This window comes from Bemisia tabaci, chromosome 2, assembly GCF_918797505.1.
Source record: "Bemisia tabaci chromosome 2, PGI_BMITA_v3".
NCBI lineage: Eukaryota > Metazoa > Arthropoda > Insecta > Hemiptera > Aleyrodidae > Bemisia > Bemisia tabaci.
In genome coordinates, this window is record NC_092794.1 from 4,833,273 (window position 1) to 4,904,852 (window position 71,580).

General features: G+C 42.0%; 4 protein-coding genes and 1 non-coding gene across 5 annotated transcripts in view; 2 read left to right on the top strand and 3 right to left on the bottom strand.

The window, feature by feature from the left end:
* Positions 1-18,598: 18,598 nt before the first annotated feature.
* tsu (40S ribosomal protein S12 homolog tsunagi) lies at positions 18,599-23,103 on the bottom strand. Its single transcript, XM_019043597.2, has 4 exons — positions 22,902-23,103; positions 21,654-21,794; positions 20,505-20,641; positions 18,599-19,221 (listed from the first exon to the last, which is right to left on the bottom strand). The coding sequence occupies exons 1-4, from the start codon at positions 22,954-22,956 to the stop codon at positions 19,093-19,095; spliced, it is 462 nt and encodes a 153-aa protein (XP_018899142.1). The 5' UTR covers positions 22,957-23,103; the 3' UTR covers positions 18,599-19,092.
* A 94-nt stretch (positions 23,104-23,197) lies between these two features.
* On the top strand, positions 23,198-33,738 carry LOC109031822 (U3 small nucleolar RNA-associated protein 15 homolog). Its single transcript, XM_019043596.2, has 9 exons — positions 23,198-23,444; positions 25,295-25,387; positions 25,750-25,934; positions 26,773-26,896; positions 28,208-28,388; positions 28,768-28,988; positions 30,250-30,551; positions 32,830-32,963; positions 33,428-33,738. The coding sequence occupies exons 1-9, from the start codon at positions 23,355-23,357 to the stop codon at positions 33,661-33,663; spliced, it is 1,566 nt and encodes a 521-aa protein (XP_018899141.1). The 5' UTR covers positions 23,198-23,354; the 3' UTR covers positions 33,664-33,738.
* An 8,361-nt stretch (positions 33,739-42,099) lies between these two features.
* VGAT (vesicular GABA transporter) lies at positions 42,100-48,824 on the bottom strand. The gene is made up of 2 exons (XM_019043659.2): positions 47,847-48,824; positions 42,100-44,731 (listed from the first exon to the last, which is right to left on the bottom strand). Exons 1-2 carry the CDS (start codon positions 48,267-48,269, stop codon positions 43,547-43,549), a joined length of 1,608 nt encoding a protein of 535 aa, XP_018899204.1. The 5' UTR covers positions 48,270-48,824; the 3' UTR covers positions 42,100-43,546.
* On the bottom strand, positions 46,884-46,997 carry TRNAL-CAA (transfer RNA leucine (anticodon CAA)). The gene is made up of 2 exons: positions 46,960-46,997; positions 46,884-46,928 (listed from the first exon to the last, which is right to left on the bottom strand). It is a non-coding gene; the product is annotated as a tRNA-Leu (tRNA).
* A 14,135-nt stretch (positions 48,825-62,959) lies between the features above and the next one.
* LOC109031864 (uncharacterized) overlaps positions 62,960-71,580 on the top strand; it is a 28,947-nt gene continuing 20,326 nt past the window's right edge. The window contains exons 1-3 of the mRNA XM_072296978.1: positions 62,960-63,040; positions 68,417-68,612; positions 71,209-71,435. Coding sequence (XP_072153079.1) covers positions 68,466-68,612; positions 71,209-71,435 — 374 coding nt within the window. The 5' untranslated portion in view covers positions 62,960-63,040; positions 68,417-68,465. The remainder of the gene's footprint in view (positions 63,041-68,416; positions 68,613-71,208; positions 71,436-71,580) is intronic.

The following is a 71,580-nucleotide window of genomic DNA, read 5'->3' on the forward strand; positions in this document are numbered from 1 at the left end:
CCGACTCTCAAAATTTTCTTTCGGTCAAAATTTATTCGGGATTCAGTGAAGCCAGTTTTTATATCTGCTGATAGATTGACTACTTGGTAAACTCGCTATTTATAATTTTTTCAATAAATGACCAATAGATTTTTTAATATTACGGGATGAAGCTGTGATAATTTTCATTCAGGTGGTAGAATTCTCCCCTTTTTTTGACGTAATTTGGAGGGCTTGGAGGACAAGGCGCATTCTTACTGAAGTGCAATTTTTGCTATTTTGAGAAATAAATGATTGAAGTTTCAAAATTATTTGGATCCTTAAGGCGGAAAGAAAGATTCAACTGCCTTTCTTATGCTTAAAAATTGGAATACTGGAGCGCATTTTTCGCAGAATATGCGTTAATACTAGATTTACTTGAAATCATTGACACCTCAATTCTTTTCAAAACCTGTACTTGTGGGCTTTGCACTCCAAGCCCCTTAGGTAAATCCAATAACCAGCCCTTAGGCTGTCTCTTTTTGATGCTCGATTTGACAATACGGAAACGTAGAAAAAATTTGTGCTCGAGATAATCTTGGCGCGATTATGAAATTCTATAAAATACCTTTCACGGGATGCCGGGGCAGTGGGGCACGACTGGACCAGGGGGGAGGGGGAGGGGGGAGTTGGGGGAGGGGGGGAGTTGGGGAGGGGGAGTTGGGGGAGGGAGCAACCGGGAGGGAGATAGTGACTACCCGAGGTTTACGTTGGGATTTTCGTTACGATTAGAGAGCGGCGCTAAGCGAGACGCTATTCGAATGTTTGCGCAAGCGAGAGAGAGGCAAGACGGAGGGAGGGTCGGTGAATGATGAAAGTCGGGGGAATAATTTGGTGGAGTGCCAGTTGGGTGTAAGATTTATTCGGATAAGGGAGGCTAAAGTTTCCTTCGGCTTGCAAGTCTCATTGCTCGTGTAAAACATGGTGTTTCTATTATCTTTCCGATAATTTGCCTTTTTGTCCTCTTTGAACGAGGCTTCCGTCGTCGTCGGCTCGGCCGCGTTCCCTTCGGCGAAAACCGCGGATCCGCGTATTGTTTCCGTTGGAGATAGGCGGTTCTTGCTCAGCGCGGCGCGGCTCCCTTCGCACCGCTCTCGACAGTCATTAGTCGGCGGGTTTAGCATTTCCGGTTCCAGAGCGTCACCCTTAAACAGACCCAACCAGTGGCGTGGCGTGAATAATCGATTATCGATATCTCGCCATTTGAAGCTATGGTAAAGAATCGATTACTAAGGTGTTCGCTGCGAACACCCTGATAATCGATCTTTTTCATAGGTTTAAATGGCATAACAATCGATATATCGCAATTCACGCCACGCCACTGGACCCAACACTCCCGTGCTAAGGAAGAACGCCGTATGAACATTCCAGAGTTGCCACGAATGCGCAGAGTTGCAATGAATTGTCGTTTACTAACATAAATAATAAAATTAGATTGACTAATATAGTATTTTTTTACTTTTATGATTTCTAGACTTTTCGAGATTTATGATCCTCATAGATTTTTCTTTAATTTAAACCTTAATCGATTTACTATTTACTTGATTTCATTATTAAGAATTTCTGAGTTCTGGTGTTTAAACTCTTTTATTGTCTGTCTATATATATCTTTATTGCAATTTCTAACTACTGAATTCCCCAGATAAAATGTTTATTTTCCAGGGAAGTTATTAATATTTTTTTTTTTTTTTTTTTTTTTTTTGAAATTTTCAGAATCTTCAGGTGAAATTGCGAACAAGATTATCTCGAAAATTGGGAAGGGAATATTCATAAGTTTATAGGGAAATTTGCGCTTTATCACAGGAAATTTGGCAACGCCTGGAGGTTCATTCGGCGTTCTTCCTTAGCACGGCAGAATGGGAAGCTCCCATGCTGCCGTCCTGAGGAAAAACGTCGTATGAGCCTCTCAACGTCGCCACATTTCCGTTGGTAAAAGCGAGATTTACTGAGAACATTTTTGATATTTTTTGCATTCAATGCATATTCCGTAAAAAAAAAAAAAAAAAAAAAAAAAAAAAAAAAAAAAAAAAACTTGCTCCTAAATTCCCATTTTTCAGCATGAAAAAAGGTCAGTTTGAACTTCCTTTTCGCCATTAAGATCCATGTGATTCCAAAACTTGAAACATACGTTTCTCGAAATAACAAAATCTGCACTTGTGTGCCTTGTCCTCTAAGTCCCTCGGTTGCTTCTCGCAAACGGGAAGTAGCCGGAGGTAGGCTCCCTCGTAGTTGCGCAGCCCAACCTCCGGCGGATGTGTCTTGAACCGAGATGCAAAATGGAATTTCACTTTGCAGTAAAGTACAATTTTATTTTCGTGAAATTCCAACTATAACCCGGTAATTCAGAACTGCGCAAAAAGTCTAAGAAAATATTTAAGGACTGTGCGAAAAAGGCATAGAGATTGCGCAACTAGAAACCTTAACATCTGCTACAAGAATGCACGAATTTTAAAATGAAGTTAATTTAAGGTAGAAGTTTGGCAAAGCAGGAAACAATTGGAAAAGAAACGCATTATTATGTTACGCTATTTCAGGTTAGTTTGTTGACAAATCATCGATGTCTTACCCTCTGATGATAAATGAAGTGATATGATTGAATATTGGTCGAGGGTATAAAGAACTTACCTATCTTTTCTCGGAAACAAATATTTACGCGGGAGAAACGGGGCAACGTTGAAATGCTTATGCGGCGTCAAAATACAACATGGACCTTTTAAGTTATATGTATTATTCGATGCCGCGATTTTTGTAACGGGAGTTCGGATAATCGCGCCAAGCAGTGCAGCCGGCGTTAAACTATATTCGCGCCTGCAAGACTGTAGGAATACGTCACGCATTGCGCCCAACAGTGCGGTCGGCGTACAGCCGATATCAGCGCCTACAAGACTGCATGAATACTTCTCGCCTGAAACGCATATCAGCGCTGCTGTTGGACAGCGAGTCATCATTTTTAACTTGCTGCTCAGGTTTTTACCTTATTTAAGAGGGAAATATGTATCCTCATGTTGTAACGATTCATAAACTCAGATGAGATTTAATTTTGTTTTGGTTACATTGAAAGAAAATAGAACGTACGAAATTTTCGATACTTTTCATTGAGATCAATTGGGTACATTCTCGGGAACTTTTCAGAAAAACTGTGTGTAGCTTTTTAAAAAAATATATTAAAAAAAAAAAAACATGAAAGTGGTGCATAATGTTGCAATCAGAGATAAATATTCATAATTCTTGAGCTCGCGGCGGGGTCCCAGATTGGATTCCCGCATCCTGTGGAATTTATGTCTATAGCCAAGACTCCGTAAGGAGCCGTATGCTGTTACCACGCTACCCCCGAGTGTGGAATTTATGTCTATCGACGACATTCTTGAGCTCGCGGCGGGGTCTTAGTTGGATTCCCGCTGCCTGTGCAATTTATGTCTATAGCCGAGATTCCGTAAGGAGCCGTATGCTATTACCACGCTACCCCCGAGTGTGGAATTTATGTCTATCGACGACATTCTTGAGCTCGCGGCGGGGTCTTAGTTTGGATTCCCGCTGCCTGTGGAATTTATGTCTATAGCCGAGATTCCGTAAGGAGCCGTATGCTGTTACCACGCTATCCCCGAGTATAGAATTTATGTCTATCGACGACGTTCTTAAGCTCGCGGCGGGGTCCCAGTTCGGATTCCCGCTACCTGTGGAATTATGTCTATAGCCGAGATTCCGTAAGGAGCCGTATGCTGTTACCACAATACCCCACAGTGTGGGATTTATGTCTATCGACGACATTCTTGAGCTCGTGGCGGGGTCCCAGTTGGATTCCCGCATCCTGTTGAATTTATGTCTATAGCCGTGATATCGTAAGGAGCCGTATGCTGTTACCACACTACCCCCAAGTGTGGAATTTATGTCTATCGACGACAGTCTTGAGCTCGCGGCGGGGTCTTAGTTTGCATTCCCGCTGCCTGTGGAATTTATGTCTATAGCCGAGGTTCCGTAAGGAGCCGTATGCTGTTACCACGCTATCCCCGAGTGTGGAATTTATGTCTATCGACGACAGTCTTGAGCTCGCGGCGGGGTCTTAGTTTGCATTCCCGCTGCCTGTGGAATTTATGTCTATAGCCGAGATTCCATAAGGAGCCGTATGCTGTTACCACGCTATCCCCGAGTGTGGAATTTATGTCTATCGAAGACATTCTTGAGCTCGCGGCGGGGTCCCAGATTACGTTCCCGCTGCCTGTAGAATTTATGTCTAAAGCGAGATTCCGTAAGGAGCCGTATGCTGTTACCACGCTACCCCCGAGTGTGGAATTTATGTCTATTGACGACATTCTTGAGCTCGCGGCGGGGTCCCAGATTGGATTCCCGCTGCCTGTGGAATTTTTGTCAATAGCCGAGATTCCGTAAGGAGCCGTATGCTGTTACCAATCTACCCCCGAGTGTGGAATTTATGTCTATCGACGACATTCTTGACCTCGCGGCTGGGTCTTAGTTCGGATTCCCGCTGCCTGTGGAATTTATGTCTACAGCCGAGATTCCATAAGGAGCCGCATGCTGTTACCACGCTACCCCCGAGTGTGGAATTTATGTCGATCGAAAACATTCTTGACCTCGCGGCGGGGTCTCAGTTTAGATTCCCACTGCCTGTGGAATTTATGTCTATAGCCGAGATTCCGTAAGGAGCCGTATTCTGTTACCAAGCTACCACCTAGTGTGGAATTTATGTCTATCGACGACATTCATGAGCTCGCGGCGGGTCTTAGTTTGCATTCCCGCTGCCTGTGGAATTTATGTCTATAGCCAAGATTCCGTAAAGAGCCGTATGCTGTTACCACGCTATCCCCGAGTATGGAATTTATGTCTATCGACGACATTCTTGACCTCGCGGCTGGGTCCCAGTTCGGATTCCCGCTGCCTTTGGAATTTATGTCAATAGCCGAGATTCCGTAAGAAGCCGTATTCTGTAACCAAGCTACCACCGAGTGTGGAATTTATGTCTATCGACGACATTCTTGAGCTCGCGGCAGGTCTTTGTTTGGATTCCCGCTGCCTGTGGAATTTATGTCTATAGCCGAGATTCCGTAAGGAGCCGTATTCTGTTACCACGCTATCCCCGAGTGTGGAATTTATGTCTATCGACGACATTCTTGAGCTCGCGGCGGGGTTTTAGTTTAGATTCCCGCTGCCTGTGGAATTTATGTCTATAGCCGAGATTCCGTAAGGAGCCGTATGCTCTTACCACACTAACCCCGAGTGTGGAATTTATGTCTATCGACGACATTCTTGAGCTCGCGGCGGAGTCTTAGTTTGGATTACCGCTGCCTGTGGAATTTATGTCTATAGCCGAGATTCCGTAAGGAGCCGTATGCTGTTACCACGCTACCCCCGACTGTGGAATTTATGTCTATCGAAAACATTCTTGAGCTCGCGAAGGGGTCTTAGTTTGGATTCCCACTGCCTGTGGAATTTATGTCTATAGCCGAGATTCCGTAAGAAGCCGTATGCTGTTACCAGGGTACCCCCGAGTGTGAAATTTATGTCTATCGACGACATTCTTGAGCTCGCGGCGGGGTCCCAGTTTGGATTCCGCTGCCTGTGGAATTTATGTCTATAGCCGAGATTCCGTAAGGAGCCGTATGCTGTTACCACGCTACCCCCGAGTGTGGAATTTATGTCTATCGACGACATTCTTGAGCTCGCGGCGGGGTCCAGCTTGGATTCCCGCTGCCTGTGGAATTTATGTCTATAGCCGAGATTCCGTAAGGAGCCGTATGCTGTTACCACGCTACCCCCGAGTGTGGAATTTATGTCTATCGACGACATTCTTGAGCTCGCGGCGGGGTCCCAGTTTGGATTCCCGCTGCCTGTGGAATTTATGTCTATAGCCGAGATTCCGTAAGGAGCCGTATGCAGTTACCAAGCTACCCTCGAGTGTGGAATTTATGTCTATCGACGACATTCTTGAGCTCGCGGCGGGGTCCCAGCTCGGATTCCCGCTGCCTTTGGAATTTATGTGTATAGCCGAGATTCCGTAAGGAGCCGTATTCTGTTACCGAGCTACCACCGAGTGTGGAATTTATGTCCATCGACGACATTCTTGAGCTCGCGGCGGGGTCCTTAGTTTGGATTCCCGCTGCCTGTGGAATTTATGTCTATAGCCGAGATTCCGTAAGGAGCCGTATGCTGTTACCACGCTACCCCGAGTGTGGAATTTATGTCTATCGACGACGTTCTTAAGCTCGCGGCGGGGTCCCAGTTCGGATTCCCGCTAACTGTGGAATTTTTGTCTATGGCCGAGATTCCGTAAGGAGCCGTATTCTGTTACCACGCTACCCCGAGTGTGGAATTATGTCTATCGGCGACATTCTTGACCTCGCGGCGGGGTCTTAGTTTGGATTCCCGCTGCCTGTGGAATTTATGTCTATAGCCGGGATTCCGTAAGGAGCCGTATGCTGTTACCAAGCTACCTCCGAATGTGGAATTTATGTCTATCGACGACATTCTTGAGCTCGCGGTGGGGTCCCAGTTCGGATTCCCGCTGCCTGTGGAATTTATGTCTATAGCCGAGATTCCGTAAGGAGCCGTATGCTGTTACCACGCTACCCCCGAGTGTGGAATTTATGTCTATCAACGACATTCTTGAGCTCGCGGCGGGGTCCCAGGTTGGATTCCCGCTGCCTGTGGAATTTATGTCTATAGCCGAGATTCCGTAAGGAGCCGTATGCTGTTACCACGCTACCCCCGAGTGTGGAATTTATGTCTATCGACGACATTCTTGAGCTCGCGGCGGGGTCTCAGTTTGGATTCCCGCTGCCTGTGGAATTTATGTCTATAGCCGAGATTCCGTAAGGAGCCGTATGCTGTTACCACGCTACCCCGAGTGTGGAATTTATGTCTATCGACGACATTCTTGAGCTCGCGGCGGGGTCCAGTTTGGATTCCCGCTGCCTGTGGAATTTATGTCTATAGCCGAGATTCCGTAAGGAGCCGTATGCTGTTACCACGCTACCCCGAGTGTGGAATTTATGTCTATCGACGACATTCTTGAGCTCGCGGCGGGGTCCAGTTTGGATTCCCGCTGCCTGTGGAATTTATGTCTATAGCCGAGATTCCGTAAGGAGCCGTATGCTGTTACCACGCTACCCCCGAGTGTGGAATTTATGTCTATCGACGACATTCTTGAGCTCGCGGCGGGGTCCTAGTTTGGATTCCCGCTGCCTGTGGAATTTATGTCTATAGCCGAGATTCCGTAAGGAGCCGTATGCTGTTACCACGCTACCCCCGAGTGTGGAATTTATGTCTATCGACGACATTCTTGAGCTCGCGGCGGGGTCCCAGTTGGATTCCCGCTGCCTGTGGAATTTATGTCTATAGCCGAGATTCCGTAAGGAGCCGTATGCTGTTACCACGCTACCCCCGAGTGTGGAATTTATGTCTATCGACGACATTCTTGAGCTCGCGGCGGGGTCTTAGTTTGGATTCCCGCTGCCTGTGGAATTTATGTCTATAGCCGAGATTCCGTAAGGAGCCGTATGCTGTTACCACGCTACCCCCGAGTGTGGAATTTATGTCTATCGACGACATTCTTGAGCTCGCGGCGGGGTCTCAGTTTGGATTCCCGCTGCCTGTGGAATTTATGTCTATAGCCGAGATTCCGTAAGGAGCCGTATGCTGTTACCACGCTACCCCCGAGTGTGGAATTTATGTCTATCGACGACATTCTTGAGCTCGCGGCGGGGTCTCAGTTTGGATTCCCGCTGCCTGTGGAATTTATGTCTATAGCCGAGATTCCGTAAGGAGCCGTATGCTGTTACCACGCTACCCCCGAGTGTGGAATTTATGTCTATCGACGACATTCTTGAGCTCGCGGCGGGGTCTTAGTTTGGATTCCCGCTGCCTGTGGAATTTATGTCTATAGCCGAGATTCCGTAAGGAGCCGTATGCTGTTACCACGCTACCCCGAGTGTGGAATTTATGTCTATCGACGACATTCTTGAGCTCGCGGCGGGGTCCCAGATTGGATTCCCGCTGCCTGTGGAATTTATGTCTATAGCCGAGATTCCGTAAGGAGCCGTATGCTGTTACCACGCTACCCCCGAGTGTGGAATTTATGTCTATCGACGACATTCTTGAGCTCGCGGCGGGGTCCCAGCTTGGATTCCCGCTGCCTGTGGAATTTATGTCTATAGCCGAGATTCCGTAAGGAGCCGTATGCTGTTACCACGCTACCCCCGAGTGTGGAATTTATGTCTATCGACGACATTCTTGAGCTCGCGGCGGGGTCCTAGTTTGGATTCCCGCTGCCTGTGGAATTTATGTCTATAGCCGAGATTCCGTAAGGAGCCGTATGCTGTTACCACGCTACCCCCGAGTGTGGAATTTATGTCTATCGACGACATTCTTGAGCTCGCGGCGGGGTCCCATTTCGGATTCCCGCTGCCTGTGGAATTTATGTCTATAGCCGAGATTCCGTAAGGAGCCGTATGCTGTTACCACGCTACCCCCGAGTGTGGAATTTATGTCTATCGACGACATTCTTGAGCTCGCGGCGGGGTCTCAGTTTGGATTCCCGCTGCCTGTGGAATTTATGTCTATAGCCGAGATTCCGTAAGGAGCCGTATGCTGTTACCACGCTACCCCCGAGTGTGGAATTTATGTCTATCGACGACATTCTTGAGCTCGCGGCGGGGTCCCAGCTTGGATTCCCGCTGCCTGTGGAATTTATGTCTATAGCCGAGATTCCGTAAGGAGCCGTATGCTGTTACCACGCTACCCCCGAGTGTGGAATTTATGTCTATCGACGACATTCTTGAGCTCGCGGCGGGGTCTTAGTTTGGATTCCCGCTGCCTGTGGAATTTATGTCTATAGCCGAGATTCCGTAAGGAGCCGTATGCTGTTACCACGCTATCCCCGAGTGTGGAATTTATGTCTATCGACGACATTCTTGACCTCGCGGCGGGGTCCCAGATTGGATTCCCGCATCCTGTGGAATTTATGTCTATAGCCGAGATTCCGTAAGGAGCCGTATGCTGTTACCACGCTACCCCCGAGTGTGGAATTTATGTCTATCGACGACATTCTTGAGCTCGCGGCGGGTCCAGTTTGGATTCCCGCTGCCTGTGGAATTTATGTCTATAGCCGAGATTCCGTAAGGAGCCGTATTCTGTTACCACGCTATCCCCGAGTGTGGAATTTATGTCTATCGACGACATTCTTGAGCTCGCGGCGGGGTGCCGGTTCGGATTCTCGCTGCCTGTGGAATTTATGTCTATAGCCGAGATTCCGTAAGGAGCCGTATGCTGTTACCACGCTACCCCCGAGTGTGGAATTTATGTCTATCGACGACATTCTTGACCTCGCGGCGGGGTCCCAGTTCGGATTCCCGCTGCCTGTGGAATTTATGTCTATAGCCGAGATTCCGTAAGGAGCCGTATGCTGTTACCACGCTACCCCCGAGTGTGGAATTTATGTCTATCGACGACATTCTTGAGCTCGCGGCGGGGTCCCAGTTCGGATTCCCGCTGCCTGTGGAATTTATGTCTATAGCCGAGATTCCGTAAGGAGCCGTATGCTGTTACCACGCTACCCCCGAGTGTGGAATTTATGTCTATCGACGACATTCTTGAGCTCGCGGCGGGGTCCTAGTTTGGATTCCCGCTGCCTGTGGAATTTATGTCTATAGCCGAGATTCCGTAAGGAGCCGTATGCTGTTACCACGCTACCCCCGAGTGTGGAATTTATGTCTATCGACGACATTCTTGAGCTCGCGGCGGGGTCTTAGTTTGGATTCCCGCTGCCTGTGGAATTTATGTCTATAGCCGAGATTCCGTAAGGAGCCGTATGCTGTTACCACGCTACCCCCGAGTGTGGAATTTATGTCTATCGACGACATTCTTGAGCTCGCGGCGGGGTCCCAGTTGGATTCCCGCTGCCTGTGGAATTTATGTCTATAGCCGAGATTCCGTAAGGAGCCGTATGCTGTTACCACGCTACCCCCGAGTGTGGAATTTATGTCTATCGACGACATTCTTGAGCTCGCGGCGGGGTCCTAGTTTGGATTCCCGCTGCCTGTGGAATTTATGTCTATAGCCGAGATTCCGTAAGGAGCCGTATGCTGTTACCACGCTACCCCGAGTGTGGAATTTATGTCTATCGACGACATTCTTGAGCTCGCGGCGGGGTCTCAGTTTGGATTCCCGCTGCCTGTGGAATTTATGTCTATAGCCGAGATTCCGTAAGGAGCCGTATGCTGTTACCACGCTACCCCCGAGTGTGGAATTTATGTCTATCGACGACATTCTTGAGCTCGCGGCGGGGTCTCAGTTTGGATTCCCGCTGCCTGTGGAATTTATGTCTATAGCCGAGATTCCGTAAGGAGCCGTATGCTGTTACCACGCTACCCCCGAGTGTGGAATTTATGTCTATCGACGACATTCTTGAGCTCGCGGCGGGGTCCTAGTTTGGATTCCCGCTGCCTGTGGAATTTATGTCTATAGCCGAGATTCCGTAAGGAGCCGTATGCTGTTACCACGCTACCCCGAGTGTGGAATTTATGTCTATCGACGACATTCTTGAGCTCGCGGCGGGGTCCCAGATTGGATTCCCGCTGCCTGTGGAATTTATGTCTATAGCCGAGATTCCGTAAGGAGCCGTATGCTGTTACCACGCTACCCCCGAGTGTGGAATTTATGTCTATCGACGACATTCTTGAGCTCGCGGCGGGGTCCTAGTTTGGATTCCCGCTGCCTGTGGAATTTATGTCTATAGCCGAGATTCCGTAAGGAGCCGTATGCTGTTACCACGCTACCCCCGAGTGTGGAATTTATGTCTATCGACGACATTCTTGAGCTCGCGGCGGGGTCCTAGTTTGGATTCCCGCTGCCTGTGGAATTTATGTCTATAGCCGAGATTCCGTAAGGAGCCGTATGCTGTTACCACGCTACCCCCGAGTGTGGAATTTATGTCTATCGACGACATTCTTGAGCTCGCGGCGGGGTCCTAGTTTGGATTCCCGCTGCCTGTGGAATTTATGTCTATAGCCGAGATTCCGTAAGGAGCCGTATGCTGTTACCACGCTACCCCCGAGTGTGGAATTTATGTCTATCGACGACATTCTTGAGCTCGCGGCGGGGTCCCAGTTGGATTCCCGCTGCCTGTGGAATTTATGTCTATAGCCGAGATTCCGTAAGGAGCCGTATGCTGTTACCACGCTACCCCCGAGTGTGGAATTTATGTCTATCGACGACATTCTTGAGCTCGCGGCGGGGTCCAGATTGGATTCCCGCTGCCTGTGGAATTTATGTCTATAGCCGAGATTCCGTAAGGAGCCGTATGCTGTTACCACGCTACCCCCGAGTGTGGAATTTATGTCTATCGACGACATTCTTGAGCTCGCGGCGGGGTCCCAGATTGGATTCCCGCTGCCTGTGGAATTTATGTCTATAGCCGAGATTCCGTAAGGAGCCGTATGCTGTTACCACGCTACCCCCGAGTGTGGAATTTATGTCTATCGACGACATTCTTGAGCTCGCGGCGGGGTCCCAGTTTGGATTCCCGCTGCCTGTGGAATTTATGTCTATAGCCGAGATTCCGTAAGGAGCCGTATGCTGTTACCACGCTACCCCCGAGTGTGGAATTTATGTCTATCGACGACATTCTTGAGCTCGCGGCGGGGTCCCAGTTGGATTCCCGCTGCCTGTGGAATTTATGTCTATAGCCGAGATTCCGTAAGGAGCCGTATGCTGTTACCACGCTACCCCCGAGTGTGGAATTTATGTCTATCGACGACATTCTTGAGCTCGCGGCGGGGTCCCAGTTTGGATTCCCGCTGCCTGTGGAATTTATGTCTATAGCCGAGATTCCGTAAGGAGCCGTATGCTGTTACCACGCTACCCCCGAGTGTGGAATTTATGTCTATCGACGACATTCTTGAGCTCGCGGCGGGGTCCCAGTTGGATTCCCGCTGCCTGTGGAATTTATGTCTATAGCCGAGATTCCGTAAGGAGCCGTATGCTGTTACCACGCTACCCCCGAGTGTGGAATTTATGTCTATCGACGACATTCTTGAGCTCGCGGCGGGGTCCCAGTTTGGATTCCCGCTGCCTGTGGAATTTATGTCTATAGCCGAGATTCCGTAAGGAGCCGTATGCTGTTACCACGCTACCCCCGAGTGTGGAATTTATGTCTATCGACGACATTCTTGAGCTCGCGGCGGGGTCTCAGTTTGGATTCCCGCTGCCTGTGGAATTTATGTCTATAGCCGAGATTCCGTAAGGAGCCGTATGCTGTTACCACGCTACCCCCGAGTGTGGAATTTATGTCTATCGACGACATTCTTGAGCTCGCGGCGGGGTCCAGATTGGATTCCCGCTGCCTGTGGAATTTATGTCTATAGCCGAGATTCCGTAAGGAGCCGTATGCTGTTACCACGCTACCCCCGAGTGTGGAATTTATGTCTATCGACGACATTCTTGAGCTCGCGGCGGGGTCCCAGATTGGATTCCCGCTGCCTGTGGAATTTATGTCTATAGCCGAGATTCCGTAAGGAGCCGTATGCTGTTACCACGCTACCCCCGAGTGTGGAATTTATGTCTATCGACGACATTCTTGAGCTCGCGGCGGGGTCCCAGCTTGGATTCCCGCTGCCTGTGGAATTTATGTCTATAGCCGAGATTCCGTAAGGAGCCGTATGCTGTTACCACGCTACCCCCGAGTGTGGAATTTATGTCTATCGACGACATTCTTGAGCTCGCGGCGGGGTCCCAGTTGGATTCCCGCTGCCTGTGGAATTTATGTCTATAGCCGAGATTCCGTAAGGAGCCGTATGCTGTTACCACGCTACCCCCGAGTGTGGAATTTATGTCTATCGACGACATTCTTGACCTCGCGGCGGGGTCCCAGATTGGATTCCCGCATCCTGTGGAATTTATGTCTATAGCCGAGATTCCGTAAGGAGCCGTATGCTGTTACCACGCTACCCCCGAGTGTGGAATTTATGTCTATCGACGACATTCTTGAGCTCGCGGCGGGGTCTCAGTTTGGATTCCCGCTGCCTGTGGAATTTATGTCTATAGCCGAGATTCCGTAAGGAGCCGTATGCTGTTACCACGCTACCCCCGAGTGTGGAATTTATGTCTATCGACGACATTCTTGAGCTCGCGGCGGGGTCCCAGCTTGGATTCCCGCTGCCTGTGGAATTTATGTCTATAGCCGAGATTCCGTAAGGAGCCGTATGCTGTTACCACGCTACCCCCGAGTGTGGAATTTATGTCTATCGACGACATTCTTGAGCTCGCGGCGGGGTCCCAGATTGGATTCCCGCTGCCTGTGGAATTTATGTCTATAGCCGAGATTCCGTAAGGAGCCGTATGCTGTTACCACGCTACCCCCGAGTGTGGAATTTATGTCTATCGACGACATTCTTGAGCTCGCGGCGGGGTCCCAGATTGGATTCCCGCTGCCTGTGGAATTTATGTCTATAGCCGAGATTCCGTAAGGAGCCGTATGCTGTTACCACGCTACCCCCGAGTGTGGAATTTATGTCTATCGACGACATTCTTGAGCTCGCGGCGGGGTCCCAGTTTGGATTCCCGCTGCCTGTGGAATTTATGTCTATAGCCGAGATTCCGTAAGGAGCCGTATGCTGTTACCACGCTACCCCCGAGTGTGGAATTTATGTCTATCGACGACATTCTTGAGCTCGCGGCGGGGTCCAGTTTGGATTCCCGCTGCCTGTGGAATTTATGTCTATAGCCGAGATTCCGTAAGGAGCCGTATGCTGTTACCACGCTACCCCCGAGTGTGGAATTTATGTCTATCGACGACATTCTTGAGCTCGCGGCGGGGTCCCAGTTTGGATTCCCGCTGCCTGTGGAATTTATGTCTATAGCCGAGATTCCGTAAGGAGCCGTATGCTGTTACCACGCTACCCCCGAGTGTGGAATTTATGTCTATCGACGACATTCTTGAGCTCGCGGCGGGGTCCCAGATTGGATTCCCGCTGCCTGTGGAATTTATGTCTATAGCCGAGATTCCGTAAGGAGCCGTATGCTGTTACCACGCTACCCCCGAGTGTGGAATTTATGTCTATCGACGACATTCTTGAGCTCGCGGCGGGGTCCCAGTTTGGATTCCCGCTGCCTGTGGAATTTATGTCTATAGCCGAGATTCCGTAAGGAGCCGTATGCTGTTACCACGCTACCCCGAGTGTGGAATTTATGTCTATCGACGACATTCTTGAGCTCGCGGCGGGGTCCCAGATTGGATTCCCGCTGCCTGTGGAATTTATGTCTATAGCCGAGATTCCGTAAGGAGCCGTATGCTGTTACCACGCTACCCCCGAGTGTGGAATTTATGTCTATCGACGACATTCTTGAGCTCGCGGCGGGGTCCCAGTTGGATTCCCGCTGCCTGTGGAATTTATGTCTATAGCCGAGATTCCGTAAGGAGCCGTATGCTGTTACCACGCTACCCCCGAGTGTGGAATTTATGTCTATCGACGACATTCTTGAGCTCGCGGCGGGGTCCTAGTTTGGATTCCCGCTGCCTGTGGAATTTATGTCTATAGCCGAGATTCCGTAAGGAGCCGTATGCTGTTACCACGCTACCCCCGAGTGTGGAATTTATGTCTATCGACGACATTCTTGAGCTCGCGGCGGGGTCCCAGATTGGATTCCCGCTGCCTGTGGAATTTATGTCTATAGCCGAGATTCCGTAAGGAGCCGTATGCTGTTACCACGCTACCCCCGAGTGTGGAATTTATGTCTATCGACGACATTCTTGAGCTCGCGGCGGGGTCCCAGTTTGGATTCCCGCTGCCTGTGGAATTTATGTCTATAGCCGAGATTCCGTAAGGAGCCGTATGCTGTTACCACGCTACCCCCGAGTGTGGAATTTATGTCTATCGACGACATTCTTGAGCTCGCGGCGGGGTCCTAGTTTGGATTCCCGCTGCCTGTGGAATTTATGTCTATAGCCGAGATTCCGTAAGGAGCCGTATGCTGTTACCACGCTACCCCCGAGTGTGGAATTTTTGTGTTTATAGGGAGGCTCTTTCAGCTCAAGCCAGAACCGCATTGATTCACATAATTCATTTCTTGTTTTAATCATTCCTTTATATTTTCCATTTCGTTGATTTTTTTCTCTTTCATAAAGATTCATTATAATTTCGGAATTTTCACCCGCTTGTTGCTCCCGACCACCTAGTTATGGCCTATTTTTCATTTTTGGACGATGACCATTTGGGACCAACAAAAAACCTGAAGATGGGAAAACAACTCCCGAAGCGGTCATCACCCAATGGTAAAAAGTAAGACAAAATTTAGAGAGCGGGAGCAACAAGCAGGTAAAGACTACACATTTTGTTTATTATTATTTTTTGTGGGAGGTTGAAAGAACCGATCAAGTCCATGGCATCCTCGCTTCAAACGAAGACGAGTCAATTTGTATGTGGTGAAAAGTTATCATTAGTGATGATAATAGCTCGACACAAAGTGAAACCTTCCCCGCCCTTCTTTCCTTCTGAGGAAATTAGTTTCTTCTCAGAACTTATTTTTGAAGAAATTATCAATTAATATCTCTTGGCTCTGGTAGCTGAGTTTAGGGATACCTTCGAATTTCAAGACGGATAATTACTTCACAGAACTTGATTAAGATCATTAAAGGAACTTGGGCGGGTTTTCACATTGCAGTGAGAGAGACTCGATGAAAATGTATACCTAGACCGTTAAGTGTCTAAATAAGTAATTAAAATGTTCAGCGCAAAAATTCATGCAAGCTATTTTAACTTTCAGCACTTGTTATTTCGCCGTCGCTTTCAGCTCCCAAGTCTGCATTCTTTGGACTTACTTTAAAAAGTAGGGAAACATTCTCCGAGAAAAACTATGCACGGAAAGAATTACGGAGCCCATCAAACTACCCCCCCCCCCCCCCCCCGCCCAGACCCTCTCCTTTGTTTGCTACTGTTTTACGTAAATGAAAGTTCATTACCAGACAGCTAAGTTCGATACTTATATTACTACGCTGACAACCCGAGTAACATTATTCAACGGAAAAATCGAAATACGGGAGGGACTCAAAAAAACCGAAATTTTGCCGTAACTTAGCAATATTGGAAAATATTCGGGTTCTACCACCGTGTAACTAGGAGCTATATCGCCGGTGAAAGTAGGCAATCACATAACTCGTTTGCGGTGTCTGAAAATCTCCGCCTCTACGTCATTTTCTTAAAGGAGAACAAATTGACAGTACTGCTTGAAGTTTTTGCAGAATTTTCTTCGCATTGAGAAGAAAAATCATGACAGTTTGAAAGAATTGCCGTTGAGTACCTATTTTTGCCATTTAAAAAATGAAGTATGACAGGAAGTCCTTAACGTCGCAAACCGAGTTATGTGATTGCCGACTTGCACCGTCGATATGAAGGAGTCAATGTAAAAAAAATACGGATAAGACGAAATTTCGCAATTTTGACCCGTAACCATAGCCGGTTAAGACGAAGAAAAATTTCCGTTATTCCCCCCTGAAATTGGGTAAAAACGACAAAAAAGAGCCAATTCTTAGGGAAAATAGACTTAGTTTTACGTACCTTGACATAAAAAGAGTAGGTTGAGAGTAGATCGTGGGTATCCTCTGTTTTGCTGGATGACTGAGATGCAATCGACAGTTGACGATAAACCGATAAGCGTGTTTTAAAAAAAATTCAAAATTTGGATTTCGTATGGTATAGAATATAGAATTTAAAAATTTAAAACTGCTTCCAAATTTTGGCTTATGCCAAAAAATTTCGTCTTAAGCGCAGTTGCCGCTTATGCCGAAAAATTTCGTCTTAAGCGGAGAACGGTTAAGACGAAAATCCGCTTTTGACGAAATTTTTTTCGGTCCCTTCACTTATCGTCTTAACGAGCTTTTACAGTACATGGACCGTGGTGGTTTAAAAATGTGTGAAAAGCAAGTTCTAATTTCTGTATGGAGGAAAAATTTTACTTGGTGTTTAGGTCTTTCATTTTTCAATGCCCTTACTTAATTGCATTGAAAAGTAAAAAATGTCTCAATTTCGCCATACCTATATGGCTTTTATTTTGCAGAAAGGCACCAAGAGCATTCCAATGTTGCTAGGATTGTGCAACCTACATTCTTTGCAATAAAATTACTGAAATTGTGTGCAAAAAATCAAATTTTCCAAGGTAATTTCCGTCTTGAATTTATAGTATATTGGGATTAATGATAAGACTTATTTAGATGATCGGTTTATTTTTGTGAGGTAAAAAAAGTTGCCCAATCTTAGCAACATTGGAATGCTCTTGGTTCTCTCTTGCAAAATGCAATCCATATGTTCTCCTTTCACATTAGTGCATTTGAGGAATTTTTTACTTAAACACTTTTTTGCCTAGATGAAACAACAAAAAATTAATCTTTAAAAGAGAATTATTGAAACGAAACAAAGGGCACTCAATCAATACCTAAATATTAGAAAGGAAATACAAGAATAAGGCAACCTCCCAAACCAGTCCTGCTGGTCATCTTTTCTGCAAATTTGAGTGATAAACTTGGAACTAACATTGTTTTGCAAGCTTGCAGCAAGTTCGATATCCACTCATTGCTTATTCTGAAAATTCGCAATCCAAACCTGAAAGTTTCTCTTTTGCAATCTTGCATGGAAATGCACGCTAGTTTCAAGACTGCAATTTTGCTGTACCTATAGAAGGTAGTTAGAAAGCTGGTTTGGTGGCTAGGTAGTACTTAGAATTCACCTGGGCCTTGACCTCTACATAAGATCATCTTGAAATACCATCAATCTCTATGATGAATAAGCTCTCCATGAAAATGACCAAAATCTGACAAGGCTCCTTGTTTGCCTTCATTCTAACAAGGGAACTCGCAATTAACGTGACTGAACAAGTACATTATTTTATTCTCTGATGCTAATAATCTCATCATACGAGGACAAGGCGCCTAAGTGCAGTTTTTGCGATATCGAGAAATGCGTGTTGGAAATTTCTAAATTACATGGATCCTTAAGGTGTAGAGAAAGTTCAAATTGATTTCTTGATGCTTAAAAATTGGGATTTTGGAGGGAATTTTTTGCAGAATTTACATCCAGACTAGTTTTACTTGAAATTATTAGTATCTCAATTTTTTCAAAAACTGCACTTATGCGCCTTGTCCTCCAAGCTCCTCATACGTGCTGAGCAATAGTGACCAGTATTTTAACAATTTCTGTTAATTTTTTAAAGACTTCGCTGAGAGCGCTGAAAACTGCTACAAAGGACACTCTCTGTAGCAGATTGAACAAGTATATCTGTTTTTGGAACGAGGCAGGAGCCCTAACTTTTAGAGACTCCAGTTTGAAACAAAAGAGAGGATCTAGAGGTGGATTACACTTCAGTCACACTTTCATACATTAAGAAAAGGATGTCTATCAGAGTCTAATTTGATTTCATTTGGTATTGAAAAAGAAACCATGAGCTCATTCAGCTCTGATTTTATCACAAGATATGTATATGAAAACAAAAGGTAAGGTGGTTTTTAAATTGCATTACTGGTAAAGAAACATGGTTTTCTACCTGGAATTTGTTAAGGAACTGGATAAAAAGGAAACTTGAATGAGACTTTGTATTTTTATTCAGTTCAATTCATACCTCAGAAAATTGCTCAAATGGGTTCATATTACAGCTCAAGCTATGCAGTGATTTAAGAAAGAAATTTTGACATGTAAAAACAGGGTTTCACAAATACCCCTTGTGACTGATAAAACTTAAAACTAACCTTTCTAAAAAAAAAAGAAAAATACATGTACCTTGACGTTCTTCGGCATTCATTAATTATTGAACTATTTGAAAGTTCCTTTCAAGCTTTTTGACTGAATTTTGCTTAACATCTAATCGAACACTGAAAAAAAGGAATGAATCAGGGAGGAAAGAACCTATAAACTATAATGTTGTAAGAGGCAAAACTGTCATGAATCAGAGGGTTGATTCATGTTTGTGATCTCAATTAATTAGTTTTAGAAGAGGAGGTTAAAAAATTGAACTGTCGCCTGTCATACAATCAATACTTAACTTATGTACACAAGGAAACTTAAGAGTACTAATTCCATCTTATCGCTTGGGTCCTTTGACAAAACACCAATCAACATTTATTGTTTGACCCAAAATTTCTGATCCGTCTAGCGCTTGTTTAGCAGCTGAAGCTTCTTTGTAAGATTCATACTCGACTAGTGCATACCCCTGTAAATGACAAAAAAGAATATGATGGGAAAATTCAAAATTCGATTTCAAAAAATTTAAAAAAGGTAAATCTGTCAGTCTACACATGCCTAGATTTACTGGGTAGACAACCTAGGCAGTTGCCAGGGAGCAGCATATTTTAGGAGCAGTACATTTTGCAGGAAAGAAAAAAAAAGGGGCTCTCACAATTTGTTATTAACCTTCTCAAAGTATCAGTTACATAAGTAAGATGTGCCACAAAATAGGTCAAACTTGCTCTTAAAGGACATCATGTATTGATAATTTCCCAAGGAAGGCCCTCTGGTCTACAATTAGTATCAACATAAGTTTTTTCGCCAGAGCCATTACAGGGATCGCAAAATTCTAGTTGCCACAGGGTGGCAAAAAGTCAAATCTAGGCATGATTTAAAAAGTAGGTATGCATCATTTTTCAACTTCTTTGTAAATACTTCACAAAAAATCAAAAGCACTTTTCAGTTAACTAACTTAATGTATTTAAAGATGTTACACAAGAATAAACTGCAAAAATAAGCTGAAAAATACTCCTTATCATCTTTTCATCTACAGCATAAGAATAATTATTGCTAATTTTCCTGTGTGATATTTGTAAAACATTGACGATCCTGAGTTCATGTTAGATTTTTATTATCTTTCTGACACGTACTGCAAAGTCAACAACTTTTGTATTTCCCAGTTTTACAGATATTTTTTTTTTCCAATCATCTGGGTAGGTAGGATGTGGTGGAAGATTGAAGGAGAAAACATCTTTCAACTTATTATGAGATCATCACTCAAGAGTTTCTAGATTTTTAAACACTGATAATTGAAAACGACAGGAGAAAATACAAGAAAATACCTGATGATCGAGTATAAATAATAACACTTCCTTAATAATATAATGGAGCTCTTTGTAGGAAGAGACAAAGGGACATCGATAGAAAGGATGGCAACAAGAAGTCTTCCATGAAATGAGGGAAGATCACCTTCCTGAAGAGCTTTGGGAGGATGGAGGACTGTGACAGTTAGGTGTCACAGAGCGCCAGAGAGCATTATGAGAGCGATTTTTGCGTATTAAATAACACTTACTAAGGAAGGTTAAGAGTTTTCAAGAAGGCTTCATGTTTGGGCAGAGTTCATGATTCTGCATTTTCTGCTCCTGTGTTTGAAGGATTTATTCTCCAGGGAAATTGCAAGTTACAGCCTATTGAGGCAAAAATTTTGACCACTTGGAAATATAATTGATTGAGTATAAGAGACAATTGAAAAGACAAGTTGAAACTTACTTTGAGAAATCCAGTTCTTCGATCTAAATTCAAGTGAAGGTTCTTGATTTCACCAAATTCTGAAAATTTATCATTGATATCTTCTTCCTGAGCTTCTTCGTGAACTGAGGTCACAAAAAGGATCCAACCTTCAACAGCTGAAAAAATTTGAGAAAAATTTCAGTTACTGGTTAAATGTCTACAAAACCAACTGACGGCATGAGAAATAGCTAGGTATGACTGAATAGCCTTCATAAGCAAGAGTATTTTACTACTCATGACAAAGCTGATATACTAACCAATCAGTCAATTGCGATACTTTAGAGGCAAATAATGAACACTGAATTGTCGTCAAGATCACAGCCATTTCTCAAAGGGAACTGACAGCACTCTTGCCATTGCTTCCATGATTGCTAGTACATTAGCAGACCAGGAAAATTACTGTCGTAACTAGGATAGGGTTTAGCTGGGAAAACATCTTTCAAGTTGCCAAAAATCAAGCCTCTTACAAATAGAGGAATATTGCGCCAACAAGTTTTACAGCACTGAATCGCTTACTGTTTGTTTCCAGCATTATCCGACAGTTTGTCATGTGAGATTTTGATCTGTTCCGAAATGTTTCCTGCTCATGTTCACTTCTGATAGTGTGTCGATATCAATGAATTGTAGGTAAAAAATTAAAAGAACAAAATACTTGCCGCAATGTTTCAATTACTTCTTGAGTGAGTGCAAAATGTAGAGCAGTTGTGATATTAGTTTAATTACCCAAGACCCAGTGTGGTTGAAACCATGGGCCTTTGCTTTAAATGTCAAACAACAGTCCAATAATATACATAAATTTTGTCGCTATCCTCTGTTTTGTAATCATTATTCCATTTAAAAGATGAAATTGGCTTACTTGAGCTCAGAAATGAGTTTCTTCCCTACATATGTTTACTTTGGATGCACGTATTTTTACAACAATTCCTGGTTGCAATAGCCCCATTGATGACAATAAACTAAATGAGCAGGTAAATGTTTAAAAACAGATTAAATCATACATACTTTATTAAAGTTGTAAATAGCGGTCTATTCTACTCCTGAGCAAGTTTTATCCTTGCATAAACAAAAACATGTTGCTTGATAGTGGAAAAGATGTGACGGTGAAACGGAGACAAAAAATGAACTTACATCTTTGAGGACCTGGTTCGCGATCATCATCATGGCGATCGACTGATTCGTACTTTTGGATGTGTTCTCTAGCCGATTTTTCTACTCCAAAACCTCGACCTTTGCGCCTTCTTGCTTTCTCCTTGAGTTTCGAAACCCTAGCTGTTGAAAATTAAAGAAAAATAAAGAGGATGAGCAAGAACTGAAGTTACAGAGTGATTATGTCAGAATGTTACCTCCCAATGTCTGAACCATTTCATTTGTTACGAACACTCCTGTTACCTTGTACACAGTTAGGTGAGAGATGGTCGATGAAAATAACACCATTGCATGGGCTAATTTAGACCAAAATTGAGGTGAGCTATTCCTAACTAAGGATGTAGATCTAAAGTGGGTGCTCGTTTGTTGTAGCCATGGACTAGTCGCACATAGCCAGAATTGGAATACCCACACATTCTTAAGGAAATATCCTGTCATTCTTCGCCTGAACTCTTTTCATGAGGATGGAGAGAAGGGTTCTCATGGATGGAATGAATTGATGACATGATTAAATATATCTTCGAAAAGGTTTATCTCAAATTACTTCTCCTTCATGAAATAGTTGGAGATTTTGTCAGCTAAATCAGCTCATGCTTACATTCCATTTGCAAGCAACCACATTGCAGTTGTCCAATGGCGATCAAGGATTGACTACGCTGGCAATTGGGCCCCGGTCAAGGTGCAATGCAATCCCTTTTGAGCGGAAAGTGGACAAATGCAAACTTTTAATTGAGCTTACTGTGAAGGTCTCAGATGGCAGGGAAATCTAGTGTGATTGACCTTCAGAGACACACATTCCCCACAACCTGCTATTTGGTCTATGATATGAACTAGTCCATGATCTATGACCTCCATCGGCTGGCTGGAAGGTTCTAGTGTTCTCTGACATGAGCAGCAGATGCGTCCACCCACTTAATATTCGGAATCCATACTACCAACCTTCCAGAATATACACCTGGCTTAACGACTCCTAAAGTTTGTCTTTAAATAACTGGCAGCAGCATGACAGCTAAGATAACTATCAATTAGCAGTAATGGAGCTGCAAACTGACTAAGCAAAATAGAGTAGCGGAAGCAGCTACATGAGGACTAATGTCAATAGCTATGAAGATCTCGGAGTGAATTTCAGCGAATACCCTTAGATGTAAAGAGGTTTCACACAATTTTACAACTAGTATCGAATTTCAAATGTAAGATAATAAGTAAGTGCGGAGGAGATAAAGAACGTACCATCATCTTCATCCATCTCGATGTCATCATTGTCGATGTCTAAAACGTCTGCCATCGTTAAAAGTTGACCGTGGACTTTAAACCACCAGAAAATTTGCAAGGGCGTATGAATAAGAGGTCACGGAACAAAAATGATGATTACTTTCAGTGTTTTAATGAAATTTTGGACGCTACACGGAAAAACGAGTGAATTTGTTGATTATTTTTTCTTCTTCTTCTTCACTTTGACATCAAACGCTGAGCATCCATCAGCCATCAATGAAACCTAACCTTTAATAGTTGGCACATGGCACTGTAAACATTTGCGAATCAAATTTTTCAACTTTTGTTTCCAATATCTTCTTCATTTCAAGCATTCGAAAAAATCGTAATGCACCTTTTCCGTTAATTCATAAGATTCCCTCTGTCTCTAATGACATAAATGTCAAGTGTTAGTGTAAGGAATTAAACATAATGTCAAATTTCAAGAAAGTGAACACCAAAACTTTTTCCAAACCTTCACAAAAAGTGACACCGGATTCTATTTATTGGAAAAAACTTGGAGTAAGTATTTGATCTTTAACTACATACATCAGCAAATTCTTCTTTCACATCAACGGTGTAAGTCGGCAATCACATGACTCTGTTTGCGATATTGCAGACTTCTTGTCATACTTTATTTTTCAAACGGAAAACTACTCTACGCCAATTTTTTAAAACTGCAGGGATTTTTCTTCTCTGTGTGAAAAAAATTCAGCAAAAACTTCAAGGAATGATGTCAATTTGTTCTCCTTTAAAGAATTAACATAGAGGCGGAGATTTTCAGACACCGTAAATGAGATATGTGATTGCTGACTTATACCGTCGATATTCCCTTGACTGGTACACTCTCTCCCAGTGCCATTACAGTGGCAATCAATTGAGCAATAGTAAACATTAACATTCGCCTGCTAGTGTCTTGGGTACTTAAGACATCACAGCATCCCCCCTCTGGTATAACACAGCTTAAAGAATATTTATGGGCCAGATGAGTGCCCGGAACGCTACATATTTTTCAGCAAATCATCATATTGTAGTGGAATCGGTTTAAGACTGGCAAAGTCTTTACTGAGCCACATAGAGGAAGCTGGTTCAGAGACATGGCAAGTTGTGAGGAATCACGGATTCCCATGTCAGTGGCAGGGTCAGGCATGTTAGATGCAAGTTTTCGAGGCGCGTTTGTCTATGTCCACACGCGGAGCTTGCGGCGAGAGTGACTCCGACCTCCGGCAATTTGGAAGTCGGAGTAGGGCATGGAAGCATTGGGCGTTGGCACAAAAGCTTGCGGTAGCTGCTCAAGCAGGGTTAGTCAGCATGAGGTGTAAAAACTCGAAACGACCCGGTCAGCCCCCTGTCAGAGCAGCTTAAGTGTAGTTATAAAATAAAGAAACTACCTAAAAGGGTGGTGCGGTTTTGCCCCCCTTTTGTTCCCACTACATTATCTGTGAAAATCCTGTACTTACTAACTGTAATTAGTAACTTGCTCTTTCTAGACCAAGAACTTATTGCTGCGTTCTTGTTGAGAAATGATTATTCCAATCTGGAAGAAAATCTGGTACTTGTACAGCTAAAATTTCACCAAACTTTCTTTGATTTTCCCATACCATCTGTATCTAGGTGAGCATTCGTATGATTCTCTTTCGGATTCCACCCAATCTTGGTCTCTTTTTTGCGTTTCATGAGTTCTATAGCTCCTTTATAATGAATTTTATAATGTGGCGTCTTGGGGCGCAAAAATTTCCCAACTGCAAAACCGTAATCATGTTAAAAATGAGGAAGCTGCAAGGAGACTGAAAAGCTCAGCTTGCATTGCTTGGAAATAATTTCATTGAAATGTAGATGTCACAGGTACTTAGTCAAATCAGGCATTTTATCAAATGCCAGGGCAGATAGTTAAATTTTGACAGTTAATGACTTGGTTTGAATTAATGATGAAGAGCTCACGAGTTTTCAATACTTTAGAAACATTGACTCATCAAATCTTCGGAATCTCTCTGTTTCTTCCTCTGAAAACGCTCATAATGAATTTAATTATTAAAATTTTAAAAAATGTGTGTATCATGCAACATGCTGTAAATTTCAACATAACTATTCGTTCAGGAGCTAAGAACCGTTTAAAATATTACTCTATGCCACACATTTTTACAGAGATTTCTTTCTTACATGAGCTATGAATTATTTTGTCTCAAGTCAGCAGAAGAATCAGAATTTCAATCTAAGTAAGAATAATTGACTATTTGCCTAGGCATTTGATAAAATGCCTGATTTGACTGTTTGCCTGGGACACAGATATTGATCATTTCAGAAGTAATTGCGCTCTATCAGGTTTGTTTTCATTCAAACATTAATAAAGTAACATTTTAATCTATTTTCAGGTTCCTGTTTTAGTGAAGGACTTTGGACCTGTGGACTACATTGATTTTTCTCCTGTTGAGCCACATTTTTTTGCTGTAACATGTTCTATGAGGGTAAGTTCATCAGTTCTGACAATACCAATGTTATCACAATATGTAAGAAAAAGCATTGGAGAACTCATGAGTCCATGCAGTGCTGTATGAGTGTTCTTAGCATGGTGATAGATAAAGTAAACAATATAGAACAGTAATATTTAATCCTATATAAAAAATCTAAGTGATCATTACCACTTACGAAACTGTGTTTCTACCCTCAGAGCCAAGGTTTCTTTTGAATCAACCTCTTACTTCAAAAATCTCTGCACATGCACACTCAGGGCCTAAAATGTACATGATTTTACTTTTATAGTACCCTATTTCCTGCTTCATATACTGAATAATATTTTGCATTTGATTCATTTTGTCTGCGCATTTAGGTACAAATTTACAATCCTGTAACAAAGGGTGTAATAAAAAATTTAAATAAATTTCAAAAAGCTCCGTTCGGTGCAACATTTCGTTCTGATGGCAGGCTGATCTGTGCTGGCAGTGAGGATGGACTTGTGAGCATGCTGGATGTTAGTTCCAAATCCCTACTAAGAGTTTTTAGAGGACATAAAGCGTAAGTTACCACCAATTGTCATTTCAAACTCTGGATCTGTAATTGAAGTGCCAGGAGGTAGAAAGGCATTTCTCGATTGCGTTATTTCAGATTAGAATATCTCCTAATATTTAATTTTAAGGGAAGTGAATGCATATATTTCATTAAATTTAAACTGAATATTCTTCATGACTCCACAAGGTTCTATTCTGAAAAAAATAATTTGACTCCTCTCTAAGATAAATTAGTGGTAAAGATTCTAAAACACGGTAAGCGAGAAGCGCCTCTCTTGCACCCAGGTCCTCAATTTTAGTTACAGTAGTTATGTCTTGATACCAAACCTCCAAACCAAATTTGAAAGACGTCTTTTTCTATTTTGGGGAGGCTTAAACTTCAAAGCTTCTTCAATACATGGTAGAGAATGTGATGATCTTATTTTCATCATAAACCAGTATTCATCATAAACCAACGTTGAACAAATATATCTATTTAATACGTAATCCTTACCAGAACTTTCATAGCCACCGAGCCTTACATTTAAACTTTCATGTTTATGTATTGAATTAATCCGTAGAAAGTTACTACTTTAATAGAGGATCCAACCTCTGGAATCTCTTATATTCTAGTTGCCCACGTTATGTTTTTAGAAATGGCAAAATTTCTCCAAATGAATTTGACCATGACTGACTTATTTGGACTTACAATGAGGCGACTTCCAGAAAAACCATAAGAGAGGGGACTGTGGTGGCCAGGTAGCACAGGGCACAGGGGCAGTAGTGTATGTACATGTGACACGACTAGTTTTTATCATTGAAAATTTTTTCGTTTGATTTTTTCCTATCATGTATTTGTATTGCAGTGCAGTTCATCGGACTTACTTCACCTCAGACAACACTCACATTGCCAGTTTTTCTGATGATAAAACTGTGTGCCGATGGGATATACCTACTGAAGCTCAACTGAATTGTTTTACAGAACACAATGTAAGTTTATTCCTCTATTTTTCTCCCCCACTTACTTGATCAAACCGCGAAATAATAAGTCTACCAACATGTCAAGTTTTTTTTTTTTTTTTTTTTTTTTTTTTTTTTTTTTCTCAACTTGAACTCAATAAAGCTTCATTGATTGAGGCCTTGACGTAACTTAGCTATGCTCAAAAATAATTAATTCTTACCCATCCTATATTCATTTACTTTCAAATGGTCATCATCATAAAGTCTGGTATGTTCACCAGCGAAAATTTATATGACCAGACAACCCACAGGGAAAAGATTTCCTGGAAGACCACCCAAGAGATGGGCACAAAGCTGACTCTCTTCTCCTGAGGATAATTGAAGATTTTACTCTGTCTTCATAGATTTTACGAGTCTATTATTTTTAGTGATTTTCAGATTTTTAATATTTATATAGTTTATTGTGCTCGATACTGGATGGCCTGACAAGCAGAGCTATGCCCTAGCCGTTAGTGGAAGAAGAAGAGAAGAAGATACATATTCATGGTTTTTCTACGGGTCCTAAATCATTTTCTGAGAATTTCATTGTTGGCCTTGTTTATTGCTCCTCAAACCATCTCAATTTTATTTATTCTTATACTTCCTATTGTGTTCGTTTTTGTTTGTGAATTAAGTGAGTAGGTAGTTCTTTAAAGTTAACATTTGTACCTCTTACATCGCAGCCAAGATTTTCCCAATTTTCAAGGGTTTACATCAAATTTTATAAAAGCACCTACACAGTTTTTAAACCAGAGAACTAGTTGAAATAGAAATTAAACATCCAAGAAGAAATTATTGCAATGACTTGGTTTACTCATTGAAGATAATGCGTCAGCAAAGGCATGCAGTGAAATCTTTTTTCGCACTTGCACATCACCTGGCTGTCCTTAGAATCCACATGTGCGATGAGAACAAATAAGGCAAGCCTGCAGCTTACCCCACCTGTTTTTTTCTTACTCATGGGCTCAAAGGACATCCAGTAATGTGCAAATGAGGAATGAGATTTTACTACTCGCCCCTGACTATGATATGAGTCATCCTTTAAAAGAAACGACCAAGTTGATACATGGAATTTTACTTTTTCCTCTAATGTTCCTGAAAATACCATAACTCAATGATTTTAATTATTACTGTCTGGACTGCTTTTGTCCGTACGTTTCAAAAATTTACAATTTTACGAAAAAGTACCTAGTTCTCTAAGTTTCAAAATGTATTTATCAGTATCCTACCTCTAAATATATAGACTTAAACTTTGTGTCATGTGTCTATAATTTGAAATCATGTTCTATTGTGTGTTTCTAGGATTTCATTCGAGCTGGGGCTGCTTCTCCTGTATCACCAGAGATTCTAATATCTGGTGGATACGATGGCGCTGTTTGTATGTATGATTGTCGAAATAATCAAACTGTGTTTAAAGTTGAACATGGTGCACCGGTTGAGAGTATTCTTGTGATGCCGTCAGGTGGCATCTTTTTGTCAGCAGGTAAGCCATAAGTCACATCCACCCAACAGTCAAGCATATGAATTTATAAAATCCATACTGAATATATACATAAAACTTTTCAGTGCGTTAAGTTGGAGGGCCTAGTGTATGAAAAAATTAAGAGATACTTTAGTAATTGTTTAAAGTTTCAAATGTAAATTTTACATGCGCTATTGTAACTTTATCAGTTCAAACAAGGGCTTAAAGACCAAAAATTCAGTTGACATCCTTTTTTTACAGGTAACACTTCAGACAAGTTATATTCAAAATAACCAGTGTGTAATTATTCCATGTATTGAATGTCATGATTATTTTTACTTATACCTAGTAACATTGTTGCTTTTTCAACATGTAATTTCAATCATTTATTTCTGTTTAGGTGGCACTGAAATTAGAGTATGGGATGCCTTCTATGGAGGTAAATTACTAACGAAAATCTCTCAGCACCACAAAACTATTACCAGTTTAAGATTAGCCTCTAATGGGAACCGCCTGATGTCTGCATCTCTAGACCAGCATGTCAAAATTTATGATGTATCAAGCTATCGTTCGGTCCATACTTTAGATTATTCCAACGGGATTTTGAGTTTAGGAATCAGTGTAAGTGTTGCCTTTTTATTTATCATGAGCAGTATTTTGTTTGTCACCGTCAGCATCATCCAGGGCAATAGTGTGTCATTGGAGTGAGATGTTTTGTATTTTGTATGACTGATGCCCTCAGAAAGAGGTGAAATGTGTGTGCTGCGGACACAGTTGGTCTCCATTTTTATGTTCGGGGTATGATCATCAGTTCCATCACTCTCCTAGGTCTGATGGTAAAGTGATGGCTAATCCAACGGTTTTAATTGGCTCATGCGGATTAAAATGCTGTAATGGAACATCACATGGAAACTTGAGTGGTAACTTTTTTTGAGTCAATTTTTGAAATTTCTAAAGAGGCACGGTCATTAGTCCAACATCCTGATCATCACTTTGATGGCGCTGATGGCAATCAAACAAATATGCGCGTCATGTCCTTCATAATTTGTGTTCCTTTTCTTCGGTGGATCGGATGAAACTCAGCAAGTGCTGAGTGTATGCAAGAACATCTATACGTGTGAAAATTCTTACCTCAAACACTCCAACAACTTATGACTTCATACTTAGGCTGAAAGTGACAATCCAAAATTTGTAAATCTTCAATGCAGGGGTTGGAAAATTCCTTTGAGAATTGTGTCTTAAATTCTTTCTTTCTTTCTCTTAGGCTGTACAGAAATTCAAATAACATTTTCATTTCCTTGCAAGGTTTGAATGTACTAAAAAATGTGTATCACTTATTTTTTATTGCTCATTCACAGAAGAAGGCCCCCATAGTTTGCATTTTTTGCCTACGTGTCTCCAAATTTTCGAGTGGAAACAATATTTCCTGTGGTTTTGACTTTTCTTTAATTTTGAAAAGGCCTGCAGGCTAATTGTTGATATTGATAGACAAAGTTATACACAAAAAAGACAAGAGGGATATGGAGGGATCCTATCGGTGGCAGCGAATAGTTGCAATTGATAAAGGAGGTAGTTAACAGACTAACTAACGGCAGCCCACAAGAGACTCTATAATTAGTTCATAATTTCTCCCTTAGTATACAGGTTCCAACCATTTCAACCATCAGGATGGCTCCATACTCTCTATGTCTTCTTAATCCATGGCTTTGTAGATCAATTTCAACCATTAACCCGCTGATTTAATACCAGTGGGCTTCGCGGAGCTTGGTAGTCTATACGTCCCTTTTTTAGTGTTCAAAAGTTTGATTGAAATAAGAGGAAGCCCATAATATGAATTTAATGTAAGTATTTCAATTACAATTATGATTCTAAATTTTTTTAGGCGGATGATGATACGGTTGTAGCAGGAATGGTGGATGGTTTGATCTCAATTAGACGGTTTGAAGAGGAAGTAACTCCTGAAAAGCCTAAAAAGAGGAAAGTCTCTCATCGATATTTCAGCGACAAAGTTCACAGTACTGTCGATGAAGTTGTTGAGGATGCAAGTCAGAAAGCTACCATGGCTAAATATGACGTAGCTCTAAGGAAATTCCAGTATTGCAAAGCATTGAAAATCGTGTTAGACTCATTTTGGCATTACAAGTCTCCTCAAAAAGTTACAGCTGTTCTGAAGGAACTTATGAGGTACATACTCAGACTCAATAAACTCCACGGTATTTACACCAAACCTAAATTATAGTAGTCTTTCATCATATCCCGAGCTTCACTCTTGATCTAATTTACGAAAAGAAAATTTTACCTCGTTGCCATACTGGTCTTCTGTAATGGTTAACTGAAGTTTCTGTGAATTAGGGGTCTACTGAGGGGGTAAATCAGAAAAGTTTGCTTACGGCATGAATCTAAAAATCTCTGTCATCAAAGGAGCTTTAATTCCATATTATCACATGATTTAGTTTTTCATCTCTTCATAAAAGAGATGATGTAGTCAAGTCTAACTTACAGTCATTGTTGGCCTAACAATTTTGACAGTTATTTTTCGATTGAGCTCACTATTATGCGAACTGACCAATTAAAAACTAGATTCACTACAAATACTATAGGAAATTCATCTTGGATACTTACCCTGTTAAACTGTTCTTGTTCAGTCAAAGGAAAGTTTGCTATCTGGAGATACGAGGTATGATCCATTAGAAACCGAACTTTGGCCATTGTGGGCCAACGGATGATCGGATCGACGTTTTCTTGGGTTTGTCTGATTGCTGATAAACTGACAAACACGTTGGTTTTTATGGATTTCAATTATCTTAACTAATTCGAATTTTACAGCCGTTTGATTCAGGTGTGTTCAAGTGCGTGTTGCGATTTTGAGAAATGCGTGAGCTTTTAGAACAACGGTGTAACATTAAATTTTGTTCAAAGTTGGGTAAAACGTTTTCCGAAACTTTTGCACTGTTAACGAGAGTTTATGGTGATAAATGTTTAAGTCGGACTCAGTGTTACGAATGGTTTAAGAGATTTAAAAACGGTCAGGAATCGGTGGAAGATGAGGTTCATAGAGTCAAGCCCAGGACGTCAACTGACAAGATTCCCGTGAATCAAGTTCGCAAAAAAGTGCAAACCGACGGCCGTTTAACCATTCGTGAGCTTTCAGAGGAACTGAATATTTCTTTTGGGTCCGTTCAGAGAATTTTAACCCAAAATTTGAACATGCGTAGAGTTTCTGCAAAGTGGATTCCCAAGTTGTTAACCCAAGCGCAAAAAGAAAAGCACGTTTTCATCTGCCAACAGCTGCTGGACCGCTCAAATGCTGATGCAGATCTTTTAAGTAAAAGTGTCACCGGTGATGAAACTTGGGTCTATGGTTATGATGCTGAAGCCAAGGCCCAGTCATCTCAGTGGCTGGAAAAAGGTGCCCCGAGGCCCAAAAAAGCACGCGCTTGGGTTAACAACTTGGGAATCCACTTTGCAGAAACTCTACGCATGTTCAAATTTTGGGTTAAAATTCTCTGAACGGACCCAAAAGAAATTTCAGTTCCTCTGAAAGCTCACGAATGGTTAAATGGCCGTCAGTTTGCACTTTTTCGCGAACTTGATTCACGGGAATCTTGTCAGTTGACGTCCTGGGCTTGACTCTATGAACCTCATCTTCCACCGATTCCTGACCGTTTTTAAATCTCTTAAACCATTCGTAACACTGAGTCCGACTTAAACATTTATCACCATAAACTCTCGTTAACAGTGCAAAAGTTTCGGAAAACGTTTTACCCAACTTTGAACAAAATTTAATGTTACACCGTTGTTCTAAAAGCTCACGCATTTCTCAAAATCGCAACACGCACTTGAACACACCTGAATCAAACGGCTGTAAAATTCGAACTAGTTAAGATAATTGAAATCCATAAAAACCAACGTGTTTGTCAGTTTATCAGCAATCAGATAAACCCTAGAAAACGTCGATCCGATCATCCGTTGGCCTACAATAGCCAAAGTTTGGTTTCTAATGGATCATGCCTAGTAAAAATATTAGCAGCAACTTTAGAAAACACCAAACCACATATCTTGGTCCGCAATATTGCCAATCTCCATTTACATTTACTTTTCCAAAAAGAAGCATGATCATTCGTTTTTGCATGAAATTTTGTTTGACTTTTTTTGTTCTTTAATTAGTATACTCCAAAAATGTCGGTGTATTCTGTTGAAAATATTTAATATTTTCAAACACTGCAATTGAGATCTGCGGTTTGGTAGTTCCGCTATCAATCTCCTTCAGACTAGAAAATTTGTTTGCCAGGCTAATCAGATGAAGTAAGGAAGAATTTATGAAACTTAGAGGAGTTTGAGAGGTATCCATAACCTTGAGTTTTCTTCAGATTTACCGAATGTTTTCCAAAAGATTTTCAGATAGCTGGACTTAAAATAATGTCAATTTTATGTCTCAATAATATGTATGTTCTGATTTCAGGCGTAAAGGATTCAAACTAGCTCTGACGGGCTGTGAGGAAAAACTGCTAAATCAGATGCTGAAGTTCCTTATCAAGTATATCAGTGATTATCGTTTTGCATTCACCCTCATTAAAGTTGCAGATATTGTTATCGGTAAGAAAATTTTAGCTCTAATGACTGTAAAAAAAAAGTTTTTAGAAGCTTCGATGAATTGAGTAACAATTAACTGGAAAGAATAGAAATTGTTTTTATCGTCATGCAAAGCCTTAAATTTTTGTCTGGTGGTCAGCAGAAATATAATGAAATTCTACCAAGTGCTAAGCACTGTTGTTGATATTTGATCCGTGAACTTCATGCCCCTTGACATTTTCTCCCTTCTTCTTGTTTTTCACAGGATAATTTTGTCATTAAGAACGGTCATGAGTCATGCAAAGCCAAACTCTCTTCATATGAGGGTGCTTTAAAAAGTAAAAATTTTATTCAGAGCATAAAGCGTTTCATGAGAGCGTGAACATTGGAATTTTGAAGGTACATCTTGCCGCACGCTCAAAAACATTTGTAACTATCCGTTTATCCACCTTTAATGTTCCAACTTTTTTTTTTTGTGTGTGTTACAGATGTAGTAGAAAATAACTGGGACTCATGCTCAGAGGAGACAGTAGCACTGTTTGATACACTAAGGAAAGAGTTGGTCCGAGAAGAAACTATGACCCAGGAATTGCTCGCTCTTCAAGGAGCCTTGCAGATGATCTTAACAAGCAATGATTACGATGATGAACAAAGTGAAGTCGTGATGCAGAGTTACAAACCTTCCAATGGAGCCTCACAGAACTTTGTAGTTAATGTCTCATGACTTTTTAGGTATTTTCAATTTTCGTTCTTCATTGTTTCATGATTTCAATACAACAATAAATAATGTTATCGTTCACTCGCCGTAATCAATTCACATGCACTTTTTTTTTTTATTTTTGTGTAATCAGTTCTCATGATTACTCAATTTTCGTAATTCATGTGATCTAGAATTACAGTTTTTAGTAGAAGGAAAAAGAACAACTGATATTCACGTAAAAACCGTCCCTTGTCTGGTAATATTTAGAATCTCTATTGACTCAAAGTCATTCAACTTGGAGTTTTCCAATTTAAAAGTTCCGAATGCTGATCAGGAAAAGAAGCTTTGTTCGTAAATGGAAGAAAATGAGATGGTAAAGATTTATGTCATCATTTTTTCCCCCTTCTTTTTTGCAATGCTGGCAATCTTTTTAAAGAGAGGCTACATAAAAGTCATCCGTAGATTATCTGTTTTTGAATAAGTAAAAGCTTAGGGAGCTTACATACCGAGGTTTGTGTAAAAATTCAATTGAATGAGGGCATGTATCCTGAACGGGAATATATTGCATCCAACACCAATTGATACCAGTATCGGTTGCAATACTTTCTTTACAAGAAAATCCCAACTTTCATTCAGTGGAGTCTGTTATCAAATTGTTTGTGTGAAAAGTATTAATTATATGATCTAAGATCAGTAACTGTCGTTAATAAATCGAGGGTACTTTTCAAATCACAGCTATGAAACCACCAAATATATGCAATCAGTATCGGATAAAATTTATTCATTTATTATTTGCTCGTAATCATAAATTTTTTAACAACAATTCATTAACAACACTCAATAAAATTCAAAGTACATTACATTTATGATACAGAAACACAAAGAATTAACGTAACAGTATAACAAGATTTTAGAGCTGCTTTTCTTTACTTCTCCGAGTTAATTTTCACTTTTACATAATTTTATCATGTGATGATCTCTAAAGAGAAGGAGATAATTATTTGATGATTTACATAGTTTCCTTTTCTAGGTTGAAATACGTGTTGTAGCAAAAAATTTTGGTTCTCTAAAAAAAATTAAATCAAAATATTTAGAGATTAAACTCCTAGAGCATAGTTAATGTTTTTCCCAAACCAAAGGAAAAATTTCCTTTCAATGTGATAAGCAAAAAAAAAGAGCACCTCTCTAACCGGTGTCATAAAGTTCTCAACTGCATTAATCATTTTAATTTGGTGAAGTAGAAAATTTTGAGGTGCATACTCTCTTTCTCTTCGTCAGCCTGATTTCAATACCTACTCCATACAAAAAACTGAATCGAATTGCTTTTAATTTTTGAACGATATTAGTCGGGGTAAACCATGGAGAAACAATTGGATAATAATTAGAGAGTGCCGGCAGCACAACTGCTTGCACCTCAGCCGTTGCACCGCAAACATTTTCACCCCTGTGACTTGCGCCTATAACTTTTTGCAGCAGGTAAAGTTTTAAACTATTCAGAACTCTGCTCTGCGCTTTTTACATGATTTAAATCCTATCATTCAACTACTTATTTGTCTGTTCCTACGTAGCTTTACAAATATCATGAATGAAATCAGTCCTACCAATCTATTTTCCAAATCTCACCAGATTCTCATAGCACATTTTCAGTTTTTCTTTTCAAAGGCTTTTGATATCACATGGGAAACAAAAATAGCTGCTGAGGTAACATTAATATGTATAGGAAGACATTTCACAAAGAAGGCTAAGTAATCAATCAGTTTTGGAAGACTTTAAAAATTTATCTGAGCATTAATAAATTAAAATCATGCATATCTAAATCATAACATATTGATATATACAAATATATTTAAAATTAAATACGTACAGACTATCCTAAATTCTTTTTGGAAGACATGAGAAATGCATTTTGAAAATAATCACGTTGAATGGAAGACTTAAATTTTTCAAAGCTTAAATTCTGTAAATAATGAGTGGCAACAAAATATTTATCTATCATCTACCTTATTATTTACTCATGAATAATGCTTCAATGATTTCGGAAAGAACAATCCAAATATTTATCAAAACTTTATACATATTTTGACAAATGAGAAAAAGCACTGATCAGCTATGGACCGTATTACCAGGAGGGCAGAAAGTTCTTTGCCTTCACATTTTTTGAGACTACCTTACACTGCAATCCACATGAAACTTCGCTACTTACCTTCTCTGCATAATAGAGCGCTTCACACAGTTTCCTTTGAAAAAAGTAACGTGCTAAGTAATTTCCCTCTTGTAAAAGAAAGCATTTCATAGTTTTTTTTAACAAATTAGCACATTCATTAACAAAGTAGCAAACCAAGAAATAATAGTGAAATATGCCTTGTAACCCATTATTTTTCACCCTTTTCAGGTGTTTACACATTTCTCTTTCGTTGAGTACTTTCTGCACACCTGGTATCTTACATTGATATCTTACAACATTGACACTTGTTCTGTGTTCGCAATTTTATACTTTTGAAAAACAAAATTGAATTTTAAGGATAAAAACAATTAATAATTAAAAAATCAATTCAGTACATAACTGGGGCCTCAGATCATCAAAACTAATCTGCCTTTTGAATTGTAACATACTCGTTAGAGGCTTATATTTATATTTTCCACACTCTCAATTTGGAAACTTTTTTAACTATCTCTTCTGAAAAGTACTTAAACTTGAGTCTTGAAATTTCAGAAAGTGAAATCTTTTTTCACCCCCTTTTTTTCTCTTTTTCTTTTCAACATGGAATTTTAAGTCGATTCTTCCTACTCACAAAAAACTTATTCCCTATTTTCAGTGGATTCTAGTAACTTCTTAGCTTGAGAAAATTGGGTCGACAGCTTTCAAATTTTTTAGAGCATTGTGTCTAAATTTTTATTGCCTATGTAGGAAAAAACTGTTGGCTCATATTCTGTATCAAAATTGATTGATATCATTCAAAGCTTCTAATCATGACTGCTTTCTCAAACATGAAATTAACATTTATGTTGATATCGTAACTCTAAAATCCAGGTTATCATTATTTCTTCTATCTAGTAATTTGTTTCTTATTGTTACATTAAGCGGGGGGATTTCTTTTTGTTTGTTCTATTTTTCATTGTTTCATATTCTTTCATTAGTTCAGTCAAATTCTGAAAAAATATTAAAAGTCTTTATCATAAATATAAAAATGTATTTAATTGAATTTTCTTTCGCCATTGACTCAGGTTGAATTAATGTCAGTCAGTATTTGGCCTCATAATGCCAAATTAGGATACCTAAATATATGAAAAGTATTTCAGTCAATAATGTGTACCTAATCGTATGTTACGGCCAAAGTTTTGGAATAGGATAGAGACATGATTATCTTAAACCATGTTTGTCATTATCTTTGCTTTCTTCTCTAACACTGACATTTTTCTTTCAACTTTTGCAACTGTAAGAGTTACTTAAAATATGTAAACATTGTTATTTCCATCTGTTTAAGTACTCGGATTAGAAACTTGCAATATTGAAGGTAGGTACAGTAATTAATTGAACCTTTGAAGAGCAATTTCTGATTTTTAATTTCCCATAAAAGGATGGAGTGTATTTATCCATTAACTCTAAAGTTCTCCACTTTGATTCGCTAGGTACTTAAATTACTTGTGGAGCATTTCTGTGTAATGTGATAGCCAATTATGGTTCCATTGGATTTGGACGTAGAATAGACCAAAACATGGCCAGTGGGAGAAAAGTGTTGTGTTCAATGTATAACATCTTATTAATATTCAGGCATTGCATATGTAGATATTACAAGATGTCCATGATCAGATATTTTAAGAGATAACACATACTAACCATCAATCTTAGTCCGATTTTTTCACTTTAGTAATTTATCACGTTAGTGGAACTTTGTCCGTAACATATGTCTGTTAAAACTTTTTTTTTTTTAATTTCTACTCAACTTTTCACAAGCTACCTAATTTTTTAAACTAGTATGAACGTAGGTACGTGTATGTATATTTTTCAATTGATATCAAAACAAGTGAACTTTAATGGAATACATACGCGGCTAACAAAGTACGTAGGTACAATTAACAAAATATTGTAAGAGCAAAGCTTTGTTTACAAAAAGTTAACTCGGTAATTTATGGAAGACAAGTTTCATATATCTAGCCAGTGGAAGTACATATTACCTACCAAATATTTTTCTCAAAAATAAGAAAAAAAAAATATCTTATCTAAAGTAAGTACTTAAGCGTTTTATAAATGTAATAAAAACGTTTCAGGTGGAAATCATAAAAATTCCGTTTTGTCTAGTCTTAGAGGTACCGCTAAAAACATATCTCATTTTGCTGTCTTTTTTTTTTTGAGGTTTATGGTCAGATTACATTAAAGGTCCCTTAAAATTAGGACTAGTATATTACGAGGGAAATAATGTCAGAGTTTTAACTGTCTAGTTTTATTCTAAATTTCACTACTAAAGTTTGCATTGATCATTGGAAACTTCCTTTTTCTTAGACGGTCTCAGGGTCGGTTTTTTTTTTTTAGTTTTTAATATGACTATGAATTTTTCATAAATTTTTTTATAAGAGGATCACATAGAAGTACGCAGGTTAGCCAATTGCTTTCGATAAAAAAAAAAAAATAATTAAAAAGACAAAGCAGGAAATTAGAAATTTCTAGCTATCAAAATTTCTGGCAAAGTCCGCATTCACAATCAGATTCATGAAAGTACTATGATGTCTCGGTATATTATTTGAAAGCAGCAAAATAATCAGTTTTATCATGCGCATGAGGAAAAACCTTTTTATAAAAGTGAGGGTCCTATAAACTCAGCTTTTTTTTCATCAATACCGATAGCAATCATTTATGTGCAACATTAATTTCTCCACGTTTTTAAGGAAGAGATAGAAAACCTAAATAGTATCTGAAAATGCACAGATTCGATCCAAACGTTCCACATCTCTGTTTTTGTACCACACTTGGCACCTCTTTATTTCACACCGAAGTGCTTCTCTGCTCTATGACCGTTTTAAGACTTGAAGTAGGTGCCTTTGAAAGAATTGAAAGACGGAAAACTCAATAAAATGACGTTATATAGGTATTTCTCATTACCAACAGTGAATAAATTTGACGATTAGGTCTGCCCTGGAGATCTTTTTTCTAGCAAAGGTTCACCTACAGAGCACAAAAAAAATGTCTCCATTTATATATCAATCAGTCCGAAAGCCTAAAATCACGCGCAGAACTCCGTGATGCAACTTACTGCTGCTTTTATGAATTTTAAACTTAAATTGAGTGACAGGAAGTTGAAAAGATGCAAATTAACTGTGCAATTTCGAAACACAGAATAGAAAGTACCTACTTTCGTTCTCATCATAAATTATGTTGCTCTAGTCTGTCGGAAATTCTTGATAGTTTCCTTCTCAACCTCGGGACAATCACAAGTGTCTCGTCGAATTTGTTCGCTTTTTATACAAAAGGAATGGAAGTTAACGAGTCATTCCGTTCCATTCGGGCGGTCACCGAATGTCGCATCTCAACGTCGAAAACACAGTGGCGTGGCGTGCTTTGCGATTTATCGATTGTTATGCCATTTAAACCTGTGGAAAAGGATCGATAAACAGGGTGTTCGCAGCGAACACCTTAATAATCGATTATTTACCATAGGTTTAAATGACAGAACAATCGATACATCGCAATTCACGCCACGCCACCGGAAAACAACGCCTAGATGCATGCAACTATACGTTCTTGATGGATGTCTGTAATGCATACTCCAAAAATTGAAGGCGTTTTGATTTCCCTCATGCTCAGTATGGGCGCACAACTCACGAGTGAACGCTGTGCAACAACCTAGCGCAAACGCGACTGCGGGCTGGTTATTGAAAGAAATAGATAAAAGGATGGACGAAGAAGTCAAAGGGACAATGAAGTGATCCTATTGGTTGAAACAGGTGGTTCTTGTAAACTAAGGAGAAATGATGACCAAACTAAAAGGGCCTCTCTTCGGTTGTCGTTAGGTAGTCTACTACCTACTTTCTACCTCTCTACCTTTCTACCTTTTTCTTGGTTACTTTTCTTTCTTGTCTATTGCAACGCCCCACTTCCATCAGTAGGGTCGCTCCATTTTCTCTATGTCTCTATCTATGGCTTTGTCTATCAATTTCGATAATCAACCCACAGAACGCGATAGAGATGCCTCTTTTTCCATAGCTGCACAATTGGACCACATTTTGCAATAAAGAACTATAACTTCTTCAGACTCATTTTAGAAACAACGTTTGTGTCATGTGTTTCCTTTTGCAGATAGGTTCTTTTAAAGAAGAGCCAGAGATTTTAGTTCCGTATTGTAAAATGTAGTCCAATTCAAGTCACATTTTCTACCCCAAAACTGCCGCTCTACTGCCGTGCGAAGTAAAAATGCCATGTAAAATTCGATTGCCTCCAAACCTCTAAAAAAATATTCACTTTTAAACAGAGTTAGAGACGTTTGCCAGTGAAATTTTCGGACACGTTAATCATATTACGAACGAAACTCGCTGAAAATTTAGAAGGAATATAGTTCCAAATTCGCCCGAAAATTCGTGATTTGCCGAAGGAGGTTTGACAACGTCTAAAGGCTCGTAAGGCGGTTTTCCTTTGCACAGCAGTAACGCAGTATACCTATACCCTCAGAGTTTACCAACAATCTTATTTTTGGGGAGCTTCTTTCTGTCTCATTCTAACACTCACGACGAAAGTCTAATACTGCCGTGCTAAGAGAGAACGCCATATTATGTACCTGTAGCAGGGCCGGATTCAGGGGGTCGCCACATGGGCCGCGGTCCATGGCGGCAAAAGGGGGCGGCAAAGAGCCTTGTTAAAAAATGGGTCGAAAAATTCGCCCCTTTTTAGGCCCTCGATTTTGCCAACGGGACTTGCGCCAAATTGTTGCATATGATGCCCCTAGTCTCAGGTAAAAATTTCAGCTTGAGTTGAAAAGCGGTTTCGGAGATACGGGGGGGTGAAGTGGGGGAGTTGAGCGGCTGGCGTGCGCTCTTTCCGCGGCTGTTCCTCGCCAAATCTTCGTTTTGATGTCACTCATTACATGTTTTCTTATGTAATTTTTTGCGTACTTTCCATTTCTGACCTTAAAAATTACTTACAACCACTTCTCAAGGCGCTAGGGGGTGAAAATAGGGGTTGAACGGCTGGCGGCGCGCTCTTCCGCGTCTGTTCCTCGCCGAATCATCGTTTAGTTGTCACCCATTACATGTTTTTCTATGTAATTTTCCGCGCACTTTTCATTTCTGACCTTAAAAATTACTTACAACCACTTTTGAAGGCGCTAGGGGGTGAAAATGAGGGTTGAACGGCTGGCGGCGCGCTCTCTCCGCGGCTGTTCCTCGCCAAATCCTCGTTTTGATGTCATTCAATATATGTTTTCTGATGTAATTTTCCGCGTACTTTCCATTTTTGACCTCAAAAATTACTTAAAACCGTTTTTCAAGGGGCTACGGATTTTTTCACAGTTTTTTTTTTCTTTTTGGAGTTCTTTCAATTTATTTCGTATTATTCCTTAAGATCTATTGCTGCCGTATATTTTCAAGTTTTTTCAGTGTACCTCACACGCTTTACGAGAAAATATATACGCATGATTTCATCCGAACATAAATATTTACACGTAAAAATGATATAGCAAATATGAGAACAAATCTGAGATATGCCTCGCGTAGTATATTAATCTGATTAATAAAAATTCTGTCCTTTAGTTCGTAATTTATTTATTTAAAACCATCCCTCACCCAAGCACCCCCCTCACCCCCAAATTGAAAGAACCCCCCCCCCCCTCCGAAAAAAACTGTGAAAAAATCCGTAGCCCCTTGAAAAGTGGTTTTAAGTAATTTTTGAGGTCAGAAATGGAAAGTACGCGGAAAATTACATCAGAAAACATATATTGGATGACATCAAAACGAGGATTTGGCGAGGAACAGCCGCGGAGAGAGCGCGCCGCCAGCCGTTCAACCCTCATTTTCACCCCCTAGCGCCTTCAAAAGTGGTTGTAAGTAATTTTTAAGGTCAGAAATGAAAAGTGCGCGGAAAATTACATAGAAAAACATGTAATGGGTGACAACTAAACGATGATTCGGCGAGGAACAGACGCGGAAGAGCGCGCCGCCAGCCGTTCAACCCCTATTTTCACCCCCTAGCGCCTTGAGAAGTGGTTGTAAGTAATTTTTAAGGTCAGAAATGGAAAGTACGCAAAAAATTACATAAGAAAACATGTAATGAGTGACATCAAAACGAAGATTTGGCGAGGAACAGCCGCGGAAAGAGCGCACGCCAGCCGCTCAACTCCCCCACTTCACCCCCCCGTATCTCCGAAACCGCTTTTCAACTCAAGCTGAAATTTTTACCTGAGACTAGGGGCATCATATGCAACAATTTGGCGCAAGTCCCGTTGGCAAAATCGAGGGCCTAAAAAGGGGCGAATTTCGACCCATTTTTAACAAGGCTCTTTTGCAATTTTTTAAATGTAGGTATAAAAAAAAATCGGATTTAGACAAAAATTACAAACGAGAGAAGGCGGCAAAATCTCTCATTTCCTGAGAGTATAGTAATTTCTAGTTTTATCGTCTTTCGGTGATACAATAGACAACACCTTTCATTAGTCGAGTTAAGAGAGAAACCAAACACGCAATTTGGCCTGGAGCGGTGCGGCGCAGAGAGCAAAAATGACGAGGACTTGAGACGAAAGGAGAAACCTTTGGCGCGGCGGTCGGCATGTAACGCATATTAGCGCCTACAAGACTCCATGAATACTTCACGCATTACGTCAAAAACAGTGTGCTCAGCAGCAGCAGCGGTCAGCGTGAGACGCATAGAGCCTACAAGACTCTAGGAATACTTCACGCATTGCGTCAGAGCAGTTACATATGGTAGGCCTTGTCCACACAGAGGAAGGTTTACGGAACTTAACTTTCGCGCAAAGTTCTGGAAACTTTTGCCAGTAGTGCTGACAGGGCTTTCGCAAAAAAGATGTCCAACTCGAGTTTACACATCTCATGCACCCCTCCCCCTCAAGCACGTATACTTGATGGTTTTTATTGATGTTTCAAAACGAATGAGAAAGGGGCGGCAAAATACAGGCGGCCCATGGGCGGCAAGTAGATAAATCCGGCCCTGATCTTTAGACATTGCCATATTTCCTTCAATGAAAAAAGAATTTAAGGGGAATATTGTGAATAACACTTTTTTTCAAAATTTTCAGACAATTTTTTTCGCAATTGAATCTGAAATATCTGAAAATTTCAGGGAAAAATTTGCATACGTAACTTTCCTCAAAAATACATGTTTTATCCGGGAAAATTTTATTCCGCGGCAGAATAATCAAAGTTGTTCCTCCGTGTGAAAGTTCACATTCAAGTTCCTTGGTTCTGAATACGTGTGATCCTATCATTTTAGGAATATGAGTACTAGGCATGAATTTTTTTTTTCTTTTTTTTTCTAGGTAATTATATAAATAAAGGAAGAGAGTGAATTTTATAAAATCGCCCTGAATCATCATCAAATTAACCGCAACTACACTGTATTATTTTATATAAATGATTGCTATTTGTCTTCGACCTCAATTGAAGTATTCAAGTTGTGGAGTGTTCTTCCCAACTTTTTCATTTTATGTACCTATTGACAACATAATTTGTGTGTACATCGTTTTCTCGAGATCAGGAGGAAGTAATCCATCATTTTTTCTCGCATGAGATATTCTTTGGTATCCAACTCGTTTTTCTACCCAATGAATGAGACGGTCCTGTGGAGGAAGGGGGCGTCTATTTTTTTAGCTTTGTAGTTTTTTTTTTTTAAATGAACCTCACCTCAGAAAAAATAAATAGGTAGGTACATCATGAATTCATAACCAGGCACAACCCTACAGCCAGGTTCCTAAAATGGAAGTCCTATTTCAAAAGCCTTGATCATCGCCGAGCCGGAGTCGTAAATCCCGATGATCCCGAAAAGGCAGCCCAAACATATTACAAAACAGTCGAAGATGACAGTCTTTCTCTCGAGTGTATCCCCCTTCAACTTGAGATGGAAATAGCACGGCCAGATGAAAGACAACATGGTACCTGTGAAATTCCCGATGAAACCCATGAGAATGATGAAATGCGGGATGAGGATGGCCATGAGAACGGTGCCGACGATGATGCCGACTCGGAAGGCGAGACCCCAGACCTTGAGCTCGCCGTCCATGTGCCATATCGTCGGGAACCGGGTCTCCGGGCGACCCTTGAAGAAGGACTTCTCGAGGAGGTCGCAGGCAGCGTAGTAGGGCAGAGGATAAGAGAGTATTGCTTTGATTACGAGGAAAAAATTGACGAGCCCCTTGAAGGCGGGCGAGTGGAGGTTGTTGGTGATGACCTGCTGCGTGTCGTTCTGGAAGGTCAGGAAGCAGATGTAGCCGAAGAGGGACTTGAAAATGGCGGCGGCGATGTGCGACCAGTCGAGCATCCAGTCGAACTTGGAGCGGTCGATGAGGTTCCCCTCGAGGGTGGGCAAGAATATCTGAGAGGTGTAACTGAAGACGATGACGCCCAGGGAGATGGGGAAGTTCTCCAAGTCCAGAGTCCACTTGACTTTGCTCCAGCCCCAGCTGGGGAGCTCGAGCAGACAGTAGCCTAGGATGATGACGTTGATGAAGATGTGGGACATGGTGCACCAGAAGCTGAGAGTGGAGACGTGGTGGAGAGATTTTAGGAAGCCCAAAGGGACGAGGAAGCAACCGACGAGCATCATCCAACTCCGGGTGTCGATGACCCCCTCGGGAAAGGTTCCGATGAGGAGGTCACCGCAGACGACGACGTAGAGAATGCACGTCATCAGGAGCTCGATCATCTGAGCCATGTTGACGATCCTGGCGCCCCACAAGGGTCCGAAACATTCCCGCGCGATGGACACGTAAGAGTCGCGCACCCGGACTCGCTCCCCGGTCATCGTGTCCAGCTCGTACAAGCACTCCACCAGAATCTTACCTGTGTAGCAGCAGATGTACGCGGTTCCTATCATCGCTCCGATCGCCCAGTAACCTCCTCGGAGCACGTTGAATGGCAGGGATACGATGAACATTCCCTGCAAAAAGAGAAACATCTTTACCGTAGGCTCTACAGTGGATCGAGTCAATTGGTAAGGTCGGACATGATTTGGAAACTTTCAAAGCGTATATCTTTATTGATATGCAATTTTGATGTTTTAAAAGCAGTTTCATCAGTTTTCTCGTAAAATTTTCTGTGAAAAGCACCCCTTAAAATTAAAATTGTGGTGAGATTGATGTAAAATTCAAAATTTTTGTCAAAAATTTCAAGTCCGACTTCTTCCATCGACTTGATCCTCTGTGCGATGGAAATTTTCGTTTTTTGTCACAATTTGTTCTACCCTTCCTCTGGGTTAATCTGCCTTGCCAAGGAAGGACGCCGCATGAGCCTTCAGACGCAGCCAAGTTTCCTTCGATAAAAACCGAATTTACTAGGAAAATTGTGAATATTATTTTCCAGAATTTTCAGACAATTTTGTCGGCAATTTCATCTAAAATATCTTAAAATTGCAAGGAAAAATATGCATGAATGTTGTCAATGATACATGCTTTATCAAGGGAAATTTGGCAACTCTCGAGTGTTCATTCGGCGTTTTTCCTTAGCACAGCAGTAATGTCCATGATTTTTTTTGGCTATCCACTGTATGGTGAAAGTGCCTAGATGAGCTCGATCTATATTCTGATTCTGGAAATATGACCCAGGTTTTTTTCCACCTCAAGTCCCCCCTCTCTTGCCCTTTTCTATGTCTGGTCATATCGTCGCTCCTCTGGCGTAAGGGCGTATCGGGATTTTCACATGAGCCCCAGATAGCACAGTTTTATGCGTAAATTAGGGCTCACGTGGGTATCGAGATATGTCCTTACGTCGGAAGGGCGACGAAATATGTCCAAAACTTTATCCCATTATTACGTGATTTGATTGTAAAATATGGCCATGTAGATTAACTGAAGGGGGATCGTAAAGGGGGCTGTAGGGGGGCCGCAAATTGCCTCTTGGGGGTTGGGCCACGTACGGGCCAGGGAGCGCACCCCGTATTTTTTTACAGCCTCTTTCTACAATTCTGACCATCTAGGCCCGCCTGTCGCAGTTAAATACGCAAGGTCGAATCGTTTGCGGACTGAGCAAAATTTCGACTTGGTCGGGATTTAGTCGTAGCCGATTTGGAACTTTACATGAAATGGACGTATTTCTGTCAAACGGAACTATATGCATTATGACGTGAACCCTGTTATGCATGTATTCCTATGGGTCTCAGGGCTCATGTCTTATTGCACATAGTTCCGTTTGGCAGAAATACGTCCAAATAAGTATGAATTTTCGAGATACCTCTCCGTAAGTCAACGTATCCGGTAACAGGATTCTCGATGGAATTTTGGTGCAGAATATATATATTCTGCGGTTATATATAAAGTGGTCCATATATGGACCGCTTTTTGCAATAAGGATCCCCTAAGGACCCCTTTGCAGGAAGATTCCTGGCTCATTTTAGAAACAGCATACATGTCATTGGGCTTCCCATGCAGAAAGGTGATTCTATAGAGGAGCCAGAGATAGTGGTTCCTTATTGCCAAAATGTAAACCATATACGTAGAGTACATAGAGTTGTAATGTAAGTGCGAGAGCTGGCGCCACTTTTAAGCATTTTCCATGTCCCGAATTCCGAGACTCCTGTGTGACGCCGGGTCACTTTTTCGATACATAATCGATTGTTTGCGATACACGGGTACCCGGCCATCCGATGACAACAACAACAACAAAGGAGATAGGAATTACCACGTATTCCACATCGCCATTTTGGATCGAAAATGTATCGAAAAAGCGACCCGAACTCGGCGCACACCGGGCTCGGAATTCGTCGAGCAGAACATGGCGCCAGCTCTCCCATTTACATTACGACTCTATGTACTCTATGACCATATAAGACTCTTAATTTTTTTTTGTTTAATTTTTCCAAATTTCATTCAATTTATGGCCCGATTTTTCCATTAATTTCAGTTTTCTGAATAGTGATTAGGGGTTAATGTCTATTCTGATGATTATGGTCAAATATTGTGAACTGACCTTCACTCCCTCCCCCCCCCCCCCCCCACCACTCATAAAGTCCTATTTCATAGAGTCATAAGTTCAAGTCGAAAAATGTCTACTTTTATCGCACTGCAAAAAATGCTTCTGTTTCGTTAAAATAATCGTGTCAGAAGTGGGATTTGAACCCACGCCCTCAGAGAGGACCAGAACGCTCGGCCCGCGGAGCGGGTAAGATGTGATCTTGAGTCTGGCGCCTTAGACCGCTCGGCCATCCTGACATGTGCAACGGCGGTCAATTTCATTTTTTGGAAAGAAATTAATGCAACATTTTCCGAAAATTTTCCGAAAATTTTTTGAATAAGTTAAAAAAGGTTACAAACATTTTTTCAAAAACCCTCAAGTTAGTCCTCTTGAAAAAATAAAACTTCAGCGAAAATTGATTGGATATGGGGACGTTCAAGTATGATGTAACGCACTTAGGGGGGAGGGGGGATTTGAGCCAGCGCTACGGTGCGTTACAAAGGGGAGGGGGGGGAGGGTCATGCCCAGCGTTACAAGACAAATCCGAGCCGGGGGAAAAAGCTTGGAAAAAACGTGCAAATAATGGAAAATCCCGCATTTTCCGAATGAATCTTTTCACTCTTTTGTTGATCCTTTCCCGTCGTATTTCAGCGAAATAGCTCCAAAAACCCAAATTTTTCAAACTATTTTTCTACGTGTTCTTGATTTTTTTTTTAAAAAAATCTAAAAATAGTGCGTTGTGTAATACTTGAACAGCCCCTGTGACCCTGTGCGCGTTTTATTTATTTATTTATTTATTTATTTATTTTATCCATCCATCAGGTATGATATGTTCGGAACTTTCTCTTAAAAAGTCGAGAAAAAGCAATTTAAAATGTATCATGAATTTTAACAAACTCATTTCTTTCCTTTAAAATAAAAAGTCCAACGCGAGACGCGTAATCAAAGCAGTCCGGAACGCGTCTTGAGTACTTAATAAAACTTTTTTCAAGCGAAAGAAGTGAGTTTATCAGAATTTATTTTACCTATTACAATCAGGCATCGATACGCGATAGAGGTCACAGTCTGAGAACTTAACGTGGCTAATTTTAGGGTTGAGTGCATACCTGAATTGCATTGGTCACATTCCAAGCTGCTTGCCATTCGTTGATCTTGTGCCTGCCCCTCTCCCCGAACTCATCAAAGCTGCACCCACTCTCGAATGTAGTGGCCCTGGATTTGGAAAAATTGACTTGCTTGCCTCCGAAACCATCTTCGTCGCCTCTATCGGCCGAGCCGTAGCCAGACATGGTGGCCATTTCCGTGTTGTCGGTTGCCTTGGGGCCATTGAACTGGGCAAAATTGACGTGCTCATTAGGCTCTTGTTTGCCTTGGGCACCTCCGGCCTCCTCACCTGTCCGCTGACCCGTCATTTTTTGGATAAGTTCGACGCAAGGGCTGTCCTCCGGAATGACCGCTTTTATCGTCGCCCATGCCACATTCACCGCTGCACTTATCGGGGGTATATAAAATCGTCCGAAATACGTCATCGTGCCGCAACGGAAACTTTAATAGAACGACAAAAATAATATCTTTTTTCAGGTATCAACTTGCCAAACACATCATGCCATTTTCCATCACCTCTCGGCAATGAATCTAACAAGTCCTCCTTGCATAGCGCATCCACTTCGTACCAATTGACATAAAAACAAAAAGATCACTCTCAATGAGAAAATGTTGATTTAGTAGTGATATTTGATTTACAACTCATTTTTCTATATTAAAAAAAGACTCCCTACAAAAAGCACCAATACGAGTTTAGGCTTATCGATTACTTCATGTCCGCCCTTGCAATTTTATCGCGCACGATTTTTGAAACTTCACACGGGATACTTGAATACTGCGTTGCTCTTAGGATATATTCGGTGGTGCAGAGGAGGCACAAATATTTGACACTTACATGAAACATGAATGTTAGAAACGAACGACTTAAAAATTAAAAGAACCTAATAAACTTAACTATGGAAGACTTGGATGTGGGGTTGAGCCACCCCTGCAAAACTTGGAGAGGCAGCCTGTCGAACAGCCCCCGAACTTCGTCCTCCCCCTCCGCCCTCTGCCCCCCGCCGCACCAGGCACATTGCCGCCCTGCCCTTATTCTCATCCCAGATCGATTTTGAAGCTGTATGGAGCAAAAGCCCTCCGCCGCCTGCCGCCATCTACCGGGACCCCCGGGAAGCTGTGTTGCTCTTGAGCGCCGCGACGCCGCATGCCGATACCGCTGCTGCTCTTCTCCCACATTCGCCGGATTAAGGTGATTCGTCAAGCTCAAGTGACGTGGTCGAACTGGCATGCAATATATTGCATTGCTTAGGTCAAAAATCTTGGCAGATTTTGAATTTTTAGCAAAAAAGGAAGATAGCCCCTGCGCTAGAGCCTAAAGAATCATTCTAAACCCAAAAATCGGCCAAATTCAGAGAAATGAGAGCAGAATAGTGTTTGAAAAAAAACCTCGCATTCGATACAGAAATCGCTAGCTGAATCGAATGCGAGGGTTTTTTTTTCCAAACACTATTCTACGTTTATTTCTCTGAATTTTGCCAATTTTTGGGTTTAGAATGCTCCTTTGGACTCATACGCAGGGGCTATCGTCCTTTTTTTCCCTAAAAATTTAAAACCTGCCGACATTTTTGACCTAATCAATGCGATATATCGCATACCAGTTCGACCACGTCACTGGAGCTTGTCGAATCACCTTCAGCTTGATTTACTAAAGGAGTGGAATTATGTAACGTATTCATAGTCGTCCCTCAAACTGCACCTTTCCTAAGAAGGCCCCACATGGTTTATATTGTGACAATGGGAGGTGTAAGGAGATACCCTGGTAAAAATTGGCGATAAAAGCTGCGTTTCAAAATACCATAGGAGTTCTTATAGCCGACTGAAGAAGGCGATAGAAAATCACATAGCTGGCTGTAGAAAGTGGAAAAAATCATACGGCCAGGCTACACGAAGCGATAAAAAATTTTACAGCCGGGCTTTACACTTTATCGCCCGGCTGTTGCTTTTTCGCAATCGATCATAAAAGGCTATAAGAAATTGTGTAGAAATTCGTGTGCTTTGGGAATCACTAAGTTTGATGCGGAACTACCTTAATATTTACAAAACACACATTATATTTTCCTTTATAACATATTTTTTTTTTTTTCATCAATTAAAATGAGAATAATCCATACAGAGTATGCAAATATTTCAAAGTCATGAGTTGAAAACCGCTGACTCTACGAGATTAAATATTAGAGCCTAACACAAAGCTGAGCAGCGGCGCACCGGCGCCTACAAATCTAACAGGGATACTTCGCGCATTGCGCAATGCGTGAAGTATCCCTGTTAGGTTTGTATAGTCCAAGAGCCAGACGACTTTGAGTGACAAACTCGGGATACATGTTTTGACCCCCTAAATCGATAGCCTTGCATACACTGAAACGGAAAATTTTTGTCTGCCGCCCTCTAGCCTGTGCCATCACCCTCATCTAGGCCCTCAAAGTGGTCCAAAAAACACCATCTGGTGACAAACTCCTGACGCTCGGCAGACAAGTCTATTATTAAAGATCATACCCAGGGTGACTAGAAAAACTTTGTCTGCCGCCCTCTAGCCTGTGCCATCACCCTCATCTAGGCCCTCAAAGTGGTCCAAAAAACACCATCTGGTGACAAACTCCTGACGCTCGGCAGACAAGTCTATTATTAAAGATCATACCCAGGGTGACTAGAAAAACTTTGTCTGCCACCCTCTAGCCTGTGCCATCACCCTCATCTAGGCCCTCAAAGTGGTCCAAAAAACACCATCTGGTGACAAACTCCTGACGTCTAGTGCGGTTGCGGATGTACTCCTGTGTGCAGCTTGTGTAATAAAGTTTGAATGATACATCATTCTCTTCTTTTTTTCGTGTAGAATCCGATTTTCGATGTTGTCAAGTCCAAAAATGATGCTGGTGCCCCCAATTCAAGATGGCGCCCAAAATGGCCGCCCCGGGGGTCAAAATTCCAAAATTTGAGAATATTGTCGAGTTTGGTATCCATTTATATGTAATTTTGGTCGTAAAATTCATATCTGGTGTCAAAAAATCATTTCAACCCCTTAGGGACCGTCAAATCCAAGATGGCGGCCAAAATTTCAACTTTAATGATAATTACCCAAGATGCAACTTTCACTGTCGAATGACGTGTCTTCATTCATGTTAATTAGGTCAGAAAACCTAAAAGGGAGGTCTACAATGCCACTGCACCCCATGGAGGGCCAGGGTTCACCCCCTCCTACCCCCAATATGGCCGCCGCGGAGGGCATAAATAGTGACATTCTCTCAGAACGTCATAGTAGGTGTCGATTCCTATGTAATTTGAGGCGTAAATTCCAAATTTCAAGTCATAAATCGCAAATGTGAGACTTGCAATGGCTTATACCCTATATGGGGCCAGGGGAACCCCCTCAACCCCCTCTTCTTTCTAATATGGCTGCCATGGGGGGCATAAATAGTGAAATTCTCTCAGGACGTCATGTGAGGTGTCGATTCTTATGTAAGTAGAGGCTTAGATTCCGAATTCCAAGTTGAAAATCGCAAATTAGAGGTCTGGAATGCCATTTCACCCTACGCGGGGCCAGGAGCAGCCCCCTACCCTCTTCAAAACGGTCGCCGGGGGGGCATAGTTGCAGTGAAATTCTCTCAAAGCGGCATGTGAGGTGTCGATTCTAATGTAAATAGAGGCGTAGATTCCGAATTCCAAGTCGGAAATCGCAAATTAGAGGTCTGGAATGCCATTTCACCCTACGCGGGGCCAGGAGCAGCCCCCTACCCTCTTCAAAACGGCCGCCGGGGGGACATAGTTGCAGTGAAATTCTCTCAAAGCGGCATGTGAGGTGTCGATTCTCATGTAAGTTGAGGCCATTTCACCCTACGCGGGGCCAGGAGCAGCCCCGTATCCTCTTCAAAACGGTCGCCGGGGGGGCATAGTTGCAGTGAAATTCTCTCAAAACGGCATGTGAGGTGTCGATTCTCATGTAAGTTGAGGCGTAGATTCCGAATTTTAAGTCAGAAATCGTCAATATCTCAAAGTGACAAAAATACTTAAGCATGGCAATCGCTCCAGCCTTCATCTTGGAATAAAGAATGCATCTTGGGTTGGGTTCAGTTATGTCGAAAGAGCTGGAAATGAATCGGATAATTTAATGGTGATCGACATATTTCACCGGTGTTCTTTTTCAAATGTACACAGAGGATTCATATTGGTTTCTGATTCTTCATGATTAGATAAATGGATAATAGATGGTTCTTTTTTTAATCGATTTTCTTCTAGCAGGAGCGTGCGTTTTTTTGCAGATAACGCAGGAAACTGTAGGTGTCGCTTCTACTAGGAGACGAAACCCTGCGCTACAAAAATCACTCAATTGTCCAGTTGTTTTAATTGCAATTAAACTGAGTGCGTTCATAAACAATAACATAGGAACTCTGAATGCAGATACATACTTCGTCGGCAAAAAAATTATATTTTTGTGGGAATTTTTAAAAATGAAAAAAACAGACGCCCATCTGAGTCCTTTGCGTACATAGAAAAAGAATACGCGTGAAATTTGTCAATTACCATTGAAATCACCAATTCATTTCCAGCTCTTTCGACAAAAATGAACCCAAGCAGCATTTTTAGTCCAAAATGTAGGCCAAAGCGGTTGCCATATTTAAGTATTTTCGTCACTATGGGGTATTTACATGTTTTGACTTGTGATTCGAAATCCACGCCTCAGATTAAAAACAAATCGACACCTACTATGCCGCTTTGAGAGAATTTCACTGTTCCTATGTGGGCGAATGTTGGAATAGCGGACATTTCAGGGTGAAAAACGTCGATAAATCAAGTTCATAATTTCCCTTGGAAGTTATGTGTTTTCTTCATTCTGGACGATTTCTGGGATCTGAAAATGTATATGGTCCCAATTTCATCGGATACTTTTTTTAATAAAGTTTTTCCTGTACAAACTACAGCTGTTTATGACGGTTATGAGCGTGTGAAATTCATGAGTTTCGCAACATAAATGCTGCACAAGCCGCCATCCATGGAAACGAACATATGAGCACCAGATCTCTAATGGCATTCCAGACCACCAATTTGCAATTTCCGACTTAGATTTCGGAATCTACGCCTCAACTTACATGAGAATCGACACCTCACTTGCCGCTTTGAGAGAATTTCACTGCAACTATGCCCCCCCGGCGGCCGTTTTGAAGAGGGTAGGGGGCTGCTCCTGGCCCCGCGTAGGGTGAAATGGCATTCCAGACCTCTAATTTGCGATTTCCGACTTGGAATTCGGAATCTACGCCTCTATTTACATTAGAATCGACACCTCACATGCCGCTTTGAGAGAATTTCACTGCAACTATGCCCCCCCGGCGACCGTTTTGAAGAGGGTAGGGGGCTGCTCCTGGCCCCGCGTAGGGTGAAATGGCATTCCAGACCTCTAATTTGCGATTTTCAACTTGGAATTCGGAATCTAAGCCTCTACTTACATAAGAATCGACACCTCACATGACGTCCTGAGAGAATTTCACTATTTATGCCCCCCATGGCAGCCATATTAGAAAGAAGAGGGGGTTGAGGGGGTTCCCCTGGCCCCATATAGGGTATAAGCCATTGCAAGTCTCACATTTGCGATTTATGACTTGAAATTTGGAATTTACGCCTCAAATTACATAGGAATCGACACCTACTATGACGTTCTGAGAGAATGTCACTATTTATGCCCTCCGCGGCGGCCATATTGGGGGTAGGAGGGGGTGAACCCTGGCCCTCCATGGGGTGCAGTGGCATTGTAGACCTCCCTTTTAGGTTTTCTGACCTAATTAACATGAATGAAGACACGTCATTCGACAGTGAAAGTTGCATCTTGGGTAATTATCATTAAAGTTGAAATTTTGGCCGCCATCTTGGATTTGACGGTCCCTAAGGGGTTGAAATGATTTTTTGACACCAGATATGAATTTTACGACCAAAATTACATATAAATGGATACCAAACTCGACAATATTCTCAAATTTTGGAATTTTGACCCCCGGGGCGGCCATTTTGGGCGCCATCTTGAATTGGGGGCACCAGCATCATTTTTGGACTTGACAACATCGAAAATCGGATTCTACACGAAAAAAAGAAGAGAATGATGTATCATTCAAACTTTATTACACAAGCTGCACACAGGAGTACATCCGCAACCGCACTAGACGTCAGGAGTTTGTCACCAGATGGTGTTTTTTGGACCACTTTGAGGGCCTAGATGAGGGTGATGGCACAGGCTAGAGGGTGGCAGACAAAGTTTTTCTAGTCACCCTGGGTATGATCTTTAATAATAGACTTGTCTGCCGAGCGTCAGGAGTTTGTCACCAGATGGTGTTTTTTGGACCACTTTGAGGGCCTAGATGAGGGTGATGGCACAGGCTAGAGGGCGGCAGACAAAAATTTTCCGTTTCAGTGTATGCAAGGCTATCGATTTAGGGGGTCAAAACATGTATCCCGAGTTTGTCACTCAAAGTCGTCTGGCTCTTGGACTAGTAGGCGCCAATGCGTGTTTCGCGCTGGCTGCCCGCCTGCCGCGCCGCAGCGTACCACGGCGCTTGAAGCAACTATTTCAAACCAGAGGTATTCCACAGTATCATACGAAATTGAAGGCGCTCCAACATATTAGGAATGGCAGGCATCCTTCAAAAGTACGGAGCTTTCCTCGCAAAATAAATCAAGATACTACGGCCAAAAAAAAGAACCGTAGTCCAAAAACTCACTAAGTCCTAGCGTCCGTAATTAGTAACGTTTAGCATACACTTTATCGCTAAGCTGTTGCTTAATCGCTATCGGCTATAGAAGGCTATAAGAAATTGTGTTGCCGGCTATAGAAGCTATTGGAAATCTTACAGCCGGCTGTAGGTTTATGGTATTTTGGAACACAGATTCTACTACCAATTTTTACCAGGGTACTTAGAATGCGGCCATTCATAGAAGGACGATTTTAACGAATCTCGCGTAAAATTCAACAATGTATCCTTAGATATAGCGAACCTTAAAAGAAATGAAGAACTTTCAGGTATGTTGGAGGTAAAAACACAAAATCGCAAATTGTTCGCATGTTCTGACAATTTAAAGGTAGGCCCGGACTCGGGAACTACCTACAAGCTCCTCAAAATCATAGAATTATTTCTTTCGATTTTTTTAGTTTTTGCAGCGGCAAATCATAGTAATTCCTTGAGAGAGTCTATTCCCGGAGCTATCTTGTTATATTTTACTCGAGATTTGTTAAAATTGTCTTTTTACGGCGATATTTTAAGGATCTTCTTGAACACAAGAATCTCAATCACAATGTAAACCATATGGGCCCTCCCAAGGATAGGAGCTGTTGAAGGAACGATAAATAATCACAAATAGGGTTGCCAGATTGTGTGAAATAACATGTACTTATCACATTGAGTTATATGCGAATATGTGCTGAATTTTCAGCACAATCTGGCCACAATTATCACACATCAATTACGCCCATCAATTTCTATTAGCATCCTCATCAAATTTTGGGCAGACAGAGAAACACCCATATCTGCCTCATAAGCTCCACCCCAGCTTCTATTTTTTGAAGGAGAAAAAATCAACATCATTTCTCGAGGTTTTCACAGAACTTTCCTGTCACAATGCAATGTGCACACAATGTGGAAATAAAGTGAGGGAAAGGATGAGCGTTAACGACGGCGCAGAGATACAACTATTCGTACTTGATGGACGTCTGTGCTGCATCCGAAAAATTGAAGGCGCGATGACGCGAAGCGTGAGCTCTCAACGCTCTGCTATATGATGTCAATGAGGTGTCGCTTAAATACGGGGGAAAGTTAAAAAAGAGAGGCCCGAACACATATCTCTTCTACCTTCGGCTGTGGCACTCACGTAGTGCCTGAAGCACCATTACGAATAAGAAAAACGGAAACAAATGCAATATGGAAATAGAAGTCGGGAAAGAGTGCGCGCTTACAACGGCGCAGAGATACAACTATTCGTACTTGATGGACGTCTGTGCTGCATCCGAAAAATTGAAGGCGCGTTGACGCGAAGCGTGAGCTCGCAATTCTCTGCTATATACTGTCAATGAGGTGTCGCTCAGATTTGGGAGAAAAGTTAAAAAAGAGGCACGAATATGTCTTTTCTGTCTTCGGCTGTGTTGATACTCGTTCTTTCTTCTTTTTTCAGGTTCTTTTCTGATTCTTTTACATATATAGGATGGATTTGCAGACCCACGTCTTAAGCTTGTGTGAACCGCAGCACTGGCTCGGTTCGTTTGGAAATAATGGTGCTTGGGTGCGTCTAGAGGCTTTAATTTTTTATGTTTCCTTTAATTTCAGAAATCTGTCGGTTACGTCAATACGTTCATTTGCAATTTGTACTCTGTACAATTAATAAACTTTGAACCTGAAAATAACATAAACTTGTGTTGCTTTGCCAACATTTTCTGAACCCTCTCCACGTAGGGGATACCCTACTAGGAAATATCGCATTACGCCCCTTTAACCAGCTCAGGGTCTACGCCCTCAGATGCGAGCCAGTCCGACCCTGAATTCCCTCGTCCCCCCACGTCATCCACAGCCTCCAGCATCTCTGCTTGTCATTTTCCACGCAAGAGAAAAACGGCGTACGAGCACCTGGGAATTGCTAACTTTCCCATGATAAAATTGTAATCTTCCAGAAATAAACTCGTGAATCTTCACCAGCGAATTTTCCAGAGAGATGTAGCGAAACTAATGTACCTGAAAACTCCACAGAAAAAGTATTCATAACTTATTCAAAAATTGACATTCTATCCTCATCAATTCGGCAACGTCTATTTCTACCGTAATAAGGAAAAATGCCGTATGAACCTCGAAACGTTGCCATATTTCCTTTGATAAAAAAACGAGTTCTGGGAATATTCTGAATATTTTTCTTCCAATTTTGTTCGCACTTTAATCTATAACTGAAAAATTCGTGGAAAAATAAACATAACTTTCTCCAAAAATAAGTATTTTATCGGAGGAGATTTAGACAATGCCTGAAGGCTCATAGGTACGGCGTTTTTCCTTCCCTGAAAAAATATGGCAGATTCTACACCATACTCAGAAATAGTGGTACGAGTATGGTAATGAACACCAGATTCTATGATATAGCGTTCACCATATTAGGGTTAGAATCACCAGAGTTCTGGTTGATACTACTAGAATACTGGTTATTTCACTAAAAATTATATTTATGTAAGCCACTTTTATAGCGCTCTTTGGCGCTCTGCGACGCCTAGCCGCCAAAGTCTCCTATCGTCCCAAAGCCTTTCAGGGCTAAATAGTATCACCGTGTAAATAATCAAGTAGGCTTGTAGTAGATATTACCATACTTCACAATGTAGCATGGCAGATTTGCTCCCTCAGAACGAAGGCATTCTTATCTCGGTCAAGGATTAGGAAGAGGGTGGACCGCTCTATTGTGGATTTAGCATTGAACGGGACCGTGAGATTTCACTGGATTACTCGAGGTTCGTACATTAGGTTCAACATCGAGACAGCCCAATTTCGTTTCAATCAATGGACTCAGGATCATGGTAGAGCGAGGGGGCGGAGATGCACGATACCCCGACATGGCCGATACATGAACTTGATCTTGAAACTTGAAAAGGGATCGGAAGCGAATATACCAGGCGGGGGTGGGCGAAGCTGTAAACTGGGACATTCTCTTGCGGCCTCCACCCGCGCATTCCCCTACTCTCAAGTTGCCGCTTATCAACACTGGAAAAAAAACACATTGGATCTAGAGTCCAGACTCTTAAAAACATCGACAAGAAAAAATACTCTTGATTCAATCGGATTTATACTTAAATCAAGAACCAAGCCTCTTAATTTTGAGCGGATTTCCTTTTGATTTAAGCTTAAATCTGATTGAATCAAGAGTATTTTTTCTTGTCAATGTTTTCAAGAGTCTGGACTCTAGATCCAATGTGGTTTTTTTTCCAGTGAAGAAAAAATTAGATGCTCAATCTACCCTAGGTACAACATAACCAAGCTATAACTACTAGCTAGCTTTGGTAAGGGGTACGCGATCCAACCCCCGAGGGCGCTTTCAGGTTTTCAGGGATGCCACAGTCAGAGATTACCGGGAAACCGGGAAATGTCAGGGAAAAATTATTAAGTCACCTTTAATCGCTTTCTGAAATGAGCTTGGCGTTTCGCAAAACAAGTTTGGCTATTATGAAAGGGCTAAATCTCGCCCGGCAACGCACTTGACACGGGCTCGCTCTGGGGGCGTAAAGAGCGTGAATATTTCGGGGGCGCCTAAAAGGCGAGGTCTCCACCAATCCGCGAATTTTAGGAGCCACGGATAGCTCACATGGTTGAATGATGACAAGACAACAATTGATTGATTAAATGAATGATTGATTGATTTAATAATCATAGACAGAATACACGAATCAAATTTCAGAACAACGAAACCGAAAAACACAACTAAATCTTCTTCAAAATCTTCCAAACTTCCAAAAACTCTCCAAAACAACCGAAACTCAAAAATAGACAAAAACTACAGCTAGCACACCAGGACTTGGCGGGGGCAACGGTCGGACGACTCTAATGTGCTGATCCTCTATGCCGGGGGTCTCGCGGAGGCTGCTGACGAATTTTCACTCAAAACGTTGACGGAAGGGTTGAACCGCACTCAGTGACTTGGCGGGGGCAACGGTCGGACGACTCTAATGTGCTGATCCTCTATTCCAGAGGTCTACGGAGGTTGATTCGACACCGCCGAAAAACACTTTGAGGACTCAGGGATGGAATTTTACGTGCACCTGGACATTACACGGAATCGCGACATTTCCCATCCCGGCGAACATGAGCGACTGAGTTTAGAAATTTTCCGGAAAACGCGCGTCACCGTGCACCGCCGCTTCCTACGTCCCGCGCGTCCTGCCCCTTTACGCCAATAGCATCTCACGAAAAGTGCTGATCAATCTAGGGCTGGCCGCGGTTCACACGGGAAACAAGAGCAAAATCTAACCTATGACGTCACAATATTTCCTCCTCGCTGAGCCGCTGTCCGGCGTGCGATCCGCGCTATTCTCTCAGCACAAGGAGAACATGAATAATTTTTAAATGTAGGGCTCAATTTTCGTTTCAATTAACGAAACAGAATAACATTCAATTATGTATTTTTAACCATCTGGCATAACTTCAACTGTCAGGGAATTTGACCAAAAAGTGTCCGGGAAATCAGGGAATTGTCAGGGAAATTCATTCCACTCAGAGGAGGTAGCACGGTCAATTTTTAGACGTGCGGCCTTTTGATTGCTTGAGAGACCTTTAACTTTTTTTTTTTTTTTTCAAAATGATAATTGATCGGGGCACATCCTATTTTTGGCTGTGTTGCTCACGTAGCCCTCGAAGCACAACTACAAATGAGACAAACGAAACGAACACAATATGGAAATAGAGCAAATGGAAAGACGCGTGTTGACGGCGGCGGAGGGATACAACTATTTGTGCTTGATGGATGTCTGCGTTGCATCTACAAAATTGAAGGCGCGATGGCGTGAGCTGTGAATTTGTGATGGTCCGCGCAGCTCCGCTTTATGCTGCCAATGAGGTGTCGTGAGGAAAGTTAAGAAACGAAGCTCCATTTATTACGACTCTTCTGTTTACGGCTGTATTGCTCGTACAGTCTGAAAAGCACCACTATAAATACAAATAAGACAAACTGTAACAAACACAGTATGGAAATAAAGCAAAGTAAAAGGAGACGCATTGATGACGGCGCAGAGGTACAACTATTCGTACGTGATGGATGTCCGTGTTGCATCTGCAAAATTGAAGGCGCGATGGCGCTATGCGTGAACTCGCGATGCTCCTTTCTATGCTGCTAGTGAGGTGTTGCTCAGATTCGAAAGAAAAATGCAAAATTACGTCTCGACTTTGTTGTTCCTCAATTTTGTCTTCTTTTTTCAATTTGAGGTTTGATTCTTTTTTAATGCACAAATATTTACAGACCTACATCCACGGCTCGTATGTACCGCGGTCCCTCACAACTCGCGTGGCACATTTTTTAAACAAGTCTCCTGCCGATTTGACCGGGTTTCAGCATCTAGTTGGAAGAGTTAATGAAAATATCATTTAAATATGACGGCACCTTGTCCGCAAAAAACTCATGATTCAAGAGGGGAGCCAAAAGAAGCCATTCAAAATCAGTCAGTGAATTTTAATAAAATTTAGTCATGTTTCATCGTGCAAAATTAGGCTTTAAATGTTTGGTAACGTCCCAAAATATTGTTATTGCCAACAAAATTATTGTTGAATGGGACCTTCTGCAGCCTTTAGATCTTCGATGCATTTAATGCATTTTCTCCGGAACAGTACCTAATTTCTCCGGAGAGAAAATAATTCTCTCTCGAGCAATAACTTTTCGTTCCGAAGAGAAAATATTTTTCTCCGGAACACTAACTAATTTCTCCGGAGAGAAAATAATTCTCTCCGTAGGAAGCCAATTGTAATTCATCTATTTTAAGATAGGATAAAAACTAAAAACCAGGATTAAATTTCAAAAATTCCTTTGCTTGGCATAGGAGCCCCTACATTTTCATGCGGTACCTACTCTTTGCGAATCAAGGGCGACCATGGCTGCCGGCTTCGTCGCCGCTGACGTCACTGTGCGCTTTATAATTCCCACTCAATATTACGGCTTTCGAGTAACGAGCACACCCCCTGCCACCTGTCTCTGGTTCTTCATAGCAGAATTACGTCCATTTAAAAGTACATAATGGAGAATTTGCAGGTGTCTGAAATTTAATGAATTAATTGTTTAAGTGGACGCTTCTACGTGAGCTGAACACGAGGATACCCTTGGTTCATAAATTGAACAATTATTGGAGGAGATATGACAAATAACCTAATCTGATAAAATACATGTGTTTAAATGTGAAATGCCACCAGATGACGTCACTAGGCGGTGCATTTTCTCATTTTTAGATGTATTTTTATACTATTTCTCATTGCAGAAAAAAATGAAAAAAAATACTGCAGAATCAGCTCTTTAGGCACTTCCAGATGAAGCAATAAAAAATGTGCGTGAAAATTCACCATTCTCTCTTAAGCGAATGGAATTTTTCTATGTAAAATCTTTTAATGAGAGTTCCCTCAGGGCCTCTGCAGATTCAAACAGAAATTTTTCTTTGTGTAGCAGCGGCTAGTGACTTCCTCTGTTATCTTGCGATAATGACATCCAATGATCGGATTTATGCCAAAGCTGGTAAATTAGGTCAACCCTTTCTCGTAATTTCCTACCTTTACGTGGGAAGAGCCTATGCAGGCTGTAAATGGATCTTTTTATGACGTGGGAACACAGAACAACATTAAGAGTCGGCTGCGCGAGGGGGGGGGGGGGGTGAGGCAGGGCGGCGGATATAAACCTGAGAACGCTAGCGTTGAAAATAGGGCCGTTCTGATTTCGTGTCATACACCATTTATTACCGAACGATGGAGGGGTGGGGGGTCAGGGGAGGGAAGCGAACTGACGTCGAAAAAAGGAAGGAAAGCACTGGGAGAGTGAACTTCGTATTAATATCAAGGTCACGGAATAGAAATCTTACCATGTTGCCAAAAAGCATGTTAGTGGAGGTTTTTAGAGGGTCGTCCTTAAGTTACGTAATACTCGGAAAAGGGATGGGAAACCCTAGCACTAACCTTTTAAAACATTTTTTGAAAACTCTTAAAAATTGGTAAAATGTTTGTGTTAAACCTAGCCCTTTTGGGCTTTTTCCTTAAAGTAAAATTTAAGGGAAAAAGTTTTAACAACTCTTGAAATGTAGTACACATCGGTTATATTCATTATATATAAAAATATAAAAAAATTTAAAAAAAATTTATAAATTAGTAAATTAATAAAACTAGAGAGTTTTGACAAAATGATAATTAGTAGGTAACCATTTCTTTCATCTAGTGAAATATAGACTATGACCTATTTTGATCACCTTCAACTTAATTAACATAGCACTGTAGCACAAATCACTGTATAGTTTTTTAACATTTGTTTCAAACATTTTTAGCGTTGAAAAACTACTGTTTATATTTCAAGAGTTTTTTAACCCTTTTTTACTTGAATATTAACGCTCGTAAATTTTACATTAAAAAATAGCCATAAAGCGTTTCTTGATGCGAATGTTCTAACAGTTTTTTTAAGAGTTGACTTTTTGAAATTTAAGAGTTTTTAACAGGTTTTTTAACAGTCTTTGCTACGCGGGAGGAGGTGCCAGAGCATAAGTGAGCCTCCGTGATATGGGGGAGGAACGAGTCTAGTATTGCGTAAAGCCATGTTTTAGAAGTACAATAATAACAATTTAAACAGCGGGTAACAAGGCTAATTTTCACATAAATACCACCAAAACATTTCGACTGCAAATTCAACCTTCCTCAGTTTGATAAAAGCAGTAAAAAAATTTAAAAATCTGAACATTTAGTACTTCGCTGTACTTTTCAAAGCGAGAAAAACGTTATTATCCACGTACACAAGTTAACCACACAGCAACATTCGGTATCTATAGAGGCATTATTGATATTTTTCATATAAAGACAAGGTGGTGAAATGGTGCTGGGTCCACACCATTTCGGGGGTAAACAGACTTCAAAAAAACAAACAACCGCAAAAAAAAAAAAAAAAAAAAAAAAAAAAACTTTTTAGCGTTGTTTTTCCCTCGAAATGCTGTGGACCCAGCACCATTTTACCACCCTGTTGCAGTTCGGGCCATTTTTTAGTGTTTTCTCTCGTTTCACATACAGTTAATTTCCTTGCATGGAGTCTTATGTACAAATCTGAAAAAATGGTAGCAATGCTGCAGCTTTAAACACTATAGAGCTACTCAATCAATGGGCCGTTGCGCACCACACCGCACTGTGGAGCAGCGAGGTTGATCATGAAGTTGTTTATTAAAAACTGCAAATTTTTGCGTTGATAACATCCCATTACAAATCGAAAGAGGTACTTCTTCCGGGAAATTTTACGAGGAAACCAATGAGAACATCCATAGAACCTGTGGGTCTCATATGAACAAAGATAATAAGCTTTTAGAGCTTCGACTTTTTATCCGACCTCTCTCATTGATCCGTTCCATTGTGCGCCGCCACGTGCGCTGAAAGGATCTTCCATTCACCAGTTCCTCGGATTAGTTTCACCTGGAGCGTCGACCAGGATGTGTTTACATTATTCTCACTCCCGATAAAGGGCTATCTCGCGTCATTTATTTCCGGTAACTCCTCTACATGACCTTACATTTTTTAACCACTTTTACAGCATTTATGTTGTTTTTCGGCTTCGCATTTAGTGGTTTTTTTTCGTGGTCAAAGCTGCGTTTTAAGAAACCTTTACTGTGGTTCAAGCAAATCGTGCTTCGTTCGTTTTCGAAAAATCTGAGGGCAAACGTCGGCAAGGCGGGTGGATGCAATTACTCGTACACTATTGCTGCTCGTGTTGCATGTGGCAGAGAATGAAGGTCCTGGCGGACAGTGTATAAGTGAAGTTACAATTCGACGGTGAAACTACCAAACCACGTATCTCGGTTTGCGACGTCGCAGACTTCCCGTCATACTTTATTTTTTAAATGAAAAACTATTTAACGTCCAGTCTTGAAAATTTCTGTGATTTTTCCTCTTCGCGCGGAAAAAATTCTGTGAAAATTTCAAGGAATGATATTGATTTGGTCTACTTCCAAAAAATAAAATGTGAGCGTAGATTTTTAAACACCGCAAACGAGATATACGTGGTTTGGTAGTTTCACCGTCGAATTGGAATCTGCACATCGAGTGGGCTGAAAAACACGTGGATCACGTTTTAGTAACTGTAACGTAGCACAGCGGATCGAGTCAATAGGAGAGGTCGGACAAAATTTAGAAACCCCCAACGCTCTTAACTCCGTTTTTAAAAAAATTTGAGGTTCCGAAAATGGTTTCGTTGGTTTCCTTCTAAAATTTTATTCTAAAAGCACCCCTTTGAATTTTAAATGTGACGAAGTAAACATCAAAATTTGCAGTTTTAGTCAAAAATTTGATGTCCGACCTCTCTAATTGACTCAATCCATTAGGCGTGGCAAATGTAGGGAGTGAAGATGCACGCTGTTTGCCTCCGAATTATGATTTCATTTTGATGAGGGGAAAAAATCAGCGTTACTTTGTGCACTCTCGTTTCACTTTTATTTGTCCCGTCGGACAAAAGTATTATTTGAAAATTCCCCCAAAAAATTCCGGTGTTAGTTTTAAAAGAAAATATAAGTGTGAAAGATTGTAACCGACGAAGGTATTTTTCTAATACTGCCCATTTACCTTTTTTTCTTAATTTTTCTCGAGTGAAAATTTAACACAACATCAAGTGTGTGATTGCAAAATCAAAAGGTGTGCAGGGATATTTCAGCAAATCCGGTCCAGAAAATCTCACAACTTTTCACTCCAAAAATATCCCAAAAAACTTAAAAATACGTCGGATGGTTTAAAAGAAGGAGGAGAAAATTTTTTATTGTCAATAAAAAATAATTTCTTGTTTCCCAGTATACTTTTGAAGAAGAAATACTTTTAAGAATACATTTTTCCGCTGCATATTACAAGAAAGACCAGCAAACATATTAAGACTTTCTTTAAATCGCTTGTCTTTATGGTAAGAAAAAAACTTCTGAAATTACGAGTATTACTCTATTATGCTTTGCTCTTCGCAGTATAAATCTCTGTTTGAGTAGGGATGAAACTAAAAATAACGTCGTATCCTTTGGAAAAAGTTAAAAATAAAGCAGTATTAAAGTCAAGATGTTAAAATAGCTATCGCCGTCAATCATATTACCGTTAGGAATCGTTAAAATAAGAATTTTCAATCATATAATATTTCCTTCAATGCGGGCACTGGCACTTAGTATTTAATCGGTTGCGGGATTGATGATGCTTCAAGGATTTTTTTTTTTTCCCATGATTTTCTTCAAATCAGTTTTATAGAAGAAGAAATGGGGAGAGGGAGCTTAAAGTTTCAAAACTTGGTTTAGTCTGATCGGCGTGTTTGGTAGAGGCGGGATTAAAGTTTCAATCATGGAATCGATTTCCCTGTGACATTGAAACACTATCTCTGCACGCCACCATTCTGGACAGCTGTACATCGTGATACTTTCTTTTTTGTGCAGTTTCCCATGAATCTAGGCTAATTACTTGAAATTGTTCATTGAGCTCTTTCAACACGTGCACACAAACCCTATTTTCGTACTTACTAATATTTTTAACTTTATGATCTTGATCTTTGTAAAGTAAAGGTCATAAATGCAGGCATCTACCGCCTCGTCGAGCGTAGGGAACCGCTTTTTGAACCACCTATAGCCATTTGGACTGCATTTTGCAATATAGAACTATAAATTCTAGCCCGGTTTAAAAACAACGTATGTGCCATTAGTGTGCACTATGCACATAAGTGTTTTTTCAGATGAGCCAGAATTTATAGGTCCAAATTGCAAAATGTAGTCGATTTGATGATCATGCACGTCCCCAAGTAGCATTTTTCGACAGAAAAATCGCGATATTTTGATAAAAAGTTGCGATTTTTTTAAAGATTTTTTTGGCGATAGAACCGCTAGGATCATCAACATCTGAACGATTATCCTCATACTCTAGGCACAATTTTATCTCTATAAATTGAGTTCGATAAAATCGGAATTTTATCTCAATTTATCACAATTTTGTGTTCGATACTAACTCAATAAATCGCCGTCGATGAAATCTCGATTTTATCGCAAATTTATGCGACGAAATCGCAATTTTTCGTGATTCTTCATTATTATATTTCAATAAATCAAAGTCGATAAAATCGCGATACATTCTCCTATCAAATCGCAACCTATCGCGATCACTGCTACTTGGGTACTCATTTAACGACGATGCACGTCAACCGATCATTCCGTCGCTCCTTTGACGTAAGGGGATATGTGCATTAAGACATGAGCCCTGAGATCTATAAAGATATATGCATAACAGGGCTCGCGTCATAATGCACATAGTTCCGTTTGGCCGAAGTACTTACGTCCATTTATGATTTCGGGGCTTCAAACTATCGCATTGAAATATAGTTCAGTCGGTGTTTCTCAAGAAAGAACCGAGTGACATCATCTGTCACCAAATTTCATCTCGCAATTTATTTTTGTGATATGATAATAATGGAGATGTTGCATGTGTGAGGAATTTGCGATTTGACTGTTGATTCTTATGTAAAAGTTCGCGAGAAACACGATGGTGCCACTGGTTTTCTCTGAAATCAACCCCCAAGCTCAAAAAAAGCTCTCAAGTTGAGGCCAAAATGGAGGGGATGTCCCACCCTACCCTGAAAGTCCACGTCTACATCAAGACAAACTCTCCATGCAAAGATAGGGAGCAAATACATTAGCAGTGATGCCGTGTTTTCAGTTTTAGAGTCCCCAAATGAAGTGGCAGCCCCGTCGGTGCATTTGCTCCCTATCCTTGCATAGAGAGTTTGTCTTGATGTAGACGTGGACTCCCAGGGTAGGGTGGGATATCCCCTCCATTTCAGCCTCAACAGGAGAGCTTATTTTAAGCTTGGGAGTTGATTTCAGCAAAAACCAGTGGCACCATCGTGTTTCTCGCGAACTTTTACATAAGAATCAACAGTCAAATCGCAAATTCCTCACACATGCAACATCTCCATTGTGCCAATTTTCTTCAAATATTCAGAGAATCTGCGTCATAATACCGAGAGCATTCTCAAGAACACTCAAGATTTTGTCATATATGTAGAACCACCCTAAATTCGGCCTTCATCCCCTTAATTTAAGCAAAATTCACCCCTACAAAAGATAATTTTTTCTTAAAAGGCCCAGTGTAGATGTGCCCCGTGTCCTTAACTCTTGCCAGGTGGTTTTTGCTTCTTTTTTTCCCCGGGTGTTATCATGGAGTTGAGATCAATGAAACGCGCTTTCATTGGACGGAACCACTTGCTTAACGCCCTCGATAGCTCGTGAAAACTGCAGGGAGCAGCGCAACAATAAGTGACCTACAAACCTCTCCTAGCGTGATTCTTAACAATAAACTAACCTACAAAATACTTTATCAACTCTTTACCGCTTAATGATCATTTAAGAACCTTTTAATTTCCGGCAACGATCAACCGGGTATCCTTGATGACGTGAATCCCGGGTTCCATATTTTCCGCGCGCTTTTCTCCTTAATTTATCGAGGATGATAGCGCAAAACAGATGTCACGTGTACATATTTGAGTCAAAGCTTCAACGATTGTGAAGGATGTTCTTAATTTATGACTGCATCTTGTAAAAAATAGATGAAAGAGAGCAAATCTGTCGTTCCAAGGAAAAACGCCGTATAATATTCGAATGTTGCGAAATTTATCGTGAAAAACACTTAATTTTGAGGGAAGCTATGGACATTTTTCATTGAAATTTTCGAGCACTTTGGATCAAATTGCGCGCAAAATTCTCTGAAAATTAGGAAGGAAAATACTTGGAAATTTGCTCGAAAATTCGAGATTTTGTCAAAGGAGGTTTGGCAACGTCTGGAGGCTCATACGGCGTTTTTCCTAAGCACGGCAGAAATGGGACATAATGACGGTGAAACTCTCAAATCACGTACCTCTTTTCCGGTGTTTAAAAATCTCCGCTCCTAAATTATTTTTTTAAGTAAGAACAAATCAGCACCATTCTTTGAAATTTTTCAAGAATTTAGGCACATCGCAACTAAAAAAATAATCACGGAGGTTTTTAAGAATCGACGTTGAGTAATTCTTCATTTAAAAAATAAAGTATGGTAAAAAGTCTGCAACGTCGCAACCCAATATACGTGTTCGGGAGTTTCGCAATAAGTATCTATATGACCCAAAATCTAAATTTCCCAAATAATTAGCAATCGCTGTCAAATTGAAATATGTTTGTGTCGAATACAACATATAAAAATTCAGACGTAAAGAGACAAGAGAGTAGGTTGTTATACCTAGAATTCAAACATGCGCTTTTTTTCTTCTTAAATGCATAATGTTAGGTAGCACAATCGAGATTGCGTATAACGAGATCAGTTACCTTAGTTGGGTAGTTCAGACCGGCACCTAACTAACTTCCTGACTAAGCGGAGAGTATCCGCAAAATTTGAAGGCGCTCCAAGCCACGGTTGTGCTGATGAAAGTTCTTCGCCAATGGAACCTGTATTGAGTTAATGCTAATAATTGCAATTTGACAAAATACAGCACATCGACGGTGTGAGTCGGCAATCACACAACTCGGTTTGCGACGTCGCAGACTTCCTGTCATACTTTTTGTTTTAAACGGAAAACTACTCAACGGCAGTTCTTTAAAACTGCCGTGATTTTCTTCTCCGTGCGAAGAAAATTCTGCATAAACTTCAAGAAATGATGTCAATTCGTTCTCCTTCAAAAAATAGATAACATAGAGGCGGAGATTTTCAGACACCTTGAACGAGATTTGTGATAGCGGACTTACGCCGTCGAAAATCATCATGTCACTTGCAAATTGCTGGTAAATGTTGACTGCTGCAACATAAAAAAAGGAAAAAATGAAAAAAACAAATAATGGAAATGGAATCTTTTCAAAACTTGAACTGAATTTATTTTTGTTTTGTTTCAGGGACAAGGGATACCAATGGAAATAAAAATGAGTTGGCAGACACGTGACTATGGACGAAAGCTGTGATGAAAAACAGCAACGGAAAGATGTGTCGATACTCGAGTACCTGAACGAATGTAGGGTCGTTAATCGCCTAAGCTGTTCTTTGGTGTCCACGTTAGGAATGTGTTTGAAAAATTTGGAGGCTCCGGAGACGGTATATGTGTTATAAGTTGTTGACAGTACTTCTATTTGATGGTCAGTCTGTGGGGGGCTTGCCGGGGGTGGGGGGGGGTGGGGGGGAGGGGGGGGGGGGGGAGGGGGGGGTGGGGGGGGGGGTGGGGGGGGGGGTGGGGGGGTGGGGAGGGGGGGGGATGGGGGGGGGGGGGGGGGGGGGGGGGGGGGGGTGGGGGGGGGGGGGTGGGGGGGGGGGGGGAGGGGTGGGGCGGGGGGGGGGGGGGGGGGGTGGGGGGGGGGGGGGTGGGGGGGGGGGTGGGGGGAGGGGGGGGGGGGTGGGGGAGGGGGGGGGGGGCGGGTGGGGGGGGGGGGGGGGGGGGGGGGGGGGAGGGGGGGGGGGGGGGGGGGGGTGGGGGGGGGGGGGAGGGGGGGGGGGGGGGGGGGGGGGGGGGGGGGGGGGGGGGGGGGGGTGGGGAGGGGGGGTGGGGGGGGGGGGGGGGTGGAGGAGGGGGTGGGTGGTGGGGGGGTGGGTGGGGGTGGGGGGGGGGGGGGGTGGGGGGGGGGGGGGGGGGGGGGTGGGGGGGGGGGGGGGGGGGGGGGGGGGGGGGGGGGGGGGGGGGGGGGGGGGGGGGGGGGGGGGGGGGGGGGGGGGGGGGGGGGGGGGGGGGGGGGGGGGGGGGGGGGGGGGGGGGGGGGGGGGGGGGGGGGGGGGGGGGGGGGGGGGGGGGGGGGGGGGGGGGGGGGGGGGGGGGGGGGTGGGGGGGGGGGGGGGGGGGGGGGGGGGGGGGGGGGGGGGGGGGGGGGGGGGGGGGGGGGGGGGGGGGGGGGGGGGGGGGGGGGGGGGGGGGGGGGGGGGGGGGGGGGGGGGGGGTGGGGGGGGGGGGGGGGGGGGGGGGGGGGGGGGGGGGGGGGGGGGGGGGGGGGGGGGGGGGGGGGGGGGGGGGGGGGGGGGGGGGGGGGGGGGGGGGGGGGGGGGGGGGGGGGGGGGGGGGGGGGGGGGGGGGGGGGGGGGGGGGGGGGGGGGGTGGGGGGGGGGGGGGGGGGGGGGGGGGGGGGGGGGGGGGGGGGGGCCGAGTAGCCCCCTCGGGGAGGGGGCTGTCCTGTGCTTGCGCTTTTCTGCCTGTTGGGGGCAGTGGGAATATCGTGGTTTGTTTGTCTTTTCTTTTGTGTGCTGTTGTGGTTGAGTGTCTGTGTATAGTTTGTCTTCTCGTTTTTTTGTTTTGGTGTTTATCTTTACTGCCCATTTCTCTGGTTTTTCGTTTTTTTTTTGTTTTTTTTTGTTTGTTAGTTCGTTCGTTCTCATTAGGTGGTTCCTCACTGGAATTAAAATTATTATTAGCCCGTGAGAATGCCTCAACATTACAAGATTAACTGAGAACAATAAGATGAAATTTCATGGAATTTTTTTAAAATCCTGCAATGGATCATGATGCCATAAAAAGCATTGAAACCGTCAAATCTCAATTTTGAACTCTTGAAAATGATATGAAAAATCATGATTCAAATTGCGAAGTTTCTCACCGAATTCGTATCAGAGAAACCGTTGAATTTTCATGGAACGTGGAATTTCACTTTTCAGCAGAATGAAAATTCATTCCGTAAATTCCATTCTGCGTCTCTATTCAATCCATACTTAGTCGTAATTCTGCTATACGGAACTATAAACGAGTGGGAAAGATGGGGTGTGCTCTAAAAAGCGCCATAAGAAAACATGTAAAAGTGGGCGTGATTCCCTTTGGGGAAATGGAAAAGCGGAATTTTACATTCTATCAAACGGAACTAAGCACCAACTGTATGCGACACTCGTGAGCTATGGGCATATGACAAGGGCATTGTGGACAGGGCTCATGAGTTAAAGATCGCGTTGCCGATCGTCGTTGCTCCCGTGGTCACCGCTGACGTCACTGGCGCTTTATAATGGACCACTAGATAAGGTACGAATTTCAGCATTCTGATACATGATTCTTAACCAAAATTTTACGTAAAACACGATGCACACAACGAAAATTACCGAAATTAACTCCTTACGAAGATATTTAATGATTCTTAATGCGTGAATTCAAACCACCCGCTCATGAAAACACAATGCTCTACGTGATTCACATCGCGCGCTAAACGTTATCATGACAGTCTCTGCGATATAAAAATCTGGCAACCTTAATCTTGACGCTTTGGCTCAGTTATAGCAAATTGCTAATAGTTTGAACAACACATGATGGGAAATGAACATTGCTCGATTGAGAAGCTTGCTGAAACCGTTGTAGTGGGCGATTTGACTCACGTAGAGTTTTGAGTTTCTTGTGAGCGGGCAGTTCAAATTCCTCGTAACCAATGTGTAAATAAAAACGTTAATATCTTCGTTAGGAGTTGGTTTCCGTAATTTTCGTTGTGTGAATCGTTTTCCACGTGAAATTCTGGTTAAGAAACATGTATCAGATCGCTTAAATTCGTACCTTGTCTAGTGGCCCATTCCCATTCATTCTTATGGCTCTCGACTAAAGAGCACCCCTATTCTTCGCCGCCTGTCTCTGGTTCCGTTTAGCATAAACACGTCCACTTGATGATTTTAACGCCAGCGTAATTTTTCCATTGGAGTTTCTACGATTGATAATGAATGTTCATTCCCTTGGCACAAGGAACTGGGGTTGGTGGTGGAGAACGTTCATGTGGTGACAACGATGTTCATTCAGATCGGGTCTTCGGCGGTTCCACACTCGAGCAACTGTACTTTAATTGAGTACAAAGTCAGCTACTGGCGTGGCAAAGCGTCGAAGCATCGCCTCATCCTCCTCTATCTCATCCATCAAGTCGTCACTACTGGTCTAGCCACTGTCTATCAACAATTGCTTCCGCCAATAATCAAGTAAGTTCTCAAAATTCTCGTCGGTGCCATACTACCGTACTAAGGAAAAACGCCGTATGAACATTCGAGAGTTGCCAAATTTCCCTCGATAAATCGTGTATTTTTGACAGCATTCATGCTCATTTTTCTTTGAAATTTTCAGATA

What these genes read in the sequence shown, in the direction of transcription:
- tsu (XM_019043597.2), bottom strand. Translation starts at nt 22,956, where the DNA reads ATGGCAGACGTTTTAGACATCGACAATGATGACATCGAGATGGATGAA. An exon ending in CGAGATGGATGAAGATGATG is followed by an intron (nt 21,795 to 22,901) that starts GTACGTTCTTTA and finishes AATTTTCAACAG; the next exon opens with CTAGGGTTTCGAAACTCAAG. An exon ending in GAAGAACTGGATTTCTCAAA is followed by an intron (nt 19,222 to 20,504) that starts GTAAGTTTCAAC and finishes TGTCATTTACAG; the next exon opens with GGGTATGCACTAGTCGAGTA.
- LOC109031822 (XM_019043596.2), top strand. Translation starts at nt 23,355, where the DNA reads ATGTCAAATTTCAAGAAAGTGAACACCAAAACTTTTTCCAAACCTTCA. An exon ending in GTTTTTAGAGGACATAAAGC is followed by an intron (nt 25,935 to 26,772) that starts GTAAGTTACCAC and finishes TTTGTATTGCAG; the next exon opens with TGCAGTTCATCGGACTTACT. An exon ending in TGGCATCTTTTTGTCAGCAG is followed by an intron (nt 28,389 to 28,767) that starts GTAAGCCATAAG and finishes ATTTCTGTTTAG; the next exon opens with GTGGCACTGAAATTAGAGTA.
- VGAT (XM_019043659.2), bottom strand. Translation starts at nt 48,269, where the DNA reads ATGACGTATTTCGGACGATTTTATATACCCCCGATAAGTGCAGCGGTG. An exon ending in ATGTGACCAATGCAATTCAG is followed by an intron (nt 44,732 to 47,846) that starts GTATGCACTCAA and finishes CTCTTTTTGCAG; the next exon opens with GGAATGTTCATCGTATCCCT.